This window comes from Pantherophis guttatus, chromosome 3, assembly GCF_059756535.1.
Source record: "Pantherophis guttatus breed Tessera chromosome 3, ASM5975653v1, whole genome shotgun sequence".
Lineage (NCBI taxonomy): Eukaryota > Metazoa > Chordata > Lepidosauria > Squamata > Colubridae > Pantherophis > Pantherophis guttatus.
The window spans coordinates 202,076,462-202,148,550 of record NC_142065.1 but is presented as its reverse complement, the minus strand read 5'-3'; positions in this window follow the sequence as shown (position 1 = coordinate 202,148,550).

Below are 72,089 nucleotides of genomic sequence, written 5' to 3'. Positions count from 1 at the left end.
GGGTCATTAGATGAATATCAAGGAAGAGATCACTTCTAATGCCAGCAGAAAAGTACAGTAGTAATAATTAGCTAACTGCTGGCAAGAGACAGAAAACCTTTCAGAACATACAAGATAGAGTTGTAAGGCTGGAAGGGACCACAGAGGTCTTCTAGTCCAACCATCTGCTCAAGCAGGAGACCTTATACCAGGTGTCAGCAACCTGTTGCTCTGGAGCCACATGCGGCTCTTTGGGCCCTCTGCTGTGGCTCCGTGTCATGTGATCCCACCACTGGCTGGCCCCACCCCTCACAGTCCCCTCCCAGTCACTCTTCACCTGGCCTGAGAAGGTAAGGGCAATGTCAGGGGATGGAGAAGTGCCAGGGCAGAGACAGAGAGAAACAGAGAGAGGGGGAGAGAGAGAGAGAGACAGAGAGAGATACAGAGAGAGAAGGAGGGAGGGAGAGATGCAGTGGTGGGATTCAGCCAGTTCTCACCACTTCAGGAGAAGCAGTTGTTAACTTTCTGAGCAGTTTGGCAAACTGGTTATTGGAAAAAATAATTAGGGCAGAGAACCAGTTGTTAAATTATTTGAATCCCACCACTGGAGAGATATCAAAAGGGTTTTCTGGTTCCCGGTGTTTTTTAACAACCAGTTCTCTTCCCTAATGACCGGCTGGGTAGGCGTGGCTGGGGTGTGTGTATCATGTGACTGGTGGAAGTGACTGATGTCGAGTTGGCCACACCCACCCAGGTTTTGTGGCTCCCGGTGTTTTCTTTTCTGTGGGAAATGGGTCCAAATGGCTCTTTGAGTGTTTAAGGTTGCAGACCCCTGCCTTATACCATCCCAGTCAAATCGTTACCTAGTCTATTTTTTGAAACCTTCAGTGATGGAGCAACCACAACTCTGGGAGGAAAGCTATTTCATTATGGTGAATCTGTTACCTAGTTGGATAATAAAACATCTGCAAGAAAACAACCAAGCTCAGAGAGCACCCTGGACTCTACTAAGAGCCTTGGTAGTACAGTGGTCTAAGGCACCCTGTTATTAAGCTGGTTATTAAGACCAGCTGCCTGCAATTACTGCAGGTTCGAATCTCGCCAAGGCTCAAGGTTGACTCAGCCTTCCATCCTTTCTAAGGTAGGTAAATTGAGGACCCAGTTGTGGGGGCAATAAGCTGACTTTGTATAAATATACAAAAGGATGAAGGCTATTGCTGAGCACATTGTAAGCCACCCTGAGTCTCCGGAGAAGGGCGGCATATAAATCAAATTAAAAAAAAAAAAAAACCCAGGTTAAGAAATATAATTGCAGGCACCTGTGGCAATTGGGGTGGCAAATGATGTCATGTATATCCTGGTATCAATATGCATAGGGTACAAATAATTTACTGAATTTGCATCATTTGCACAATGACATCGTGGCACCTGTGACAAGTCATTGTGGCATCTTCCAAAGAGCTACAGTTTACATAGCATGCTGTGCAGGGGAGAAATCCAGCAGGTTCTGACCAGTTCTGGAAAACCGGTAGCAAAAATTTTGACCAGTTCGGAGAACCGGCAGCGAAAATTTTGAGTAGTTTGGAGAACTGGCAAATACCACCTCTGGCTGGCCGCAGAGTAGGGTGGGAATGGGGATTTTGCAGTATCCTTCCCCTGGAATGGGGTGGGAATGGAAATTTTGCAGTATCCTTCCCCTGCCATGCCCACCAAGCCACACCACCAAGCCACACCACGCCCACCAAGACACGCCCACAGAACTAGTAGTAAAAAAAATTGGATTTCACCACTGATGCTGTGTCTTCAAAATACACCTTATTATGGCTTGGAACAATGACTGGATTGCCACAATATTTTGAACCATAAACCCAGCCAAATGTACTTTAATTTCATCTAAAGAATAGGTGTCCAACCTTGGCAATTTTAAGACTTGTGGATTTCAACTCCCAGAATTCCCCCACCAGTGTAGCCGTCTTGGGGGTTCTGTGAGTTAATTAAAAGTCCCCACATTAAGTTGCTAAGGTTGGACATCCCTGCTCTAGAGTGATGTTCAAGCCTAACTGGAGTTATTCATAAGACAATACCTGTGAGGGGGGAAAAATCCTCTTTATCAGAGATGATATTCAACTGGTTCGTACCGGTTCGCCCGAACTGGTAGCAGAAATTGCGGGTGGGCCTGTCCACCCACCCCGACTCTATGCCATCCTATTTAGTCACAGTTTTGAGGCCAGGCGCATGCGCAGAAGGTGCTCGTGCATGTGAGCAAAGCACATGCACGGAAGACTGGGCGCATGTGTGGACGAATGCACACTCACATTTGCGAACCGGTAGGGAAAGTAAGTGAATACCACCCATGCTCATCTCTCATTCATGACATTCTGAAGGTCACAAAGCAGAAGTGGGTTTCCGCAGGTTCTGACCAGTTCTGGAAAACCGGTAGCGGAAATTTTGAGTAGTTCGGAGAACCGGTAGTAAAAATTCTGACTGGCCCCGCCTCCATCTATTCCCTGCCTCCCGAGTCCCAGCTGATCGGGAGGAAATGGGGATTTTGCAGTATCCTTCCCCTGGATTGGGGTGGGAATGGAGATTTTACAGTATCCTTTCCCTGCCACGCCCACCAAGCCATACCACACCCACAAAGCCACATCCACAGAACTGGTAGTAAAAATTTTTGAAACCCACCACTGTCACAAAGAGACTTCTCACAGCAATCAAACAAATCCAATGTTCCTGGTCCCTGATCTTAAGTTTCAACAGTCATAGGAACAAATGTAGAATTATAATTTTCACTGTTATTCTCTGAAGAGAAACTACACTTATTACACATTTGTAATGCCACTTGTACTTATCCAACACATCATCTAGTTCAGGAGTCCTCAAACTTTTTAAACAGGGGGCCGATTCACAGTCCCTCAGACTGTTGGGGGGGCCGTACTGGCTGGGAGGGTGTGGCTAGGTACCCCTCAGCTGGCCTTCCAGCTGGCTCGCTGGAAGATAAGGCCCCTGGCAAGGGGCGGAGCTTAATCACACCACTCCGCGGGCTGGATACTTTGCATAGGCGGGCCATATCTGGCCCGCAGGCCGTAGTTTGAGGATGCCTGATCTAGTTGATCAGAATAGGTAGGCGTTCCAGGAAAACTGAGGAGAGATGTTCGTGGTACATAAGGATCTCATTCTATGTAACGGTTTCAAAGGAAAACATTCCCAGAGTTGATATGGATTCTCTGATCAAATGTCTGGAAGAGTTAGAGGTAAAAGGAAACCAGGCCATCAAAGGAAAACTGTGGCTGGACACCATCAAAACGGAGACCACTCACAGCATAGAACAATTCCAAGAAGTTGTGCAAGATCAGAAGCTTTGGCCCATAGAATTGCCAAGAGTTGGATATGACTGAATGGACAACATCATATCACATCATCTTGATTAATTCACCAGAGCTTGGTCAATTCCTATCTTAGCAAGTCTTGCAAGTGCTTTTTCATCTAATGCCATTCCCCTGGAAATTATCTGCAGTTCAAGGAACCATGTTTTGTTACATCCTCTTCCCAGATTTCATTCTGGCAATCCTTCACACATAGCATAAACTGAATCCCTTCTGATCAAACCTTTCTTCCTTTGTGGCCTGCTTTGAGTAGGCCTCCTACCCTCCATCTTTCATACAATCCATCACTTTGTAGCACGAAGCTCCACATTAGCATTCGACGATGCCGCTCTATAATGATTGGCATCAATACTAATGACAATGTACTGGCATTAGCATTTTGATCCATGGTTCATTAATTACTGCAGTTATACATGGCTAACATATTGTAACAAGCCCATATGGTAACATCTTTTGCTGTTGATGCTCTCGGGGGAGACAAGAAACAAAGAGGTGCTATGCATCAGGGCGCATTGCAAACAGCCTCCCCAGAAAATCATTGTGTGTTTTCTTTTCTTTTCTTTTCTTTTCTTTTTTCCCCTGTGTTTCACCCACACTTCTTGTCATCCCTTCTGGGTAGATCCAAATCTACCCAGAAGGGGTATAAAAGCAAATATCACTTTTATGATAAATATATAGTAATAGGATCTTGAATGCCCTTCCTATCCTTATCTTCCCAGGAAGTAGAGAAAGTCTTGTTTGAGACATTTTATCAGATTACATTCCTACCCCAGACTCAGGCCTCTTTTATCTGACTGTTAATTACTTGGTAGTGACTCTTCTCCTGTCCCTCAAGGCCATTCCCTCTACCCTTCACATCTGCTCATACGGTTCTTCCAGTGGTGGGATTCAAATAATTTAGCAACCGGTTTTCTGCCCTAATGACCAGCTGGATGGGCGTGGCCATGGTGGGCATGGCCAGAGGGTGTGACAGGCATCACTCAGCCTCCTGCACCCCCTCCCCGGGAGAAAAAAATGGGCTGCAGAGGGATGTGCTGTCCCCCAGCATCTCGTTTTGGGCCTAGTAGGCCTCCCTGCAGCCTCCTGGGAACGAAAACAGGCTGCAGGGAGGCTGTGCCGCACCCCCCCCCCCCCGTGCACCGTTTTGAGCCTAGGAGGCCTCCCTGCAGCCTCCTGGGAGCAAAAATGGGGCACATAGGGACTCCTAGAAGGGGCAGGGTGGGGAGGGGTGGGGCCAACCAGCAATTTAACTACCAGTTTGCCCAAACAAGCCCAAACCGGCTGAATCCCACCACTGGGTTCTTCTGACCTTTGTCTATCACTGGAAGAACAGATTTCTGCTGGCTGTTCCCACAAAATCCAAGGAGACCAAAAAGAGGTTCTTCAAAGACCCCAGGCTGACATTGTCCCAGGCATTGTTCTGCCCCAGCTACGGACCCCAAAGAATGCAGCACACACAAAGTCCGTTCAAACCTTAGTTTACTAAATAAACCAGTTTTTTACAACAATGTCTGTTAATTGAGTCCTTCGGGAGTAGGGCGGTATATAAATCCAAAATAAACTAATTAACAGCATTAACAGCCACCAAGAATTCAAAGAATAATACTGAAAGCATACTGTGGTTGGCAGAATGCCCAGAAGCAATTTGCAGGAAGCTGATAAGATAAGCAAGACAAGACAGGAAGGTATGTGAACGGAATTGTTCCCTGCAAATTGCTTCAGTCGGCGTTCCTCCTTAAATAGGCTAAAGGAGTGGCCAATTAGCCTCAAGCCTTACTCTCGAGGAGACCTCCTCCTGAGGAGCCACTCCTGCCTTTTGGCAGCTCTGCGCGCCTGTGCATCGAGAAGAGGCTCCTCCTCTTCATCTTCTTCACTTCAGCTTCTTCACTTCAGCTTCTGGAGGTTCTGAAGGCCCTGGCTGAATCCCCTCCCCTGGCACCACATCTTCTCCAGCCTCCTCATGGTCTGACTCAAGTGACAGCTGACCAAGCTGCTGGCGCAGCACCACACCAGCCTCCTCACTGTCTGAATCAGCTACTAGCTGCACAGGCTGCTGACGGGCCACAACAGGCATTCAGCAGAACAGTTTTGCTGTCCAATGGACATTGCTGTGCTCAAAAGGGACAATAATGCTTCTTAGGGGTTCTTAGTGTTATCCGAGCTTGGTTGTTTTCTTGCAGATGTTTTATTACCCAGACTATGTAACATCATCAGTGCTAGTAGGGAATAGGGTTGTTCTCTACTCCCTACTAGCACTGATGATGTTTTTTGGGAATAATATAAAATTGAACTGAGGGAAACATCTTTCTTCAATCATGTTTTTAGTAAGACTGTGTATACTACATTACTAGCCTTAGCTGTACCTGTGCCAGACTGTATTAGCTGTACCAATTCCCTACCCAAAATAAAGACATCACAGATCAGTTTTAACCCATATTGGTTGTTTTGTTACAACAGAGTACCAGGCTTGGAAGGGACCTTGGAGTTCTTCTAGTCCAACCCTTTGCTCAGGAAGGAAACCCTATACCATTTTAGACAAATGGTTGTCCAATCTCTTCTTAAAAACTTGCAATATTGGAGGATCCACAACTTCTGGCAGTAAGTCGTTCCACTGATTAATGGTTCTAACTGCCATGAAATTTCTCCTTAGTTCTAGGTTGGTTCTCTCCTTAATTAAGTTCCATCCATTGCTTCTTGTCTTGTCTTCTGGTGCTTTGGAGAATAGGTTGACCCTCTATTTTTTGTGGCAATCCCTTATTTATTTATTTATTATCAAATTTCTATACCACCCTACTCCCAGAGGACTCAGGGCGGTGAACAGCCAAGATAAAATACAGATAATACAAACATTAAAATTCCATTAAAATTATTAAATATTTTGGCCGAAAACACCCAATTTGTAAAACAGATTAAACGATTGAAAAATTTAAAAGGGAGAGTTAGGCCAGGCCAGCCTGCAGAAATAAAAATGTTTTGAGAGCACGACGAAACGTGCGCAGATCTGGGATCCTCCGTATCTCCAGGGGGAGCTCGTTCCAGATGGTAGGTGCCCCCACAGAAAAGGCTCTCCCCCTGGAGGCTGCCAGTTGACACTGTTTGGCCGACGGCACCCTGAGAAGCCCCTCTCTATGGGACCGTACTGGCCAGTGGGAGGCTATTGGTAGCAGAAGGCGGTCTCGTAAATACCCCGGTCTGATGCCATGGAGCACTCTAAAGGTGGTAACCAAAACCTTGAAGCGCACCTGGAAGACCACCGGGAGCCAGTGCAGCTCGCGCAGGAGCGGGGGTCACATGGGAGCGCCACGCCGCTCCCATAACCACCCGCGCGGCCGCATTCTGGACCAGCTGGAGCCTCCGGGTGCTCCTCAAGGGGAGCCCCATGTAGAGAGCATTGCAGTAGTCCAGGCGGGAAGTAATGAGAGCATGAGTGACTGTATTTAATGAGTCCCGATCCAGAAAGGGACGCAACTGGGGTCCCTTGTACTGGTGTTGGCAACCTGTGGCTCTGGAGCTGCATGAGGCTCTTTGGGCCCTCTGCTGCTGCTCCCTGTCACCCTGTCACAGCAGAGGGATGAAAGAACCATCATCCTGTTGCTTTGGAGAACAGGTCGACTCCCCCCTCTTCTTTACGACCACTCCACTTCATGTGTTAAGAGCAAACAAACCAAGAGCAAGCAAAACTCAATTTAACCCCAAGCATGGCCACACTATTCCACGCAAGTGAGGATCATTACTCCAGGGAATGACCTGTCAGCTGATATCTTGTTTTCAGCATCCCATCAGTTAAGAGGTCTGTGTGGCACAATGACACACAGAGAGGAGATTCTTAATAGGCAATGAGTGAAATGGTGTCTGCACGTGTTGAAAGCAGGGAGGGCTCACAATTGTAGCTTCCGTGGCAGGGGTGTGTGTGAAGGGTCAAAATTGGCAAGATGGTGGACAGAGCATTGCTCTGTCTCCTTTGATCATGCAGGTGAAGACGCAGCCACATACTCAAGTGCAGGGCTTGCCTTGTGATCAGTGGTGGGTTTCAAAATGTTTTACTACCCGTTCTGTGGGTGTGGCTTGGTGGGCAGGGCAAGGGAAGGATACTGTAAAATCTCCATTCTCTCCCAATCAGCTGGGACTCGGGAGGCAGAGAATCGATGGGGGCGGGGCCAGTCAGAATTTTTACTACCGGTTCTCCGAACTACTCAAAATTTCCGCTACCGGTTCTCCAGAACTGGTCAGAATCTGCTGAAACCCACCTCTGTGGTTGTGATGCTTGTGATATTGTGGCTGCCTTCTTGCTAACTTTTAGCCACCCCACCCCTTTTTACAAAGATAGAGCAAAATGGAGAAGCATAAGAAAAGGGTTAAATTTTGCTTCCTTTTCTTTCTTTTTTTCTTGTTCCATGCTGTCAATTTCTTTGGCTTATTATTCCTTTATTTTCCCCCCTTCCCTGTGCTCTGCATAATGTTGTTTATCCCAAAAGAGACTAGCGGTGTGTGTGTGTATGTATTCTTGCATCTTCCTTCCAAATAAAGATTCAAGATAATACACTTTGCAATAACAATGTTTTATAATATATTGGGGGTGGGGGACACTTAAAGATGCTATCCTTCTTTTGAAGATGATCCAGACATAGCGCTCCTCCCAGATTCTTTGCTCTGCCAACTCTTTCCCGTAGACTTGCGAGTGCGTGTGTGTGTGAGAGAGAGAGAGAGAGCAAGAGAGCAAGAGAGCGAGAGTTATGACAAAAATACACCGACAACAATTACTATACACATTCAGGCAAATTGTTCAGTGACCTAAAGTGACTGAAGTGATTATTAAGAGGACATCAGATGACCGACTTGGATTAGCTCCCAGGTAAATACTGTGTTCACGTATCAGGTAGATCTCAGTTTGCCTAACCAGAATTTGCTGAAGAAACCTCAGCTAGCTGGGTTCAGTATGCCAGTGTGCTAAGCCACGCCCCATAATGTACTCATCACAATGGCTGCTTCACACTGAATAAAAGAGTCGGAAGAGACCTTGGAGGTCTTCTAGTTCAACCCCCTCCTCAAACAGGAAATTCTATATCATTTCAGACAAATGGTTGTCCAATCTCTTCTTAAAAACCTCCATTGTTGGGGCTCCCATAATTTCTGGAGGCAACTCGTTCCACTGATTAATTAGACTAACTGTCAGGAAATTTCTCCTTAATTCTAGGTTGGTTCTCTCATTGGTTGATTTCCATCCATTACTTCTTGTCCTGCCTTCAGGTGTTTGGGATAATAGGTTGACCCCCTCTTCTTCGTGGAAGTCCATGAGATATTGGAACACTGCTATCATGTCACCGTTAGTCCTTCTTTTCATTAAAGCAGACATACCCAGTTCCTGCAACTGTTCTTTATACGTTTTAGTCTCCAGTACCCTAATCATCTTTGTTGCTCTTCTGTGTACACTTTCTAGAGTCTCAACATCTTTTTTTATATTGTGGTAATCAGAACTGGATGCAATATTCCAAATGTGGTCTTACTAAGGCATTATAAAGTGATATCAAACTCAAATGAATTGCATTATAACCCAAACTGTTGCGAGTTGACCTTTGGTGACCACTGTTTGCAAAGTCCCAAGATGTCCCTAGCAGAGGCATGGTAGAGGCTGTCAAAATCTCAAAATAAGGACCACAACTGAACAATTGAAGCCCTACCTTTCTTTCACAGATATCAACCAACCAATTTAACTACCAACTGCCGTGATGGAGAAGACCATTTCTAAGACTCCAATGCAGAAAAAAACCTGTTGGGATAAAACCAGACAGTCTGGTCTAATTGACATTTTTCAAATTCTTTCCAGCATCATGTTTTTTCTTTTCTTTTAATTAATAAAGCTCTTCGTAACCAAGATTCAGGATCCAATTGTCTGCGTCTCCAAGTCGAAATCTTAACTGGTCCAGGTCTTAAATGGCAGGCAAGCTGCAGCCTTAAGCGAGTTCATCCGCTGAAGACAGTAATTACCCATTTTCTGTCTAAATGAGATTGGGCGGCAACCACTGATCCCAGCTGAAATATCTGGAAAGAGTTTGCAGTAACCCATAGCAACTGTGGCAGCATGTGGCAAATATATCTCAAGAATGCGTTCCAAGGCACTTTTTACACCCTGTTCTGGTGTGTCACTAGCAAAATATAACCCTAGCGGTTGAGCAATGACAGTGGTGGACAACAGTGCGTTGACAAGCATGTGATGGCATTTCATGTTGCCAGCTGACGTTCGGTGCCTGCCAGTCGCTCACTGATTGATCTTAAAACCTGAGTTGGCATACTTAACACGATAGCAAATTCAACCTGGATGGAAATCAGCAACTACAAGTACTGACTGGTGGGAAACCTAGTGATTCACCTGTTCAAATATGCAAGGATGGTTAGCGAGGAATTGTGTCTGAAGGTGGGGAAGGTTTAGATTTATTAAGAGTTCAGCTGGAAATCCTTCCACCCAATCCAGAAGGATTTCATTCTTTATACAATTCTGCATGATTCACTGTCAACTTTAGAAAAGACAGTTCTTGGCCCAACAAAGAATTGGTGCCTGAGATAGGCATAGAAAATAAAGTAAAAGAATAGGATTATCTGGCATTTTTGGTATACAGGTAGACTTCGATTTAAGACCACAATTGACTTCAAAATTGTTTTTGCTAAGCAAAAACAGTTGTTAAGTGAGTTTGGCTCCATTTTATGAGCTTTCTTGCCACAGTTGATCAGTGAATCACTGCAGTTGTTTAGTTAGTAACAACTTTGAAAAGTGAACTTGGCTACCCATTGACTTTGCTTGTCAGAGGTTGTGAGATGAATCCGGAACACTGCATCCGTTATAAATATGAGTCAGTTGAACCAAGTGTCCAAATTTGGAAAGCACTCATAAGTCATTTCTTTCGGTGGTGTTGTAATTATGAGTGGTCACTAAACGAATGGCTGTAAGTCGAGGACTACCTGTATTTTAAAATATCACGGAGTAAGGAAGATTTGGCTAAGGGGCAGAAATGCATTATTGGAAAAACAGGCGGTGGCTCTTTCCAAATGTCATTGTCTTCAAACAAAATGCTGCTGTCTTGTCTCACAACAGTAGCAATATAATTAACTCAAGTCCCAGAGGTGTTTTTTCAGGAGGCAACTGGACTTTTTTTTTTCTTTTGAAGACGTTTCGCTTCTCATCCAAGAAGCTTCTTCAGCTCTGACAGGATAGTGCCAGAGCTGAAGAAGCTTCTTGGATGAGAAGCGAAACGTCTTTAAAAGAAAACAAACAAACATGAAAGTCCAGTTGCCTCCTGAAAAAGCACCTTTGGGACAACCATGACCTGGATGACTGAGAATCTCTACAGACAATTAACTCAAGTGTGTTTGAAAAACTTGGTATGGACCAGATTTGCTTCTGTTTTGGTTACTTTCAAGAAAACTGATTGCTTTTATCATTGGTGGAGGGGGATATTTGAAACCAAACCAACATCGTATTTGTATCAAAAATTAAAGGAGGTTTCCAGAGTTGATATTATTGACATTTACAATTCATGGATTGAAAAAATCTGAAACATCCATGATCATAAAAATGTTGAAACTGTTCTAATGGATTTAAGACAGAAGTGAAATCCAACAGGTTCTGACAGGTTCTGGAGAACCAATAGCGGAAATTTTGAGTAGTTTGGAGAACCGGCAAATACCACCTCTGGCTGGCCCCAGGAGTGGAGAGGGAATGGAGATTTTGCAGTATCCTTCCCCTGGAGTGGGGTGGGAATGGAGATTTTGCAGTATCCTTCCCCTGGAGTGGGGAGGGAATGGAGATTTTGAAGTATCCTTCCCCTGGAGTGGGATGGGAATGGAGATTTTTGCAGTATCCTTCCCCTGGATTGGGGAGGGAATGGAGATTTTGCAATATCCTTCCCCCAGGAGTGGGGAGGGAATGGGGATTTTGCAGTATTTTTCCCCTGGAGTGGGATGGGAGTGGAGTTTTTGCAGTATCCTTCCCCTGCCACACCCACCAAGCCACACCACTCCCACCCAAGCCACGCCCACAGAACCGGTAGTAAAAAAATTTGGATTTCACCACTGATTTAAGATTAAAGTTAATCTAAAATATTTTAAGTCTTATGGACATCCAATCTGGGTCAGTCACTGGGACCAGAGGTTTTGTTTTCTGAGTTTTCAGACTCCTGCTGGAGTCCATTGTCAGGTAATTTCTCTCTAGCAGAGTGTGTGCTTTGGTCTATTCTGTGGATGGTATTTATATGGTGCCTATTGTGTGTGGCTTTTTAGATGTTGATTGCAATGGTCAGTTGCTACCGGTTCACCCCGGATCGGGCGAATCGGTAGCGGCGGTGGCAGGAGGCTCCGCCCACCTGCCCGGATGCTTCTGCCCATGCGCAGAAGTGTCGCAAGTGCGCACGAGCAAACCGGTAGCAAACTAAATTGAAACCCACTACTGGTTGATTGGGGTGTTGATGGTGGGTTATTAAGTTGGTTGTTGTTTCCTTGTGCTGTCAAGCCCTCACTTCCTAAATACTTGATAAGCTGGGGGTAAATCAGCATTCCTGTTGACTGTCAAGGGGCACATTTCCCAGGCTTCAGTCATTTCCCTGGCTGTTTTTGTGCCTGCTCATCCAACAATCTTAGTAGTTGCAAAATTGAATGTATGTCCTTGTTTATTGCAATGTGAGGCTATATCTCACGGAATGCATTTGAAAGGATGGACATCAAATTTTCTTTGCCGCCTTCAAAAGAATATTAGAGGTCATTGATTCACAGGATTTGGTTTTGTGAATCATGGAAATCAGCTTGGAATTTTATTTTAATCTGCATAAGTAGATTTATGAGCAAATCTTTTTAGTGTTATAGATATTAATGTTATGTTAAATCACGTCCCTAAATTTTGGAATCTGACTATTCTTGAAGAATTATGATTATACCAGTCCTGGGATATAACTAAGAGAATTATTTTGAGAAACTGGGAAAGTACTATTATTCTTCGTATTAAGGCTTGGATTTAAGAAATGTGTAATTTATGTGTTTTGAAAAGGCATTTTTATCTACTTATAAAAAAAAATTGATGCAATATGTTTCCCTTTGGCACAGATTTCCTGACATTTTCTTACAATAGAACATTATAATTTATTCTTTTTAATTAAGGGTTAGAAGCTTTTAAATATTGTTTAAAATTTGATGGACATAAGATATATATAGATAGCCTGTAATCTGTTTTTGTCATTTCTTTCCCTACTTTTGCATGTGTGTGTGTGTGTGTATGTGTGTGTGTGGATGTTCCTTTTGCTTTTGTTTTTCCACTGTATTTTTATTGGCCTTTTTGATAACATTTGCTAGAATAAAATAAGTCATGAATGGATGGATAGCTCCCAGGCTATGCAAACTAGAAGCATTCTTTTAGATGTAGATTCTCCTTCTTAAATTGCATGGTCACCATTTGGCACATGGCCAATTTCTAGGGAGCCTTATGAAATCTTACCCATGGGAGCAGTTTCCTTTGAAGGGAGATCACCGCTATTGTGGCTTTACAAGAAATTACACACCACTTCCCCAGTTTTCTGAATGAATGTTGTTCCTTCTTTAAAAAAGGAACACTTAACTCTTTCACCTCTTCTGACTCACTGTTTCCTAAAGAAAACCAACCCTGACTGATCTCTGGAAGGACAGAGACTGACGCTGAAGCTCAAATACTTTGACCACCAAACGAGAAAAAAAGGAAAAGACTCCGAGTCTGAGAAAGATTGAAAGCAAAAGAAGAGGACAGCAGTGGATGAGATCAGGGGTGAAATCCAGCAGGTTCTGATAGGTTCTGGAGAACCGGTAGTGGAAATTTTGAGTAGTTCGGAGAACCGGCAAATACCACCTCTGGCTGGCCCCAGAGTGGGGTGGGAATGGAGATTTTGCAATATCTTTCCCCCAGGAGTGGGGAGGAAATGGGGATTTTGCAGTATCCTTCCCCTGCCACGCCCACCAAGTCACACCACACCCACCAAGCTACGCCCACAGAACCGGTAGTAAAAAAAAAATAGATTTCACCACTGGATGAGATGGTTAGATTATGTCATCAACACAATGAGCATGAGTTTGGGCAAATTCTGGGAGACAGCGGACGACAGAGGGGGGCTGGCATGCTATGGTCCATGGGGTCGGAAAGAGTCGGAGATAACCTAGCGACTGAGCAATGACGACTCATTGTTGTTACAATTGCAAAAGAGGCACCAGTTTGCAGGGGACCAACAGGATAAGCGATGCCTCCTGAGGTGCCAATGCTACCTGGCTGCTTGCTGTCTAAGGTAAGTCAAACTAACTCAGGCACCCTTCTATTGCATTGGAACTACTATTCCATAATCCCTCATCAGAAAGCTGAGCTAGATCACATGAGATGAAGATTATATCTCTTGTACTTGTTCAGTCACTAACAGATGTGGTATTCCGCTGGTTCAGACTGGTTCAGGCGAACCGGTAACTCCAACGATCACTTGGCCCCACCCACCCATCTCCGCTCTCTCCTGTCCTTTGTTTCCTGCTTTGTAGCTCATCTCAATCATGTGGCACAGCTGATTCCCTCCCCTCACTGTTTTATTTACCATTGCTGAATCGGAAGGTAAGCAGCTGAGCTTCTAAACGCTCCATTTCCAGTGCTGTGCGCCTTAGGCATAGCGCTAGTGTGTGTGGTTACTGAACCAGTTGTTAAACCAACAGCATACTACTAATGGTCACTAGCTCATGTCTGACTCTTTGTGACCCCATGGATCATAGCATGCCAGGCCACCACTGTCTCTTGGAGTTTTCCCAAGTTCATGTTCATTGCATTGATGACACTATCTAACCATCTCCTCCTCTGCAGTCCCTTTCTTCTTTTGCCTTCAATAATAATAATAATAATAATATCTCTAAGATGTTCAGTAATAATAATATCTCTAAGATGTCTATATCTCAGTAAAATAGTGATGTTCTTGAATTCCTTCTTTGGTGGAATAAGTGAATTGCTTAATATGCAAATTGCCATTATTAGATAACAAAGAAAGGCTTACAAGAATTAGTCGAGTGGTTTAAGATTTCATCATTCCCAGAGCAATTCCTCAGGTCACCATCTTTTTTTAGATGGTGTATATTTTTAGACTGAGTGTTCCTGGCATGAATCCAAGCTGCAAAGCCCTACATATGATTAAAGAAGGTGAAACAGCTGCCCTAGGTAAGGAATAAGACAAGAGACGTCAGTAGGACGTCCTTCCCTTTGGGTCTCCTAAGTTCATCTGTTCTTCTTGGAAATTGTGGAAAATGTTGTCCTGTTACCAGTGTTTCACCAAATCTAGCCGCCAGTGGATGGAATGAGATGGAAGAGCATCGTGCCTTTTGTGATCTATGTCTTTAAGCAACCCTGGATCCAGTATTTACACATCATGTTCTACAGGGGCCTGACTTGGAAGCTACAGAGAGGATTAAGTAGTTACAGATCCTTCTGATTTTATCCTTGGGTCATTTTTATACTGCATTTTTTGCCAGTTGAGTAATAAAGAGCTATTCAAGGTGCTAGGTGTCAACAGGACCCAGGCTTATCCAGAACTACTACTTCTCATTGATAAATATCTGTCATGAATGAAGGCAAATATATGTGTCCTAATGTTTTAAGATCCAATCTGGGTCAGTCAGAGGGACCAGATGTTTAGTCTTCTGAGCTTTGGGATTCGTGCTGGAGCCCATCTTCAGGGAACTTCTCCTTACCAGAAAGTGTGAATGTCTATCCTGTGAGATCCACTTGGGTCCCTCAATCCAAAAGAATTTTGTCATCAAGAACCACAAAGATGATGATCCTTTCCTGTTGCCGCCATCTTTCTTCGCACAAGAGATGTTCCTAAAAGTAGCCTGGCACCAACCTTGTAGGAGTTTAGGAAAGTCATCAAGGCTTGGATACTGCCTGAGGTTTAGGGAAAGTGGCATGATTGAAATTCCCTGCAAGGAGGCTACATTACTGTTGTACTGTAGTCCCTTAGCAACTATTCAAATTTAAGGTGGCCCCACCCCCACCCCAAAAGGTACTTATGACCTGATTCCAAAGTTCTGACACCCTGTGGTGCAGAGGTCGTATTCAGCAGGTTCTGACCAGTTCTGGAGAACCGGTAGTGGAAATTTTGAGTACTTGAGAGAACTGGTAAATACCACCTCTGACTGGCCTCGTCCCCATCTATTTTCTGCCTCCTGAGTCCCAGTTGATTGGGAGGAAATGGGGATTTTGCAGTATCCTTCTCCTAGAGTGGGATGGGAATGGAGATTTTACAGTATTCTTCCCCTGCCATGCCCACCAAGCCACATCCACCAAGTCATGCCCACAGAACCGGTAGTAAAAATTATTTGAATCCCACCAGTGTTGTGGTGACATGACTGCATTTTGGGCAACTAGCCAATGATCACCTGACCACGATTTACAACATTTTGGAGAGAAACCAGAATTGATTTTTTTCGGGGGGAAAACCACCATGGGTTTGCTTAACAACCTTGGATTCCCTTAACAGTCATGGTGATTTGCTTAATGGCTGCTGCAAAAAAGTTAAAATCAGGTCAAAATGTGGATGACCTGCTTTATGACCATCATGGCTTATGACCATAATGGGCAGTTGAGGATGTTGTAATGCAATGGTTTTTTTTGGTTTGCTGTTTCTTGGTGCAGTATAATCCGAGGCAATATTTTTATGTTTGCCGTATTTAATATTTTTTTTTGTAGTAAACCAGATATGTAAACTGGCAACAGCTGATGTAGCAGATAAGCAGCTACATATATAAATTTATATATCAGTTCACTGAGTATTAAACTTCTATAAAAAAAAAAGGAGACCTCTGAAGTTGATGTCTTTTGTACAGGGTTTGCTGAATTGAAGCATTGAGCTAAAGTACAGAAAGTTTATTTATATTTCCTCTTTCCTCTTTCTGAGAATGTGACTTCCTTGTATGCTACAATCTTTTCTTCCCTATTTGATTCAATCAACAAAAGGTTGGATAATAAAATTAAGTACAGTGGTCCCTTCAACCCACTTCAGACCTTAAACATCACTTTTGTTTCTCTTTCTCTCCCTAGGGCATTTTTGGTTTTTAGAAAGATTACAGATTTTGTTTTTTAAAAAATTTCCAGTCTATTGATACTTCTTTCTTTGATGCATATTTTGCTTTTTCTGCAAGACCTCAAGATGGTAAATCTTGTACTTCCTCCTCCTCCTTTCACCCACAATTGCATCCTTTTGAAATCAGTTAGTTTGAGAACATCAGCGTAACTCTTAGTGATTCCATCATGAATGGAGACAGTTGGCAAAAACGGTTTAGTTGTATCAGCTTCAGTTGGAGCACACACATGATAAGAAAGAGCATCAGAAGTTTCCATTCATCAAGTCTGAGCATTGCTGTCAATATAGATAAAAGTAAGGTTTTACACCTAGGCAAGAAAAACCAACTATAGGCTAGGTGAAACTAGGCTTAATACCAGTAACTGTGAGGGGGAACTTAGAGTCATACTGGACAATCACTTAAATATGAACCAACACTGTGTGGCAGCAGCCAAAAAAGCCAATGCAGTCCTAGGCTGCATTAATTGAGGGATGAATCAAGATCATGTGAGGTTCTAGTACCGCTTTACAAACCCTTAGTAAACTGGTATTTCATATTTGGAATACTGCATCCAATTCTGGTCACCATAATATAAAAAAGATGTTGAGACTCTAGGAAGAGTGCAGAGAAGAGCAACGAGAATGATTATTGGGCTGGAGGCTAAAACATATAACAAATGGTTGCAGGAATTGGGTATGTCTAGTCTAATGAAGAGAAGGACTTGGGGAGACATGATAACAGTGTTCCAATAACTAAGGGTCTCCTACAAAGATGAGGTGGTCAAACTATTTTCCAAAGCACGAAAAGGCAAGGCAAGAAATAATAGAGGGAAACTAACTAAGGAGAGAAGTAACCTGGAATTAAGGAGAAATTTACTAATGGTAAGAACAATCAACCATTGGAAGAGCTTACCTTCAGAAGTTGTGGGTGCTCCATCACTGGAGGCTTTCAAAAAGAGACTGGACAACCATTTATCTGAAATGGTATAGAGTCTCTTGCTTGAGATGGGGGTTGGACTAGAAGATCTCCAAGTTCCCTTCCAACTCTATTATTCTATATTTTATGCTCTATGTTCTATGTTCCAAAACACTGTTTACACAAAAGCATCTACCCACCATGATCTATGTCTATTCTACTCCCACTCTGCCCTGTCAAATTTGTCACATTCACAACAACTCTTTAAAGCAGACTAGGCTGAAGGTGGCTGAGACCGTTCTGGAAGAACCATATATTTCATCTTGGAAGGATCTGGATTTGCATCTAATGATGGATTCACACAAGGTTTTTCTTTTTTTCAGCATATCTAGAAGCACCAATAAATCTACAATCATTCAGGTGACTGCATTTTGGAAGATACGTGAATGCAAGCAAGTACATTCTCATACTTGAGAATTTAACTCTTTAAGCAACATACCCTAATTAGCAATAGCAATAGCACTTAGACTTATATACCGCTTCATAGTGCTTTTACAGCCCTCTCTAAGCAGTTTACAGAGTCAGCATCTTGCCCCCAACAATCTGGGTCCTCATTTTACCCACCTCGGAAGGAGGGAAGGCTGAGTCAACCTTGAGTCGGTGAGATTTGAACTGCCGAACTGCAGCTGGCAGTCAGCTGAAGTAGCCTGCAGTACTGCACTCTAACAACTGTGCCACCTCGGCTCTTATTGATCTTATTGCATACTTCTCCAGATGTACTTTTTATTTGCCTAATGTACAATTTGCAAATGAAGGCAGGACACGAAGCAATGGATGGAAAGTAATTTATTTATTTTATTTATTTATTTATTGTCATATTTATATGCCGCCCTTCTCCCGAGGGACTCGGGGCGGTTCACAGAATAAAACAACCCAACAATAAATAAAGTTAAAATGTTAAAATCTGATTTAAAAACCCCAATCCCCGAAATTAAAATGCACGGCAGATCAGGGAATTTGCTGAAAGAGCCATGTCTTTAGGTCGGCGCGGAAGGTGCGGAGGTCGGGGGCCGTCCGGAGCCCAGTGGATAAACCATTCCAAAGGGTCGGTGCGACCACAGAGAACACCCTCATCCTGGGGGCCGCCAGCCGACACTGTCTGGCCGATGGGACTCGGAGGAGGGCAGTCCTATGTGAGCGCACTGGGTGGTGGGAGGCCGGTAGGAGGTAGTCCTGCAAGTATCAAGGAGCGACCAGGGGACACATGATAGCAGTGTTCCAATATTTGAGGGGCCGCCACAGAGAGGAGGGGGTCAAGCTGTTCTCCAAAGCACCTGGAGGCCAGACAAAGAATAATGGATGGAAACTGACCAAGGAGAGATTCAACCTAGAAATGAGGAGGAACTTTCTGACAGTGAGAACAATCAATCAATGGAACAGAAGTTGCCTTCGGACATTGTGAGAGCTTCATCGCTTGAGACTTTCAAGAAAAGATTGGACTGCCATTTGTCCAATCTGGAAATGGTATAGGGCCGTGATGGCGAACCTATGGCACGCGTGCCACAGGTGGCACGTGGAGCCATATTGGTGGGCACACGAGCGTTGCCCTAGCTCAGCTCCAGCACTCATGTGTGTGCTGGCCAGCTGATTTTTGGCCCTTCTGGACCCAACGGAAGTCAGCAAATGGGCTGTTTCCGGCCTCTGGAGGGCCTCCGGGGAGGTGGGGAAGGCTGTTTTTGCCCTCCCCAGGCTCCTACAAAGCCTCTGGAGCCGGGGGAGGGCAAAAAACAGACCTACCAGGCCCACCAGGCCATCACATACCAAAAGCAGGGGGAGCATGGGGGGGTCGCGCACACATGCATGCGGGGGGCAGGGTGCATAGAATTATGGGTGTGAGCACGCACGTGCGCGACCACCCCGCACTCCTTCAGCTTTTGGCACACGATGGCAAAAAGATTAGCCATCACTGGTATAGGGTCTCCTGCTTGACGGGGGGGGGGGGGTTGGACTAGATGACCTATAAGGTCCCTCACAACTCTGTTAATCTGTAAAGAGAACCAATCTAGAACTAAGCAGAAATTTTCTGAGAGTTAGAAAAATTAACCATTGGAATGACTTGCCTCCAGAAATTGTGACTGTTCCAGTAGTGGAGGTTTTTAAGAAGAGATTGGACCACCATTTGTCTGAAATGGTATAGGGTGTCCTGGTTGAAGACCTCCGACGGCCCTTCCAACTCTGTCATTCTGTTATTCTGTTATTCTCTTAAATGCATTTTTAAACATTACATTCATGAACATGTCCATTTTGTAGACTTTTCTTTGATAGAGCCCCCTTTCCCCCCCCCAAATGATTGGCAAGTTGCATTGTGAAATTCAGAGAGCGGCGACTTTCGTATGATAAGTTATTTGTTCGAGTGTTGGTTTGAAAATGCAAAATTAGGTACATCAGTATTCAAATGCAGATGAAAATGAATTTTTCCCTTATCACCACTTCCCATTTCATATGTTTAGGCAGTAGAAGGATGGAGGTTCCTCTTGTGTCATTGAAATTTGTATCTTTTCAACCAGCTGTTGGTTTCATCCCTCATTATAGACAATTGCATAATGAAATCTCAGTTTTTACTTCTTTTTTTCTCTCTCTCTCTCTCTCTCTCAAGAACAAAGTGATCAGCACTTATCAGCGTGTGATGAGGACAAAAGCACAGTAGAACTGGGTGGAATTCTCGCTTTTAGCAATTTTTTCCTCTTTCCCCCCCCCACCCCCACAACCATTCTGAATTTTAGCCACATCTGATTTCTCTAAGTATCCATGCTTGGAGACTTTGTACTGAGTGAGAATTACAACACAGGAAAAGGAACCTTGAGATATGGATGTAAAAGGGTCTGCAAGACTTAGAGACAGCCAAATCAGCTGTTTTGCACACTAGAACAGTACAAAAGTGCAAGAGGGAAGGAGCTAGACTCAGCATTATGAGGCAAGAAGTTTCTTCCTCTTCTGGGGTCATTATGGATCAAACCAGGACCAAAGCCCAATGACTGAACATGAGAACAAAAAGTCATGGGAACTGACTTGCTGGAAAGAGTTATGGAACCCTCTAGAGGAGGGGTCCAGTTGGCAACTTTAAGACTTGTGAACTTCAACTCCCAGAATTCCTCAGCCAGCCATGCTGGCAGGGGAATTCTGGGAGTTGAAGTCCACAAGTCTTAAAGTTGCCAACTGGAACCCTCCTCTAGAACGATGTTTCCCAACCTTGACAACTTTAAGAGCTGTGGACCTTCAACTCTCAGAATTCCCCAGCCAGTCCACATCAGGGATGAAATGTTCCCGGATCGGACCGGACCACCCGATCTGGTAGCAATTTTTCCCTGTGGTTCGGCAATCCGGTAGCGATTGCCGCCTGAGTGTCATTACTTCCTGGTTTTGCGCTTCCTGGTTTGGAAGCGCAAGCTGCGTGTGCACTTCCGAACCGGTAAGGAAGGTAAGTAGATTTCACCCCTGATCCACATATCTTAAAGTTGCCAAAGTTAAGCAAGTTAGTTGGGCATTCTGGGAGTTGAAGTCCACAACATCTTAAAGTTGCCAAATTTGGAGACCCACTGCTCTAGTCTGACATCCTCTTTCTAAATAGCAATAGCACTTAGATTTATATACCACTTTACAGTGCTTTACCGCACTCTCTAAGCGGTTTACAGAATCAGCGTTTTGCCCCCAATAATCTGGGTTCTCATTTTACCGACCTCGGAAGGATGGAAGGCTGAGTGAACCTTGAGCCAGTGAGAATTGAGCTGCCGACCTGCAGTCTACTGGCAGTCAGCAGAAGTAGCCTGCAGTACTGAATTCTAACCACTGCACTACTACGACTCATAAACGTAGCTATCCTGGATTCTCTAGCCTAGATATTCTCCTCCAACATTCGCTCTTTGCGTTGAACTACAGTTTCCATATTTCCTGGGGAAAAAATGACTGTGTGGGCTGGGAATTACTGGAATGGACACATACAGCAGGCTTGGAAAGTATCTGGTTGGATAAGTTAGCTTTAGAAACTGACTTATCAGGGCCTGGTGGCTCAGCAGACTGATAGCATTGTGATTAACACCAGCTGCCTGCAATTACTGTAAGTTCGAATCTCACCAGGCTCAAGGTTGATTCAGCCTTCCATTCTTTCTAAGGTAGGTAAATTGAGGACTCAGTTTGTGGGGGCAATAAGCTGACTTTGTATAAATACACAGAAGTATGAAGGCTATTGCTTAACGCATTGTAAGCTGCCCTGAGTCTCTGGAGAAGGGCGGCATATAAATCAAATTAAAAAAAAAAAAAGAAACCCACAAAAGGGCATGTAATGAACTGCTTAAAAACAAGAACTGGGTCAGGAGTTGATTTTGATTGTCAGATGTCAGCTGGGAAGCTCACAAATGATGATCATGTGGCTCCAGGATGCTGTCATTATCATAAATAAATGTCAGTTGCTAAGTCCCCAAATTTTTATCATGTGACTATGAGGAATGCCGAGATATTTATAAGCACGATGACCGGTTTATATGTCGCTTGTTTTCAGGGCTGTTCTTCCTTTGAACGATTGCGAAATGAACGGTTCTGAGTCAAGAACTACCTATAGTGGAATTCCAGTCTGCAATGATTTGTTTAATGTTTACAACGCTTTGTAAATCCTCCTTGTTTTGCACACAGGTGCAAAAAGTCCAGAATATGGACTTTTAGAGCCTGGATAGTTCACAGACAGAGCACTGTAATTTAACACCAGCTGTCTGCAATTAAAGTAAGATCGAATCTCGCCAGGCTCAAGGTTGACTCAGCCTTCCATCCTTTCTAAGGTAGGTAAATTGAGGACCCAGTTTGTGGGGGCAATAAGCTGACTTTGTATAAAATATACAAAAGTATGAAGGCTATTGCTTAACACACTGTAAGCCACCCCGAGTCTCCGGAGAAGGGCGGCATATAAATCAAATTAAAAAAAATAAATAAATCAACTCCGGAGAATGGGACAATCTAGTATTTTTCTTCTTCTCTCTGCCTTCTGTGCTGTAAATGGTCTTGGAGAATGCCTGCACAGTGACTCCAATCCAAGGGAGCCGTGGCTAAGCTCCTCTGAATTGGAGCCAGGAGTTTTGAGTCTTATTCGCCAACTGACTTCCTGTTGGCATATCTTGCATGCTTGCGGGTTATTTACATTTCACAGAACAGATCTGTCACATAAAAGGAAAGCAAACACAGAGAAAGGGTTTTTTCTTTTCTTTTCTTTTTTCTTTTATGTTTTTGTTTTTTAGAGGAAGTCAGAAACGGTCTCATAATCAACCAGCTCCACGGTCTCAGATCAAGCCAGTTCTCACCGATTGTCCCTGTGTAAGACTAGAATTGCAGTTATATGTGTTTGTGCATATGTGAAAAGGGGGCTAGTTCCAGGGGTGGGCTTCAAAAATTTTAGCAGGGGGTTCTCTGCCCGGTTATTGGATGGGCGTGGCCATGATGGGTGTGACCTAGTCTGCCTCCTGCACCATGGTGGGGGGGGGCGGGGCATTTTTGCCCTCCCCGGGCTCCGGAGGCTTTCTTCGAGCCTTCAGGAGGGTGAAAACGGCTTCACCGGGCTCCAGAGGCCCTCTGGAGGCTGGAAATGGGCCCATTTCTGGCCTTCCTGAACTTCTGGTAGGCCCATTTTTCACTGTCCCTGAGCCTCTGTGCGCACCCTGAATTTACCGTCATCCAAAACGGGCCACGTGGGGACTCCTGGGAGGAGTGGGGCAAGGTGAGCAGGGTCAACCAGGAGTGGGATTTAGGGGTTCTCTGAATTGCACAGAAACCTAGCTAGAGGTTTTCCCGAACCCCTGCGAACCCCCAGCAGCCCATCCCTGGCTAGTTCGTCCCCCTTACCTCTTTCTTCTGGATGAGTTTCAGTAACAACCCATCTGATCGATTCCAAAGGTAACTGGAATCAAATACAAATGCTGTCAGCACCGCTACACCATGGATTGGGTGGGAAGGGGAAACCGGAGAGGAACAATAGAAATTAAGCGGTGAGGATTTCCCTCTTGTTTGGAAGGCTGAAAAAATATTGAGCAGATAAAGCAGGCTGGAGAAAAGGATTCCAAATGGCACCATAGATTAAATGAAGTTGTAAATATATTTATTTTGGAGAATGTTTATATTCTTTACATCGGTTCTCTTCCCCTCAGCTTTATTTTAGAAAAAGACAGTTTTTCCTTATCATTAAGATTCAAAGCCTGGGTGTCCTCTGGAATCCAATTAAGAACTGCTGCTATTCACGGAAACAAAGCAGCAGAGAGTGAGATCTGACCCAACTGCAGATGAGTGAGACATGGAATGATTGTAAGTGGCCAACCACTCTTTATTCCCTGCTACCTGGGAATTTCAAGAATTAAACTTTACCCCAGAGAGGACTAGATTGGAGAAGGCTGAGCTAATGTTATTACCCTCCATCTTAATTCTTGGAAATAGGCAGGTCTTTTGTGGTCAAACCAACCAATAATGCTGCTAACCAAAAAGGCAGGGATGAAATCCAGCAGGTTCTGATAGGTTCTGGAGAACCGGTAGTGGAAATTTTGAGTAGTTTGGAGAACTGGCAAATACCACCTCTGGCTGGCCCCAGAGTGGGGTGGGAATGGAGATTTTGCAATATCCTTCCCCCAGGAGTGGGGTGGGAATGGAGATTTTGCAGTATCCTTCCCCTGCCATGCCCACCAAGCCATGCCCATCAAGCCACACCACACTCACCAAGCCACGCCCACAGAACCGGTAGTAAAAAAATTTGGATTTCACCACTGCAAAAAGGGTATTTTTTAGCCACCTTGGAAGGATGGAAGGCAATTGCTATTACTAAATGACAAATATATATAATATATATATATATATATATATATATATATATATATATATATATATATATATATATATATATATATATATATATATATATACACACATATATATGTATGTATGTATCTTTTTTCCTTTTTCGTAGGCTTTTATGTGCATATTCTTTCTAGCCAGGTTTTACCTACGTAAATATATATGATAGAAAACATATGTCTGCTAAGATTTCCATGTCTGTTTTAAGTGCCTCAAGGTTTTGCTCCAGGCTAGATATGCTTATTGAATTGGAGACATTGTTTTGCCTTCTTCTCATGTATTGTTTTGATGTGCTCAGAGACGATCTGGTGGCGCAGTGGTTACAATGCTGTATTGCAGGCAAACACTGCCCACTGTCAGCGGTTCGATCCTGACCGGCTCAAGATTGACTGATTCTTCCATCCTTCTGAGGTTGGTAAAATGAGGACCCAGATTGTTGGGGGGCAATAGGCTGACTCCGTAAACCACTAAGAGAGGGCTGTAAAACTATGAAGTGATATATAAGTCTAAGTGCTATTGCTATTCTCTTACCTCTGCGATCTCTTAGGCCACCCAGAAAAACCCTTTCATTTTCATATTGTACAAGTTAAAAGTCCTGGCTGCAAACTAACTTGTCAGAGACTTTTGTGGTGGCAGAGTACCTATTGGCCTTGCTTGAGATCTGTGTGATCTCGTCCAGCAGTTGCTCAAACTTCTAGAAAGCTTCTCTATTTTTCCCCGAAGTGATTTCACTTCCTTTGCAAACAGGAAAGTAGTAGAAGAAGATAATCTTTTGATGCTATTCGCTATGCATGGTTGAACTGAGAGAAGGAAAGCTGTGAAGCAGCTGGAGAAGGGTTGGGGTGTTGGTGGGGGAAATTGGCTATGTTCCATCAATGTCACTATGTTATGTAAATCTGCTTTTCTAAGGTTGGGGTGGTAGAGTATGATTGATCAAGGAAAAAATGTGCACAAATACCTTTGATGCTAATGATGCCACCTAAGTCCCATTTTCACCCACTGTAGATATAATGAGTCATTATTAACCATTCTTTTAAATCATTTTCTCAGGAAAGATTTCAATGCACTGAATCATTTCGTGGGGATTCATACAATTCTTTTTACTAATCTCCTTCCCCTGCCTCCAGGAGCTTTGGACTACAACTCCCATCTTCCTAAATTAGAGGTAAGGGAGGTTGAGAATGACAATTGAATATCTCCTGGTTGGAGATCGGAGAAAAGACTCTTTATTGGTGACTGCCTAATTTCAGTTTGATATCCACATATTGGAGACCTGGAGATCATCACACTGTTCAGATAATGGTTTGGGGGTTCAATCCAACCTGGAAAAACATGTAAGCAAATCCCCCCCCCTTTTTTTAGTATCCATTTTTGCAGTCCAGTTGTCTGCAACAAGGAAGCTTGGAATATTTATTTATTTATTTATTTTATTCAATTTGTATACCACCCTTCTCCTAGTGGACTCAGGGCAGTGCACAGCCAGAACTAAAACACATGCCAATCAAAATTTAAAATTATTAAAAGAATTACAAAACTGGCCCAATTTAAAACAATTCGAATTAAAACCCAATGACAATTTAAAAGCTAAAAAAAAAAAGGGGGGGGGGTGTTTCATGCCAGCCCTGCTTGATGGAAAAGAAAAGTTTTCAGGGCACGGTGAAAGACCCGGAGATCCGATATCCTTCCTATCTCCGGGGGCAAATCGTTCTAAAGGGCAGGAGCTGCCACAGAGAAGGCCCTCCCCCTGGGGGTCGCCAGCCTACACTGTTTGGCTGACGGCACCCTGAGGAGTCCCTCTCTGTGGGAGCGTACTGGTCGGTGGGAGGGTATCGGTGGCAGAAGGCAGTCCTGCAAATACCCAGGTCCTATGCCATGGAGCGCTTTAAAGGTGGTAACCAACACCTTGAAGCGCACCCGGAAGACCACTGGGAGCCAATGCAGCTCACGCAGGAGAGGTGTCACATGGGAGCGCCCCATCACTCCCATAATCCCCTGCGCGGCCGCATTCTGCACCAGTTGGAACCTCCGGGTGCTCCTCAAGGGGAGCCCCATGTAGAGACCATTGCAGTAGTCCAGGCGGGAAATGACGAGTGCCTGAGTGACTGGTGTATCTAAAACATACACCATATCAAGTCCCAACACAGATAGGAATAATGCTTGAAAGTATGGAAGAAAACCGTATTTATGTAAGTTAACAGAATAACCGACTTAGAAGGGACCAGTGGTGGGTTTCAAAATTTTTTACTACCAGTTCTGTGGGCATGGCTTGGTGGGCGTGGCTTGGTGGGCGTGGCAGGGAAAGAATACTGTAAAATCTCCATTCCCTCCCCAATCCAGGGGAAGGATACTGCAAAATCCCCATTTTCTCTCACTCAGCTGGGACTTGGGAGGCAGAGAATAGATGGGGGTGGGGCCAGTCAGAATTTTTACTACCGGTTCTCCGAACTACTCAAAATTTCCGCTATCGCTTCGCCAGAACTGGTCAGAACCTGCTGAAACCCACCTCTGGAAGGGACCTTGGGGGTCTTCTAATGTAACCTCCTACTCAAGACAGGAGGCTTTATAAAATCCTGCACAAATGATTGTCCAATTTCTTCTTCAAAACTTCCAGTGTTGGAGCACCCACAGCTTCTGGAGGCAAGTCGTTCTCCTGATTAATTGTTCTAATGGTCAGGGAAATTCTCCTTAGTTCTAGGTTGCTTCTCTCCTTGATTAATTTCCATCCATTGCTTCTTGTCTTGCCTTCAAGTGCTTTGGAGAATAGGTTGAAACCCCTCCCCCCTCTTTTTTGTAGCAGCTCCTCAAATATTGGAATACTGCTATTATGTCTCCCTGGTCCTTCTCTTCACTAGACTAGCCATGCCCAGTTCCTGCAACCGTTTTAGCCTCCAGTCCCCTAATCATCTTTTATTTTTTGAAAAAGTTTTTTATTTTATACACAAATAAACATTTAATACATCAGTCATCCCTTCTGTGTGATATCTCAGCGTTTTCTTTGTGACTTCATCTTTGTTGTTGTTTCTTCTGTCTTCATTTTCATTTCCCCAAATCATCCTTGTTGCTCTTCTCTGTACTCTTTCTAGAGTCTCAACATCTTTTTTATAACTTGGCAACCAAAACTGGATGTCATATTCCAAGTGTGGTCTCCCAACTGAGAGTGAAAAGCTTTGGGTGTGAATTATAGTGTACATGTGCGTATGTGTGAGTGTCTGTGAATGTATGTATGTTTTTGTGTAGCAGCTTAATGGTATAGAAAACTTCATACTAGCTCATTATGAATTCACCTAAAGTTTAGTCTACAAATCAGGGAAAGGGATTTGTTTAGTTGCATTACCTTCTTTTTTGAAGCAGAGAACATGAAAGAGATATGCTATGTCAAAAAATGTTTTATCAGACCATCTAGAAGGAAGGCACAACAGTTTATTTTAGTTTATTTTATTTTATATCAAATTTATATACCGCCCTTCTCCCTGAGGACTCAGGGCGGTGTACAGCCAAAGTAAAAACATAAACTACAAACATTAAACTACAATTAAAAAGATATATATATATATTTGGCCCCATAATTAAAAGCAATGACAAAACAATTAAAAACATTTAAAAGTGTTAAGCCAGCCCGGCTTGCTGAAAAAAGAAAGTTTTAAGGGCATGGCGGAAGGCACTGAGGTCTTGGATTCTCCTTATCTCTGGGGGCAGCTGGTTCCAGGGGGTAGGTGCCCCCACAGAGAAGGCCCTCCCCCTGGGGGTCACCAGCCTACATTGTTTGGCTGATGGCACCCCAAGGAGGCCCTCTCTGTGGGAGCGCACAGGTCGATGGGAGGCCATCGGTAGCAGCAGGCGGTCTCGAAGATATCTAGGTCCTATGCCATGGAGCGCTTTAAAGGTGATAACCAACACCTTGAAGCGCACCCGGAAGACCACCGGGAGCCAGTGCAGCTCACGCAGGAGTTATTCCTTATTCACACAAATATATGTTTAGGATTGCAGCCTGAGCGAGCAGGCCATCACAAAAGTAGGAGTAATAGGAATCAAACTGAAATCCTATTGATTTCAGAGTTATGCTTAAGTTTCTCACTGAAGACCTATGACCTTAAATCAGGGGTGAAATGCTCCTGGTTCGAACCGGATTGCCCAATCCGGTAGCGATGGCGACGGGTGGTTCGGAGAACCGGTAGCAAAAATCCCTGCCCCTCCCCCATGCCCAGCTGAGCCACGCGATCATCAGAGGCTTTTTTTTAACTTTTAAAAGCATTTTTTCTTCGGCCGAAAAAATACTTTTAAAAGTAAAAAAAAAAAGCCTCTGATGATCGTGCGGTTCAGCTGGGATCCTCAGAGCCTTTTAAAACAACCTTTTAAAAAATGCTTTTAAAATGCTTTGACGATCCCAGCTGAGTTGCCTGATCATCATTTTTTCCTTTTAAAAGCAAAAAAGAAAAGCTTTTAAAAGGAAACAAAAGCCTCTGACGATCAGGCAACTCAGCTGGGATCGTCAGAGCCTTTTAAAAGCATTTTTTTTTTACAACCTCTTCGGTTGTAAAAAATGCTTTCAAAAGTTATATATATATATATAAAAGTTGGCTACGCCCACCCAGTCACATTACCCCCCCCCCCAAGCTATGCCCACAAAACCAGTAGTAACAAATTTTACATTTCACCACTGCCTTAAATACACTCAGCAATGCTGTATTGGTGTCCACTGCTTTTTGTAATCATGTACAGGTATTCCTTGATTTATGACTACAATTTTGCTTTTATGTAGGGTGGCATTAGAGGTGGTAAGAATAAGACTCTTCTGTCAAACAAAACATGAAGTGGCCAGCACAGAACTTAAAACATCTGTTACTAAGCGAGAGTTATTCAGTTAGTTTTGCCCTGTTTTATGACCTTCCTTGCCACTGTTGATAAATGAATCGGTGCGATGGTTAAGTTAATGATACAGCTGTAAAATGAATCTGACTTTCCCATTGGCTTAGCTTGTCAGAGGGATGTAAAAGGCAATCACATGACCCCAGGACACTGCAACTATCATAATTACAGACTGGTTGCCAAGGATGTGAATTTTGATCCTGTGACCATGGGATGCGTCCATGGACGTATGTGTGAAAAAACGGTTGTAAGTCCCTTTTTTCAGTGCCGTAGGTCACTTGAATGAATGGCCGTAAGTCGAGGACTACCTGTACTGACCCATATCTAGCTTGCAATATTTTCCTTATAAGGTAAAGGTAAAGGTTCCCCTCGTTCCCGACTCTAGGGGGCAGTGCTCATCTCCACTTCAAAGCCGAAGAGCCAGCGCTGTCCGAAGACGTCTCCGTGGTCATGTGGCCAGCATGACTAAATGCCAAAGGCGCATGGAACGCTGTTCCCTTCCCATCAAAGGTGGTCCCTATTTTTCTACTTGCAGTTTTTACATGCTTTCGAACTGCTAGGTTGGCAGAACCTGGGACAGGTAATGGGAGCTCACCCCATTACGCGGCACTAGGGATTCGAACAGCTGAATTGCCGATCTTTCAATCGACAAGCTCAGTGTCTTATCCTCTGAGCCACTGCATCTGATTTTCCTTATAAATAAAAGCAATTAAAACCAGTATTTCTGAGCAAAGTTTATGGACAGCATTGAAACTTCTAAAAATAACGTACACAATAGAGCTGAGAGTAACTGTGGGGTAATGAGATACTCTACCTTCCCTCTGTAAATGTTGGGTCCCTAGCAAACGTCCCTAGAGAATTTTAGAAAACCTAAGGGCACAATTAAGCGGAAATGATGCTGACTAAGAATCTTTGAAGTGGATCAAAACCGTGCAGAAGGTCATATGATTTTATATTCTCCCCCCCTCCCAATCAAGTATCGATGGTGAAATGTCCAAATGTTTTGCAAAATAACAGCTAAAATAGGGGCATTCCACTTCTTTACCCCATTTCTTGCTTATAAAGGGAGCGAAGGAGCATTGGAGGGGAGATTTTTTTTAAAAAAAAGACAAGAAGGCGAGGGTACAAAATTTACCATTTTTGTACAGAAACTGTATAAGAAGAGTTAAGCAAAAGCAGAGGACAGTGAAAGAATCAGAATCAGAATCGAGCTGGAAGGGGTCTGAGACAGTGGTGGGTTTTAAAAAAATTTACTACCAGTTCTGTGGGTGTGGCTTGGTGGGCGTGGCTTGGTGGGCGAGTCAGGGGAAGGATACTGTAAAATCTCCATTCCCACTCCACTCTGGGGAAGGATACTGCAAAATTTCCTCCCAATCAGCTGGGACTCGGGAGGCAGAGAATAGATGGGGACGGGGGGGCCAGTCAGAATTTTTACTACCGGTTCGCTGAACTACTCAAAATTTCCGCTACCGGTTCTCCAGAACTGGTCAGAACCTGCTGAAACCCACCTCTGGTCTGGGAGCTCAAGCCGGAGACCCTGTACCAGTATTCCCCAACGTTTCTGGCTTTGTAGACCAGCAGAAGGGGAAAGAGGATGGTTCTTAGTGAACAGTGGGCGGGCGAGCGTATGCATGCAGCTCCATTTGCAAAAGCACCGGGCACGCGCACTCGCTACTCATGCAAATGAAACCATGTGTGTGCTTGATTGCCGCTTGTGAAGCCCAGTTCTGAATTGTCCATGGCCTGAGGTTGTAAACCCTTGCCGTATACCAGGGGTGTCAAACTAGATTTCTTCAAAGGCCGAATCAGCATTGTAATTCTCCACGGGCTGGCAGAGGGGATGGGGAGGTGGGGGGGAGATGGGACAGCTGGCCTCCTGCAGCACTTTGCCGGCCAAAATGTTTTCAGCCTCCATGGCCTCCTGTGGAACTCTGCCAGCTGAAAACAGGCCCCGCGGAGGCCCCATGGGGCCTCTGTGTGACTTGTTTTTGACTGGCAGGGTGATGCTGGAGGCTGGGGAGGCCAAAAACGGGCTGTGCAGGAACCTCTCAGGGCCTCCGCGGGGCCGTTTTTGGCTGGCAGGGTGCTGCTGGAGGCTGGGGAGACCAAAAATGGGCTGCGCAGGAGCCTCGCGGGGCCTTCGTGGGGCCCGTTTTTGGCTGGCAGAGTGCTGCTGGAGGCTGGGGAGGCCGAAAACAGGCTGCACAGCAGCCTCACGGGGCCTCCATGTGGCCCATTTTTGGCTCATGCTGGAGGCGGGGGAGGCCAAAAACAGGCTGCGCAGGAGCCTCGTGGGGCCTCCGTATGGCCCATTTTTGGCTGGCAGAGTGCTGCTGGAGGCCAGGAAGGCCAAAAATTCCCCCCCCAGCTCATTTTGGCTAGCAGAAGCACTGCGGGCCGATCCTTTGATATTTCCAGGTCGGCCCCACATCCCAGATTTTATTACCCTGTGGGCCGGATCTGGCCCACAAATCTTGAGTTTGACACCCCTGCCCTATATCATTTCATTTTTATTTTTTTTTAAATTTAATTTTATTTCATTTCATTTTTTCATAGTGAAAAAAGAATGGGTGCTTCTTCTTCATTTGTGTATGACTTAGGACTTCCCTATCATGTTTAACTGGTTTGCATTTTCTAGGACCCCAAAATACATTGCATGAATACAGAAGTAGGTGAGGTTCATGCAACCCACGAAGCCAACTCAAGGATTTATGAAGTTTAATAATAACTTTGCATGCTGTGTGAATCCAACCATTCTAGCTGAGTCCCGCGTGCAGCCATCGGTTTTACTGGGACTCAGTACCATTTACTGGGACTCAGTACCAACGTACCATTAATCTTATCTGCATCCTGCCTATTAGGCTTGGTGTTCATGCTATTTGAGCCTGAGGGAGTCCAAATGGGCTTAAAGGTAAAGGTAAAAGTTCCCCTTGGACATATGCGCTAGTCGTTCCCGACACTAGGGGGTGGTGCTCATCTCCGTTTCAAAGCTGAAGAGCCAGCGCTGTCCGAAGACGTCTCCGTGGTCATGTGGCCGGCATGACTCAATGCCAAAGGTGCACGGAACGCTGTTACCTTCCCACCAAAAGTGGTCCCTATTTTTCTACTTGCATTTTTTATGTGCTTTCGAACTGCTAGGTTGGCAGAAGCTGGGATAAGTAACGGGAGCTCACCCCGTTACGCGGCACTAGGGATTCGAACCGCTGAACTGCCGACCTTTCAATCAACAAGCTCAGCGTCTTAGCCACCGTGTCCCTCTTAAATGGGCTTAACTTTGGCTAAATGTTAGTTATCTGATAAAGACAGCATAAAAATGAGGGGTCCTTGATGCTTTCTGAGCTTGGTTGCTTTTTTGCAGTCCTTTCATTACCCAAACTAGGTAACACTATCAGTGCTAGTAGGAAGTGGGGTAATGAAAGGTCTGCCAGAAAACAGAAAGCACCGGGCCATTTCAACCCTGAGCTATAAATATCTATAAAATCAAGATCACATGAAGTGTTAGTACTGCTTTGGTAAGATCACATCTGGAATATTGCACTCATCCAGTTTTGGTCGCCATGATAGAGAAAAGATGTTGAGACATCTGGAAAGATTGCAGAGAAGAGCAGCAAAGATAAGAGGACTGGAGGCAAAAACACATGAAGAACGGTTATAGGAATGGGGTATGCCTAGTCTAATGAAAAGAAGGATCGGGGATGATCTGAAAGTATTGTGAGGGGCTGCCCCAAAGAAGGAGTCAACCTGTTCTCCAAAGCACCTGAGGGCAAGACAAAGAGTTATGGATAGAAACTTATCAAGGAGAGATCCAGTCTAGAAATGAGAAAATTCCTGACAGTTAGAACAGGGGTCAGCAACCCGCAGCTCTGGAGCCACATGTGGCTCTTTCATCCCTCTGCTGAGGCTCTCTGTTGCTGGTTGGCTCCACAATTGGTAGGGCTTTCGGTTAGGACAGGTAGAGGAAAAAGGACGCCACACTAGGAGGAGACTCTATGATGGGGGAACCGGACTTCTGGTCCGCAGAGGAAAAAGGACACTGCACTAGGAGGAGACTATGATAGAGGAACCAGACTTCCGGTCAGCTCCAAAATTGAATGAGGGCTTCCGGTTAGGACCTTTGTGGCTTTTTGAGTGTTTAAGGTTGTCGACTCCTGAGTTAGAACAATCAACTAGTGGAACAGCTTGCCTTCAGAAGTTGTGGGTGCTCCAACACTGGAGGTTAAGAAGAGATTGGACAACAATTTGTTAGGAATGATATTGGGTTGGACTAGAAGATCTCCAAGTTCCCTTCCAACTCTGTTATTCTGTTAAATATTCTCCACTATAGTTACAGCATAACAATTCCCCTGCTAGCTTCACGCAACATGGATCTAAGCTGGAAACAAAGGTCCAGTCATATGGTTCAATGCAGCAGTTTTATTCAGGCAACATTTTCAACGGCAAACTTGCAAACCCAGTTTTAGCCTAATCAACTGAACCCAGCTGTAAAAATCCCCTCAATTTTTCTCACCCTTAAAAGACGAAAAATAGGTGCAAGGTCATCGGTAGTGGAGCAAGGCTTGAAACAGGGAAGTCACCGGTGACTTCCAAAAAGTGTGCTTTGACTAAAAAGAAGAAAAGAAAAGCGGAAAGAAGACTTCAACGTAATAATCTTCAAAGCATAATTTCCTAATGGCCAGGTTGAAGTTTCCCCGAATATTCTAATAATAACCCAGGTAGTTCAGTCTGTCAATGAAAATAGTATGATGCTATTAAACAAGGGGGAAAAAAATCAGCTAATCGGACCAAGAAGCAAACAAGGGGTTTTGAAAAACGAAAGTGTGGGTGAAGCAGATTGAAAGAATCTTTAAAAAAAAAATAATAATAGAGTTGCTTTTCAACGGAAAGACTTTGAACTCTTTTTTTCCTGTGTTGTGTGACTCTTCTAAGCTTTGTACTTTCAGACCACAGAAATATGCCCACACATTCAATGTTTCCTGCCATTAGGTTTGAAACCTATCGCTGTCTTTTACCTTGCTGGGCTGGGGATTTTGAAAGCAGGGTAGGACGATTCTCCATCGACATTTGGGGTGGCTGGGAATGCCCCCTGTGACAAATTAGGAAAGTGTTTCTCTCTTCATGTGATGAATTAGGAAGGTATCTCTTGTCATCTCCAATAGGCCAGTTTAACCTGGAATTTTGTTGGCTAAGCCAGCATCTGTTCTGAAGTTTTTCAGAAATATTCCTCTACTCTAAAAGAGGCTCCTGTGATTTTATATATTACTAGCTGATAACCCGGCATTGCCTGGGTATTTATTTATCCCAATCCTGCCTTTGAGGTGATTATCTGCATTAGCAGGCACCTCCCCTGACAACTTGCCCTCGTTGCTTGAAGCTGAGGGCCTAGAGTGCTTGTTTTTTGTCTTTTTAACAAATCAATCCCTCTTACCAGAGGGAGCCCTTTGTGGAGTACTGTGAAGCTGTTACCATGTCAACTCAACTGTGCTGTACAGTAGAAGCCATTTTAAGGCACAACAGGCTGTATCTTAACAGAACTTGAATCCTAAATGCACACTATCAGTGTCAAAAGTACTGTGATTTGACACTATAGATATAATTCATTCCTTTTCAGAGACCCAGGCATTCCAGAGTTATGCTGGAAAACACACACACACACACACACACACACACACACACACACTGAGGGGTGTTAGGGGTGTCTTACCCCCACAGTATTTTTTTCTAGAGAGTAAGTCATATGTGTACCAAGTTTGGTTGAAATTGCTCGAAGCATTCTAGAATTATGCTGGAACATACACACACACACACACACACACACACACACACACACACACACAGTCATTTAGATAGATAGATAGATAGATAGATAGATAGATAGATAGATAGATAGATAGATAGATAGATAGATATTCTCAGTGTGCCTGAGAGTTTTTCTTGGTGGTGTTCAGAGCTTTACCATGAAAGAGGTATTGATCTTCTCTCTTATTCTTCTTTCCATTTGAAACCTACCTGGCTGCTCATGCTTCTAATACAGTGGTAAGAACTTTGGCTAGTAGGCACAAAAGAAGGACAATAGGTAGCCTCCATGAACCCTCCAAAATTCATCATGATTGATATCAATAGAAGCGAATATTTTAGCTCATTGTTGAACTTTGGGGTCCTTGGTGATCTCTTGGTTGTTTTCTTGCAGGCAATTCATCACCCAACGAGGTAACACCATCAGTGTTAAGCATGGTGGTATGTTAAGGTAGCTAACCTTACCTAGTTGAGTAATGAAACTTCTGCAAGAAAACAGCCAAGCTCAGAGGCAACTAAGGACCTCACAACGATTGGTATCAGAGGATGTTAGAAGAGACAGTCCAATGACATTGAGAGAACTGGGGTGTGCCCTCTCCTCTGGTTTAAGTTGGGGCTGAAGGATCTCAGTTTTCCTCAGGTTTGATATGCGATCTTTTAAGAGAGAGAGAGAGAGAGGGAGGGAGAGAGGGAGGGAGGGAGGGAGGGAGGGAGGGAGCGAGAGATCCTATTTTCCTACGCTCATCAGAAAGCTTAAGTCTAATGTAAAGAAGCTGGAAAATATTCTGCCCCTAAACCTATGATGATATTCTAACAAAAGCTCTTCAAACTGCCTTTATGAAGTGGTTGGAACCAAAATAGTTGCACCGTGATGTTTCTGGTATTATTTTAAACTTTGCTCTGTGACTGAAATTTCCTGTAGAGGTTAGGGTTATTTAACTTCTCAAGCCATTTCCTCTTAACCTGAATTAGCATTTAAACATTTAGAAGTATTTTCTTCTCATTCAATTAGTCTTTCAAAGTATAATTTCCCAGATGACGTTAAGAGAAAATAATCAATTTTATACCTGGAAGCATTATATTTTCCGGCTATCAATGGCCCATGAAATGGACCAATTTCCCAATTTAGGATTTTGATAAAAAATGTTTCCCCTCCCCCCCAAAAATTAAAACCATGTTATTTTTAAAATTTTGGCCAATATTGATTTCATTTCAGCTCTAAGAGAAATCTAGATGAGAGAAAGAAAGAGAGATCCATATGTGAGTTATTTACTATGAAATTTATATAGCTGCTCTGACACTTTGGAAATGACAGTAAAATGTCTTTATTACTAAAAGTTGTGAATTTTTTATGAATTTTATATTAATGTTTACTTTCATTTTCACTCTGAGTTGTTTGCTGATCACTGGCTGTAGCAAGTAACAGATTACACATTAATGATGTACCGTAATTAAAACTCCTTGCTTCTCGGGATCAATGGTTGACTCTAGAGAATACCAATCTGTATACCTCAACATAACTTCAGTACATGGTTTAAGTACTCCGCACCATTGTACAGGTCAAAAATATAGTAAATCCTCAATTTTAAAGACCTTAATTCCATGGTCTAAATTGGACTTCACTGCAAACAAATCCCCTTATTCGGCAACTCTATTCAGACCATATTCATAATTTTAAGAATAAAATATATATTTGACCTACCAATGAAGGACAACATTTGTAGCTTAGGGTTACATCATCAGATATAGTAAGGAGTGGGGTTTGCTCTCAATTTATATTCTAGTGCTTGCCCTGTAAGTATTGGGGTGGGTAGAGGTTAAAACTTAGAGATTCTTTGGTTGGGCTGTTTAATGTTGGCTTGTTTGGGAGTTACTTGATTAGGGCATTGCTTACTTGATTGTTGGTCTGATCGTAATCTTGGACTTAATCTATGCTCACCTGGGTTCTGATCAGGGGTGAAATCCAGCAGGTTCTGACAGGTTCTGGAGAACTGGTAGTGGAAATTTTTGAGCAGTTCGGAGAACCAGCAAATACCACCTCTGGCTGGTCCCAGAGTGGGGTGGGAATGGAGATTCTGCAATATCCTTCCCCCAGGAGTGGGGAGGGAATGGGGATTTTGCACTATCCTTCCTCTGGAATGGGGTGGGAACGGAGATTTTGCAATATCCTTCCCCTGCCACACCCACGAAGCCATGCCCATGAAGCCAGACCATGCCCACCAAGCCACGTACCACAGAACCGGTAGTAAAAAAAATTGGATTTCACCACTGGTTCTGATGGCTGGTGGGGAGGTGTTTTGGTCTTTTGGTTCCCTTTTTGGCTTGTTGATTGTCTCTTTTGCATAATATGTAGATATTTGGAGAACAAGAGTTGCTGCCATTTTACCCAGAAAGTGCCTAGTACCTTATGAGCTCATATACTAACAGAACCCTGATGATGAAAGTTCATTGTATCGATGAACCCCTTCCTGGCGAACAATGAGAGCTAGTCACGTTGTAGAAATTGTGTACTGTGTTGTCCATCTTGCCAGTGCATTCTATAAATAACAACCTTGCTCCTCCAGATGTTCTTTTGTCTCCAACACTTTTTCTTAAAGGACCTGCTGTGCAAGAACTTTTTTTGATCGGGGTTAAACATGTTTCTCATGCCACACAGTTGATTAAGAAAGGACAGTTTCACCCAGAAGTATAGGGCTATTTTGATTTTAAAGCTCCCCTGCCAGCTGTTCATCCAACACCCTCATCCCATTACTGATTCAGTTAAACCTGGTTTGTCAATAGGGCATGACTGACCCTTGAATTGGATACTTTCAGGGGTGGGTTCTAAATTTTTTTACTACCGGTTCTGTGGGCGTGGCTTATTTTGTGGGTGTGGCTTTTTTTTTTTTAATTTGATTTATATGCCGCCCTTCTCCGGAGACTCAGGGCGGCTTACAGTGCGTTGCGTGGCTTGGAGGTCATGTGACTAGGTGGGCGTGGCTAGCTGGTCAGAGTCATTTCTGGAAGGTCCTTGCACTTACGACCCAACTCATTTGTTCGCTTTTAACACTGATCAGCTGTAGGACGGCCCTTTGAAGCCCTGCGGCAAGAGTTTAAACAGTTTTTTTCCCTCTAGTCATCAGCTGGGACTCAGGAGGCAGCAATAGATTGGGGGTGGGACCAAATAAAAGGTAAGAATAACATGGGTGGGGGGGTGGGGGGTGGGAGGGCGGGGGGAGAGAACCGGTTCGGTGATGTCATATCGTCACTGCCATTGGCTCGGCCGAACCGGACCAAACCAGGAGGAACCCACCACTGGATACTTTATATGGCCAGGTATGATTATACAGGAGTTTGTCTCTGGTGCAGAAGCTCTCAATGTATGTGCGAAGCAACAGAATAATGATAATCATCATCGTTATCATGCCAATAAGAGGGAGAAGTAAGAAAGGTAATAAGTAGAATAAATAATAATAACACTACACCTATATTACAAAGAAGAGGGAATCAAGCTATTCTCCAGAGCACCTAAGGGCAAGACAAAGAGTAAGGGATAGAAACTTATCAAGGAGAGATCGAATCTCGAAAAAGGAGAAAATTCCTGACAGAACAATTAACTAATGCAGGGGTCAGCAACCTTAAACACTCAAAGAGCCACAAAGGTCCTAACCAGAAGCCCCTTGTTGTGGCTCCCTTACTTGAGCCTGTGTCATTGGCAGGAGAGGATTCCAAGAGTGAAGGAGAGGAGTTGGCAAGGCCTCTCTCTCCAGGACCCTCCTCTCTGGCAATGCCTTCGGTGTCTGCCGAACGGCAAGTGATAGGACCAGGGCCAAGCACGTCCATGCAGCCACAGGTGGACAGTGATGAGGGTAATGAGTCTTGGCTGGATCCCCGGCAGCATCGCAGAGATAAGCGCGCGCAACAGAAGAAAAGGCGTGCCAGAGATTAGGCTGAGTCACTGGACCACACACCACAGGGTATGAAAGGGGGTGAGGTGGCCATTCAGACTCTGTGATGGACAAAACTAACTACTATCGAGTCACATTGCATCTTTGGAAACAACATTATCGGCCTTGGATTTATTTTACGAAACGGACAATTCTTGACTGTGTGTATTTTGTTTATTGAGTAAAAGTTCTTGGCAAGCAGCTACTGGGGTGCTGCCAAGCATCTTATCGGAAGAATTGGTTGTCTGCCAGTTTATTTAACCCCTGGCTGTCTGTTTGTGTGAGTGTGTGAGACGGGGACAGAACACCCCTGTTCAATTCTGAAGTCCGATTCCCTCACCATAGAGTCTCCTCCTAGTGCAGCATCCTTTTTCCTCTACCAACCAGAAGTCTGGTTCCCCCACCACAGATTCTCCTCCTCACACGGCATCCTTTTTCCTCTACCTGTCCTAACTGAAAGCCCTATCAATTGTGGAGCTGACCAGCAACAGGAAACCACAGCAGAGGGATGAAAGAGCCACATGCGGCTCCAGAGCCACGGGTTGCTGACCCCTGAACCAGTGGAATGACTTGCCTTCAGAAGTTGTGGGTGCTCCAACACTGGAGGTTAAGAATAGGTTGGACAACATTTTTTTTCAGGAATGATATAGGGTCTCCTGCTTGATCAGGGGTTTGGACTAGAAGATCTCCAAGGTCCCTTCCAACTCTGTTATTCTGTTAAATATTCTCCTCTATTGGTAGAGCATAACAATTCCTGTGCTAATTTCATACAACATGGGTCTAAGCTGGAAACTAAACTTTACAAAATAGAATTGCTGTGTTCACACAGCGTACACAAGAAGTGATGGGTGGAAGCTCATCACAGGGAAATCCACTACACCTATACTACATTGGTAAATATACATAGACATTAGACAGTACTGTGAGAATTAGGTGGTTAACAAAGTGATGGCCCTAAGCAAAAAAAACCTATCCCTATGGTCTAGTTGTTTTGGTTTCCCCAGGTTTGATCTAGTGACCTCCCTCATATTTCTTGAAGGATCCTGAATAGGTTGAGACAGGGGTGGGCTTCAAAAATTTTAGCAAGGGGTTCTCTGCCCGGTTGCTGGGTGGGTGTAGCCATGGTGGGCATGGCCTAGTCAGCCTCCTGTACCATGGCAGGGGGCAGGGTGTTTTTGCCCTCCCTGGGTTCCGGAGGCTTTCCTCAAGCCTCCGGGAGGGTGAAAACAGCCTCCCCAGGCTCTGGAGGCCCTCTGAAGGCCAGAAATGGGCCTGTTTCCCGCCTTCCCATATTTCCAGTAGGCCTGTTTTTCACCCTCCCTGAGCCTCCGCGAGCGCCCTGCACTATCTGCATCCAAAATGGGCTGCGTGGAGACTCCTGGGAGGGGAGAGGCGGGGTAGGCGGGGCCATCCAGGAGTGGGATTTGGGGGTTCTCTGAACTGCACAGAAAGTTAGCTAGAAGTTCTCCCGAACCTCCAGCAGTGAACCCCTGGGTTGAGAGTTGGAGGGCCTAAATGTAAAACCAGTATGCTCAAGTGGGGCTCTTAGGAGATAACAACATGCAATGTGAATGTGGAGAGGCACAGAGCCCAGCCCATCTGCTGGTATGTTGGCTGCTACCAGAAACATGTACCGATAACGACTTATTTTTGGCCAAAGACAAAGCCAAGAAGGTGGCTTCAGTCTGATAGTTTAAAATTTGATCTAGACATGGAAGAAGTCTAGTTGTTTTGACATGCAATGCTCTGTAGCACCCTTCCAAGGGGAGGAGTTGAAATAGTTTATGTCCAGGATGTGAGGGGTCTAATACCGTGTTTTCCCCAAAATAAGACCGGGTCTTATATTAATTTTTGTTCCAAAAGACACATTAGGGATTATTTTCTGGTTAGGTCTTATTTTGGGGGGGGGAAATACGGCACTAAATGCATCCAGCTGGCTGACAATCTTAACTGGGGCTTATTTTGGGGGTAGGGCTTATATTACGAGCATCCTGAAAAAAACATGCTAGGACTTATTTTCCGGTTGGGTCTTATTTTCGGGAAAACAGGGTAGATATTTGTTCAGCCCTCCCCTCCTTCTGACCCATGCAATATACAGATCTTCTATGGAAGGCGGGCCGGTTGCAATTGTTCTTTCTGCAGTCTTAACAATTCACGTAACAATTCACAATCGCAACATCTTGCCGCTTTTGCTCCCAGCCTCTTCTTTCTTATATAATGCACACACCTCAAATATTTCTGGGCAGACTCGCAAAGGATATAAGCAAGGGCATAAAATAGAAAGCACAAAAGCCAGCAGCCCCCTCAAAAATCATCATAAACAAACCCACGGAAAACCACCATATCCTTCCTTTTGCCATCCTCAGCTCAACAAAACAAAAACAAAACCCGTGTAAATGCCAGGAAAAGGAGCTTAACATTCCACTGGGATCTTTTAAAACTTGGGCAATACATGCCGGGTAGGGCTGAAAGCCAAGTTATAATTATCTGTTTGTCGAGCGAGCGTTCTTATGAGAAACGCAGTTCAGCACTCTGTGGCTTGTATGAAAGGAGAATAGCTGCTCTAGAACTCAGTTCAGAGCAATGGTTTTTTTTTTAAAAAAAAATGTTCACCTATTATATTAGGAGAGGAACTGGGTGAAGTATTTCTCCAAATGCCTCAGAGGAAAGTTCCCCAACTATTCACAAAGAGCGAAATTCCCCTTGACAATAGCATGGCTGTTAAAAAAATTCCCTAGAGAAATATATATATCTCCCCCACTTCTCCCTCCCTCCCTCCCTCCCTCCCCTCTCCCCACTCTCTCTCGCTCTCTCTCTCCCAGGAGGAATTCCATCTTGCGGTCTTCTTTTGGGGATTAATGGAAACATGTGTAGGAAGTTAGCACCCACCCCACTCCTAGAAGAATGAAATATTTTAGGAAATATTAAAAAGGCAGACTATTGTGTTTCCCTGGATGAGAAAAGGAGAAAGATGTTTTTAAAGACAAAGCAGCTTCCTGCTGCTCCCTGCCCCCACCCCCCACCCCGCTTCAGCTCCAGGGTGATGGGATTAAGGCATGGCCCCCAGGACATGATAGGATTAACCCTCTTGCCGTCTCACCACATGGCACCTGGGAAGATTACATCACCCAGTAAGGCTCAACCAAGCCTGGGACTCAGGGCAGCCTACAGAGTTGACCTGCATGGCTCCATGGAGAGTCTGACAACCAATCAGAATACAAGCTCAGATTCAAAACCCAACAGAGGGTATAAAACTCAGGCACTCTCAGCATCTCTGCCCTTTTTTTCTTCACCCAACATCTTCAAGACATGTGATCCTGTCCACCATTAAAAACCATATTTCCAAGCAGCCACCATATTTCCAGTGCCTTTCTCCCCACTTGGAACTGAACCCAGAAGGGCATTTCTTCCAACATATGGAAAGTCTAAAGATTGGAGAACTTTTGTAGGAGAAGAACAGCATTTAAGAACTCTTTCATTTAATTGAAAACCAACTTTTCTATGTATTTAAAATCTAGAAGTATCCTTCAACTTACAACCATTCAATTCAGTGATCATTCAAAGTTACCACAGCACTGAAAAAAGTGCTTCCACACTTATGACCATTGCAGCAGCCCTGTGATCATGTGATCCAAATTTAAATGCTTAGTAACTGACACATATTTATGACCGTTGCAATGTCCCAGGGTCATGTGATCCCCATTTGCAACCTTCTGACGAGCAAGGTCAATGGAGAAGCCAGATTCATTAAATAACTGTGTTCCTAACTTAGTAACTGCAGTCGTTCACTGTGGTAAGAAAGATCATATAACGGGGAAAGACTCACTTAACAAATGTCTCGCTTAGCAACAGAGAGAGACATTTTGGCTCAATTGTGGTTGTAAGTTGAGGACTACCTGTGTTGAACCAGATATCAGGGTTCCAAGTAATAGATCCATTGCAAGCAAAAATTCAGAGGCAGGTAGATTCCGCAAAGAATAGCTTTATTGGAAATCTCATATTGGCACATATCTTGTGAAAACCGACTCTGAAGTCTCCCATGGTTTTCACCTAATTAAAAGTGAAAGTTTCCCCCCCCCATCCCAAACAATCAGTCACATGGCCCAATCAAGGCAGCATCCACTGGTCTGGTGAAATCACTCCTCCTTCCTCTGGCCAGGTGTGAGAACATCCTTGTTCCCAAGAGAAAGTATTTTGTTTTGACTACGCAACCCTAGCTATCTCTAATCCCCCCTCCCTATCCCTCAGCTCCAGTGTGGCAGCACTGAAGCTCCAAGATGGCTTCGTCCAGGGTCAGCTTCAGGGTTGACACCAGATTCTTGTATATAAAAAGGTAAAGATTCCCCTGGCACATATGTGCTAGTCGTTACCAACTCTAGAGGGCGGTGCTCATCGCCGTTTCAAAGCCGAAGAGCCAGCGCTGTCCGAAGACATCTCCATGGTCATGTAGCCACCATGAAATGCCAAAGGCACACAGAACGCTGTTACCTTCCCACCAAAGGTGGTCCCTATTTTTCTACTTGCATTTTTCACGTGCTTTCGAACTGCTAGGTTGGCAGAAGCTGGGACAAGTAATGGGAGCTCACCCCGTTATGCAGCACTAGGGATTCGAACCGCTGAACTGCCAACCTTTCGTTCGACAAGCTCAGCATCTTAGCCACTGAGCCACCACGTCCCTTGTATATAGGTAGTGATAATAAAATTCAGAGCAGTGCTCTGAACTCACTCTGTTCCTGAGTTATTTGGGAAGAAGATTGTACCACAAAACAAGGGACATTCACTCATACCTTTGGGCCATCTCATACGCGCAAGAATCTTCTTCAAGATGTCTTTGAGAATTGGTAAGGAAAAGAAACAAAAGAATTCTCCACGGGACTCCATCAGGGGATCTTCTGCATCACCAGAACCTGGAGAGACCTTGTTGCAGAGGTGATATTCAGCAGGTTCTGACCAGTTCTGGAGAACCAGTAGCAGAAATTTTGAGTAGTTTGGAGAACTGGCAAACACCACCTCTGCCTGGCCCTGCCCCCATCTATTCTCTGCCTCCTGAGTCCCAGCTGATCGGGAGAAAATGGGGATTTTGCAGTAACCTTCCCCTGGAGTAGGGTGGGAATGGAGATTTTACAGTATCCTTCCCTTCGCCATGCCCACCAAACCACGCTCACCAAGCCATGCCCACAGAACCGGTAGTGAACATTTTTTAACTCCACCACTGCTTGTTGGTATTTTTCCTCCTTGGGGAATTCAATCAACCCAACCCCGATCTGTGTCTTACCACTTCGGAGACCGTGTTACTAGAAGCCCGTGTTGTTGACAACAATACCTGATATTCCCGAGCATTTCATCTCTAATTGGAGTGAGCGCCTTTGAGGATTGCTGCTAAAAAATTCAGAGGAAACGGTCCCAGCAAAATTTCACTTTGCATTTGCATAACAATGCTGATGGCAGCCCGGAGGCTGTAATTTTTAGTTTCAAAAAAAGCCTCTTCTTTCCCATGTTCCTCCCTCCTTCCCTTGAGTGGAAAAACATTTTCCCTCTTTGTGGCTCTGACATTCCTGTCAAATGATTAAAGCTGCTTGCTGGCTGAATAATAAGCCTGAGCAGTCATTAAAAATCGATGGATTTGCTCATTTGCCTGCTGGAATTAAACGGGAGGGATGCAGATGAGGATCTTAATGTTTGAGTCGGAAGGGTGATAATATTTCTTTATTGCAGACATTCGCAGGGGAGAAAAGGAGACAGAATGGGAGGCCGGAAAAAAGGATAAGATTATTTGTCAATATTGAAAAGGACCATTGGATTATAGAGTGATTTTATTCAATCCACTTATATTATTTTAGCTTGTATTATTCAGTAAAAGCTCTGCTTACCTTACCTTGTAGCTGCACACTAGATTTACCAGTGTAATTAACAACTCTAAAAATGATTAAAAAAAAAAAAGATGTAATTCTCTTGGCCAAAAGAAAGTAGTGGTAGATAAGAAGAACCATAATACAGTTAGTCCTTGATTTACGACCACAATTGAGCCCAACATTTGACAAAGATGTTGAGACTCTAGAAAGAATGGAGAGAAGAGCAATAAAGATGATTAGAGGACTGGAGGCTAAAACATATGAAGAACGATTGCAGGAACTGGGTATGTCTAGTTCAGGGATCTGCAACTTTAAACACTCAAAGAGCCATTTGGACCTGTTTCCCACAGAAGAGAAAACATCGGGAGCCACAAAACCTTGGTGGGCGTGGCCAGCCCAACCTCACTCACTTCCACCAGTCACATGACCCCCCTAGCCATGCCTAGCCAGACAGTCATTAGGGCAGAGATCCAGTTGTTAAAATACACTGGACACCATAAAACCCTTTTGACATATCTCTCTCCCTCCCTCCCTCCCTCCCCCCTCTCTCTGTATCTCTCTGTCTCTGCTCTGGCCGCTTCTCCATCTCCCGCCGTCACCCTTACCTTGTCAGGCCAGGCGAGGAGTGAGTGGTGGTGGGGGGGAAGGATGAGAGGTGGGCCCAGCCAGTGGTGGGATCACCTGACATGGAGCCACAGCAGAGGGCCCAAAGAGCCGCATGCAGCTCTGGAGCCACAGGTTGCTGACACCCAGTCTATTTTAATGAAAAGAAGGACTAGGGGAGATATGATAGCAGTGTTCCCATATCTCAGGGGCTGCCATAAAGAGGGAATCAAGCTATTCTCCAAAGCACCTGAGGGTAGGACAGGAAGCAATGGGTGGAAACTAATCAAGGAGAGAAGCAACTTAGAACTAAGGAGAAATTTCCTGACAGAGCAATTAATCAGTGGAACAACTTGCCTCCAGAAGTTGTGAATTGCTCCAATTGGAAGTTTTTAAGAAGATGTTGGATAACCATTTGTCTGAAGTGGTGTAGGGTTTCCTGCCTAAGCAGGGGATTGGACTAGAAGACATCCAAGGTTCCCTCTAACTCTGTTCTATATTCCGTATTTCTTTTGCTAAGTGAGACAGTTGTTAAGTGCATTTTGTCCAATTGTACAACCTTTCTGGCTACAATAGTTAAGTTAGTAATATGGTTGTTAGTGAATCTGGCTTCCCCATTGACTTTGCTTGTCAGAAGGTCACAAAAAATGATCACATGACCCTGGGACACTGCAACCATCCTAAATATGAGTCAGTTGCCAAGCATCCAAATTTTGATCAGGTGATCATGAGGATGCGGCAATGATTGTAAGTGTGAAAAACGGTCTTAAGTCACTTTTTTTCAGTGCTGTTGTAACTTCAAATGGACACTAAGTGAACTGTTGTAAGTCAAGGACTACCTTTACTAAATTATGTGTAGGAGGTGACCAGGTTGAGCCAGAGGGAGAGGTCAAAGGTCAAAAATGTGTCATAAGTCACGAGTCCCTGCACACCCACAAAAGAGCTAGGTCTGGTCTACTTTGACTGCCTCTCTTATCTCCCGCTCATTTCCTTTGACTGTTAGTTGGCCAGATTCTTGTAGAGAGTTTTAGCTTGCAATAAATCTTTATGCTCATTTGAACTGCCTGAATCTCCTGATTTCCTCCGGCACTTGACATCACGAGAAGCAATGTTTCAAATTTCCAGGTTCTCATGAAGTTGCCTTGATTATTTTGAGCTAATCCAGTCTAGCCTACTTGATAAGGTTGCTTTTAAAATAAAAGCAAAAATCTCTCCCTCCCTCCCTCCCTCCCTCCCTCCCTCTCTCTCTCTCTCTCTGTGTCTGTGTGTCTGTGAGTTCTATCTGTGGTTCCCAACAGATTCTCATGCCAGTGAACGATACAGAGAATTCTTGAAGAACACGCTGATATTTAAAAACAAAGAACTTAGTACAAGAGTTTTTACATTTCTGCAGATTTCCAATCAGAAATACAGATAACTTCTTTTAGGTAGAAGAGCCTATGGCATGTAAATCAGAGCCCAATTAGTTTGTAAAGCACCTCATATTATATCTTATATCAGATTTCGGTTAGGACTGAATGCCTACAATCGTTGACGTGATTTTAGGAGATTAAACGATTGGGTGCCGAAAGACTCCGTATAAACCATCTTGAAGCTGGTGACTAAAAATGCATCAAAGACCTTGTTGCCCTCAGTGATCTACGCATCGTCAAATTAGATTCTGATTTATTGCCCAATGACCTGCTTGCTGATAGCTTAAATTCTGCTCACATGCTATCTTTTGACAAGCGTGGCTAATTTGTCTTTGTTGGTTCTAGCCTGAAATGGAGCAAGGCCCAGCTTTGTGCTCTACAAGCCATACTTGATTAGATTAGATTAACAGAGTTGGAAGGGATCTTGAAGGTCATCTAGTCCAACCCCCCGTCCCCCCAAGCAGGAGACTCTTCACCATTTCTGACAAATAGCAGTCCAATTTCTTCCTGAAAGCCTCCAGTGATGAAGCTCCCACAATTTCCAAAGGCAACTTCTGTTCCATTGATTGATTGTTCTCACTAGCAGAAAATTTCTCCTTATTTCTAGGTTGAATCTTTCCTTGATCAGCTTCCATCCATTATTCCTTGTCTGGCCTTTGGGTGCCTTGGAAAACAGCTTGACCCCCTCCTCTCTGTGGCAGCCCCTCAAATATTGGAACACTGCTATACAGTAGTGGCCAAAATTGTGGAAAGCTTTTGGGAAAAGTGTATTTTTGAGGTTTGATGGCTAATAACACCACTTTTTGGGGGGCGTTTCAAGATAATCCTATTCCACTGCTGGAATGGCCTGGGAATAGCCCAGACCTTAACTCAATTGAAAATCTATGGAGCCGACTAAGGAAACTTGTTAGTCAGAAGCGACCCAGCAATAAACCCCAGTTAATAGAAGCCATCATTTAATCTTAGTTTCACTTTATAACAGCTGCAGAACTAAAAGGCTTGGTTCACTCCATGGGAAGATATTGTAAGGATGTAATTCATGCTAAAGGTTACCCAACGAAGTATTAACTGACATGGTGATCATTCTTGTATATCTCGTTTATTCTATGGTGATAATTTTTGTACATCTCATTTTTTCTACGTATTTAACTTTTCGTCTTTATACTGTAACAGCAATTCTAACAGCAAATCCTCCATAAAAGCTATTGCATTACATTCCTGATTAAATTATCTTTCCATTGATATATAATTTTATGGTACTACTCCAAAAAAAAAAAAAAAAAAAAAAGTGGTGTTATTAGCTAGTTTTAGAAAATACACTTTTCCCAAAAGGTTTCCACAATTTTGGCCACTACTGTAGGTGGGAAGCCGGAATGTATTTTATATTCTGTTCTTGAGCAAGTAAACTTATTTCTCTATCCGAGCCTAGGGTGCCTCTCACCTGGTCCATTGCAAGAGTATTATCTTTTTTTTTTTTTTTTTTTTAAATATGATTAACAGAGACACCTACTGGCTAAGGGCCCCATTAAATTAATTAAGAGGCTGAATCACAATACTGATGCTTTTATTTATTTAATTTATGAAACGATTCCCAAAGGAATTTCTTTAAGCAGTGCCTGTATGACATTGTAAAATCCCAGGAAAATAAATTCCTGGAGAAAAATGGATGAAACAATACAAATGTGACACCAGAAAGGCCAACAATGACAACATGTGAGAGATTGAGTGAATGCAGGTAATCCTCCGCTTATAACCACAACGAAGCCCACAATTTCTATTGCTAAGTGAGTTTAGCCCCAGGTTGCGACCTTGTTTGCCAGCGTCGTTAAGTGAGTTGTTAAGTTAGAGACACGGTTGCGAAGTGAATCTGGCTTCTCCGTTGACTTTGCTTGTCAGAAGATCCCAAAAGGGGATCACATGACCTTGGGACATGTGATAAATTTCATAAATAGGACTCAATTGCCAAGCGGTCAAATCAGTGGTGGGTTCCTCCCAATTCGGCCCGGTTCTCCCGAGCCAGTAGCGGTGACGATAGGATGTCACCAAACCGGTTCTGTCCCCCCGCCCCCGCGCCCCCCCACCCCCACCCCCACGTTATTCTTACCTTTTATTTGGCCCCACCCCCAATCTATTGCTGCCTCCTGAGTCCCAGCTGATGGCTAGAGGGGAAAAAAACTGTTTAAACTCTTGCCGCGGGGCTTCAAAGGGCCACCTTACAGCTGATCAGTGTTAAAAGAAAACAAATGAGTAAACCAGTGCCTGCAAAAATACATGAGTAGATCAGTGGCTGCAAAAATAAATGCGTAGACCAGTGCCTGCAAAAATACATGAGTAGATCAGTGCCTGCAAAAATAAATGGGTAGATCGGTACAGCTCTGCAAGCAGTTAAAAGCCTGGTAGACCAGTACCTCTGCTAAATCCTAAAGAATTGTCACATGACCATCAAACCATGCCCACAAAATAAGCCACGCCCACAGAACCGGTAGTAAAAAAATTTAGAACCCACTCCTGCATCAAATGTTGATCATGTAACCGTAGGGATGCTGCAATGGTCATACCTCTGAAAAACGGTTATACGTCACTTTTTTCAGTGCTGTCGTAACTTTGAACCGCCACTCAACGAACAGTTGTAAATTGAGGACTACCTGTAGATCAGAAATAGGGAGAAAAGTTGATTTTTCAATTAAATAAAAGAGTTCATAAACGCTAAGGATGCCTTCCCAGGATCATCAGACTAGTGAGATTATCTTCTCATATTTCGCCCTTTGTTCTTGAAATGTCTCAACTCCATTCATCCATGACTTTCTCAACATTCCCCCCTCTCTAAATTCATGCCTTCTTCCTTCGCATATTTGTTTTGTGATGCAGTCCTTATTCATTCTTTCTTCTATGACCAAAAAAAACCTTAGTCGCTCCCTTTTATGTCCCGTCCACATTCATGCTTGATTCTCTCTCTCTTCTTGTTTTACTACAACTGCCTTTTAAATATCTCATTTGCATAAAGTTTAACTGATTTGTATACTTCCGGCCTGTCCAAGTCTCATTTTCATACAACAAGGGACACGGAACATTATTTTATATAAGGACATCCCCCCCTCCTTTTTTTTTTGACTAATCTTTTATTCCTTACCATAGAGCTCATGTTACAAAATCCACTTTTTACCAGCATTTGCATCTCAGTTCATTTTCTCTTTCTTTAATAAACATTAGATAACTTGCAACCTGTTGGGCCATGGTGTCAGAATTCTTCCTTACTTAAACAGAGACATTGAATAACAAAGGTGCTTTTTTCAAGAGGCACTTTCTTGTTTTTCTTTGAAGACGTTTCGCTTCTCATCCAAGAAGCTTCTTCAGCTCACACATAATCAAACCAACTCTGTAGGAGCAATCAGCAACACTTCCTATCTCCTGGCTGCATTGGTGACATCAGGGAAGTCATGGTTTCCATGCTTTAAACAGGTTTGTTCCACAATGGGAAACTTAAGTCCAAATGGGACGACTGCCCTATGAGTTGGAAGGTTCCACTCTATGTGGAAAAATTATGCATGTGCATGAAATGTCCATGCTGTAGAAGGTTGCATTACAAGCATGGAAATTGTCTCATCACCGAAGCCGCCAACACAACTAGGAAATATTGCTGAATTTTGGACATGTGCACATCTTCCTTTGAACTCCAGAGAATAAGGAAGTGCGGAATCGAGAAATAGAAAGATAAAGCATGTCATGTTGAAATTGCAGGACAATTCTTGACCAATCTTGACCAATCCTTCTTCAGCCCCACGTCATGCCTTTTTCATTTTGAGTGTTTTGCATCCCATACCTTCATTAACTGGTTTTCAAGAGGGCTAGCGGACTAATAGGAAAAGATTCTATAATAAAGCTAAAAAACCCCATTCAATTGCAATAACAATAGCAATAGCACTTAAGACTTATCATAGTGCTTTACCGTACTCTCTGAGCAGTTTACAATGCCAGCCTATTGCCCCCAACAATCTGGATCCTTATATTACCGACCTCGGAAGGATGGAAGGCTGAGTCAATCTCGATCCGGTCAGGATCAAATTCCTGACAGCAGGCAGAGTAGGCCTGCTATATTGCATTCTCTCCACTTGTGCCACCACCATGGCTCTAATTGCCTTTCGTTTCATACATTCACTTTTGGATGTTCTTTTGTACAATCATTTTGGGGAGGTGCCTGATGACAGCAGGGGTGGGCTTCAAAAATTTTAGCAAGGGGTTCTCTGTCTGGTTGCTGGGTTGGCGTAGCCATGGTGGGCGTGGCCTAGTCGGCCTCCTGCACCGTGGCGGGGGAGGGATGGGACTTTTTGCCCTCCCCAGGCTCCTGAGATTTTCCTCAAGCCTCTGGGAGGGTGAAAACGGTCTCCTTAAGCTCTGGAGGCCCTCTGGAGGCTGGAAATGGGCCCGTTTCCGGCCTTCCTGAACTTCCAGTAGGTAGGCCCATTTTTCGCCCTCCCCGAGCCTCCGTGTGTGCCCGGCACTTACCTGCATCCAAAACAGGCTGCAGTGGGATTTGGGCGTTGTCCAAACTGCACAGAATCTTAGCTAGAGGTTCTCCCGAACCCCTACGAACTCCCAGCAGCCCACCCCTGGATGACAGGACTCATACTTTTCCAATTGATATCCCTTCACCCAGTTCATTTCCTTGCATCCTTGTTTACTGACTTTATACATTTATATACTGCTTTCCATTTAAAACAAAATATTGATCTATTGCTTGTTCCAGTATCCTTGGATGGAGAATGCTGGAGGTGGAGGCCTTTTTGGTTCTTTGGTGACTATTCTGTGGCTTCTTTTTGCATGATGATGCATCAGCTGTTATTTAAGCCATGAATAGGATTCAAAAGAGAAGTTCAAGCAAAGGTCCTGCCCTTCCACATTGTACCATTCCTAGCAACAGGCGCCTGAAAACAGGATGTGTATCCCACATGCAGGCCCTCCTATTGAACAAAGGAGATTTCCCATAGAGGAAAACAGTTTTCCCTGAAGCCATAAGCCAACTGATTCTTACTCTGCCCAATGGCATTTCCTCCAACCTTGGCAAGACCTATTGGTTATTATACTTTGGCTCTGGAGGAATCCTGAGTTGCTAGCAAATCCAGATATAAATAAAACTGTTAGTCCAACAGGCTAGTTTATAGGATGGGGGTCAGAGCTGGGTCATGGCCAACGGTCTGGATCAAGTCAGTTGGAACCTGGCAATCAAGACCAAAGACCATATGATGGCACAGCTCATGAACAGGACTTGTCCAGAGGTGCTATTCATCAGGTTCTGACAAGTTCTGGAGAACCGGTAGCGGAAATTTTGACTAGTTCAGAGAACCGGCAAACACCACCTCTGGCTGGCCCCAGAGTGGGGTGGGTGTTGTGTTCGGCGGCACCCAGCAACAGGGGACGCCACCCGGGATTGGTCAAGAGGCATGGCCTTAAAAGGCGGGATTATCCGCGTCTCCGGATTGGTAGCTCTCTGACAGCGGGGGTATATAAAAGCTGTCAGTGTTTCCTCAGGTTGTCCCTTGTTCGTAGTTGCTATGTCTACTCCGATGTTAAATAAAGAGTTCTGTTGAGACACAAAACCTCGCCTAATTCATGCCTGCGCTAAGAATTTAATAGTGGGAATGGAGATTTTGCAATATCCTTCCCTCAGGAGTGGGGTGGGAATGGAGATTTTGCAATATCCTTCCCCTGGAGTGGGGTGGGAATGGAGATTTTGCAGTATCCTTCCCCTGCCACACCCCACCAAGCAACGCCCACAGAACGGATAATAAAAAAAATATGAATTCCACCACTGGACTTGCCAGAATAAGAGAAATACAGAGGAATTAGGAAACCATAGAAAGAAAAGGCAGAAAAGGAAGTTTTTAAGAAGAGATTGGCAAAACCACTTGTCTGAACAAGTTGGACAAGAAGCAATGGATGGAAGCTGATCAAGGGGAGAACCAGCCAAGAACTGGGGAGAAATTTCCTGACAGTGAGAACAATTAATCTGTAGAAGGGATTGTCTGAACAAGTTGTGAGCGCTCCAACACCGGAGTTTTTAAAGAAGAGATTGGACAACCATTTATCTGAAATGGTTTAGTCTAGGGGGCCGGACTAAAAGACCTCCAAGGTCCCTTCCAACCAGTGATGAAATCCAATTTTTTTTACTACCGGTTCTGTGGGCGTGGCTTGGTGGCATGGCAGGGGAAGGATACTGCAAAATCCTCATTCCCTCCCCACTCCTGGGGGAAGGATATTGCAAAATCTCCATTCCCACCCCACTCTGGGGCCAGCCAGAGGTGATATTTGCCGGTTCTCTGAACTGCTCAAAATTTCCGCTACCGGTTCTCCAGAACCTGTCAGAACCTGTTGGATTTCACCCCTGCTTCCAACTCTTTTATTCTGTTCGTTTGTTTCTTCTTCTTCTATTATTTTGAAATGCTATATAGCAGTGATGGCTAACCTTTTTGCCATCGCGTGCCAAAAATGGGGGGACCACAGGGGGGGGTGTCATGCACGTGCGTGCCCACACCCATAATTCTATCCGTCCCACAAAATGGAGGGAGTAGGAGGGGTCGTGCATGTGAATGCTCACACCCATAATTCTATACGCACACACACACCCCGTACCCCCCCGCTTTTGGCACTCGATGGCACAGTGGGCCTGGTAGGCCTGTTTTTTTGCCCTCCCCAGGCTCCAGAGACTTTCTAGGAGTCTGGGGAGGGTGAAAACAACCTTCCCAACCCCCCACCCCCCAGAGGCCCTCCGGAGGTCGGAAATGGCCCGTTTGCCAACTTCCGGTGGGCCCAGAAGGCCTGAAAATCAGATGGCTAGTGCACGCATGCGTGCCAGAGCTGAGCTCGCGTGCCCACCGATATGGCTCTGCATGCCACCTGTGGCATGCGTGCCATAGGTTCATCATCATAGCTATATAGGGTCTCCTGTTTGAGCAGAGGGTTCAACTATGAGACTTCCAAGGTCCCTTCCAACGCTCTTAATCTGTTAAAGGACCATCCAGAGCTCAGAAGAAGAGCCAGCAATATCAAGCACCCTAAAATTCAAGTAACCCTTCTTGCTTAAGCAAAATTTCACTGAGGTAAGGAGGCCCCTTATCCTTCCCTTTTAGTCAAGGTCACTCTGGGTGAAATTAATCCAGAAGTTTCAATGGTTCTAAACAGACCATAAACAGAAATAATTCATTCCTTTATGAATTATTTTTCTGGAAGAAACATATGGGTCAAACTTTCTCAGAAAAAAAAGAAAGAAAGCTCTTGCAAATGTTCATTTTTGGTATCCCTTTAATATCAGTGATATATATATATTCTAAGAAAGATGACTCATTTCCTTTCCAAGTTTCATCTTCCCCATACCCAACTCATGGCAACACCACTTCTGAATCGTTCGTTAATATGAAAATGTAGTTGCAGCCAATGAGGGTTTTGGAATAACCATCCCACTGGGTCTCATCCAGAGTTTCTAGACCCGACTTTTCCCATTATTGATCAATAAAGGCCTTTGGACATCTTCTCTGTGTGTGGATATGTAGGCAAGAGCCTTGGTGGCGCAGCAGACTAAAGCGCTGTTAAGTAACACCAGCTGCCTGCAATTACTACAAGTTCAAATCTCACCAGGCTCAAGGTTGACTCAGCCTTCCATCCTTCCGAGGTAGGTAAAATGAAGACCCGGTTTGTGGGGGCAATAAGCTGACTTTGTATAAAAATAAAACACCGCTTGGGGGCGGCGGCGAAAGCCCTACTAAGCAGGTATATACAAAAGTATGAAGGCTATTGCTTAACGCATTGTAAGCTGCCCTGAGTCTCTGGAAAAGGGCGGCATATAAATCGAACCAATAAATAAATAAATAAATAAATAAATAAATAAATAAATAAATAAATAAATAAACAAACAAACAAACAAACAAACAAACAAACAAACAAACTTTACTTCGCATAAAACCTGCATTGTTTTTTTTTTCCATGTATTTTATGAACAGACCTTACTGGGGAACGAGTTAGTTTAGTTTAGTCTATTGTCATTGCACCTCGTACAATAAAATTAAATGCCATCTTCAGTGTGCATTATACATAAAAAATAAAACAAAAGCCACCTTCTATACAATTGAATTAAAAAAAACCCTGATATTGCATTAATATTGCACTATACAGTAGAATTCAATATAGTTACTGCTCTGGGATAGAAACTGTTTTTCAGCCTATTTGTCCTTGTTTTTATTATCCTGTACCGTCTGCCAGATGGTAATAGTTCAAAAAAAAAAAAAGGGTACCCAGGATGAGATGGATTTTTAAGAATGGTTTGAACTTTCTTAAGGCAACAAGAGCTATAAAGCTCTTCCAAGGAGGGGAGAGGGCAACCATTAATCCTCTGGGCAATGATGGGACACAGCATAAGTATGAACCAGTTGCCAAGTATCTCAATTTTGATCACATGACCATAGGGATGCTACAAAGGTCGCAAGTGTGAAAAATGGTCATCAGTCACTTTTTTCAGGGCCGTTGTAAATTTGAACAGTCACTAAATGGAGGAGTACCTGTACCACCCCCTATTGGATAAATCCAGCACAATGCCAACTCTCTATTGAAGCCAATCCTTCAACCTTGGGATTCACTGGCTGAGTTCCAACAGTTTCCAAATACCATGTTTTGCCACAGCTTTATCAGTAGCTACATTCTCAGTTCAATTTTCAGGTGCAAGAAACCAGGAAGAGGAGTAGAGTTCAAAGCATTGAAATTATATTTTATGCTGCCTATACACAAGAATCTGATCTACCAATGGTCAAGTCAAATAAGTGCTAGATTAGGGTCAATGGAATTCAGGGCGGGCTGGATGTAATGGGCATATAATGACTCAAAACTGGGAATGTTATGATTCCAAACTAATGATGCATTTGACCCCACCCTCTGCTCCTGGTTATTTCCTACAACAATAATACCAGGATAGTTATTAAACCAAATGGCATTTCAATATAGCAAATAGTGTTGTGACCCAGGCCCAAGTAGTTAGTATTAAACGCAAACAGTTCGAAAACAAACAGACTTTATTAGAACAGCTGAGAATTAACTCATTCTCAGCGTAGTCCAAACTAAATTAAAACAAATTCTTCAAAACACCATTCCACAGTTTATCACCAACCTTGATATAATTAGGCAAACTGCCAAAGGCTTTTCTTGGCAAAAGTTCAGAAGCAGAAGACGCCGACAAGTGAAACAAGAAGCAAATTCTCTCAATGTTGTTTTCCGGCAAAGAGCCCAAGAGCCGTTGCTGGTCTTTTAAGCCTTATGGGAGGGGCCAATCATCTCTTGGCCTTACTCCCGAGTCGTCCTCTCTGCTTTAGCTGCTCCTGCCTTCTGGCAGCTCTTCTCATACGTGCACTAGGAACAGGCTCCTCCTGTTCCTCTGCCTCTCTACTGTCAGCCTCTGGAGGCTCCGAAGTCCGCACATCACTCCCTGATGGCCCTGGCCTCATCTCTGCCTCCGACGGAGAGCCCTCATCCAGGCCTTCCCCAGCCTCCAGGACTGCCCCATGTTCTTCCTCAGCCTCATCGCTGTCCGACTCCGCTGTCAGCTCCGCAGGCTGCTGGCAGACCACAACAGATAGAGGGAGCCCTGAACTAACTTGCAACCTACCTAAAACTAAGATTGTACAACTGAAATTTAGTAGCAAAATGGATAAATTTGTTGGCATGGTTTTGAGCATGAAAAAAGCCAAAATAAAAGTAGAAAGAGGTTGAACATCTTTAACCTTCTTTGCATTTCAGACAGCATTGGAATGGAGTCTGAACTGCTGTCTGGTCCAACAGATAAAGATTAATCTACACTACATTATACTTACTACTTTATATTACATTATACTGTAGGAACGTCTGCCTTCATTTCAGCACACTGTGTGCATATTCTGTATTGCCTAAACCGGCAATTAACAACTTAAATTGGCCAGACGCAACTAAGGATATGTAGCTGAATATTAATTCTGCTTGGAGGTAGTAGAGTATGCAATTCTCAAGAAAATCCACTTTGCGGTTGGGGTAAGAAACTTGAGGCGACAGAACAGGAATATGATCGAGGAAGTCTGATAGATTTTTCTCACACAATCACAAATGACTGAATTATTTGCGAGTACCTTTCATATAGATATAGATGATACAAATAAAGATATAAATATGGATTATATAAATACAGATATACATTTAGATGATAATAAATAAGGATACAGATATAATAGGTAAAAATATATACTCACACACACATATGTATACAATACACAAACACACACACACACACACACACACACAGAGAGAGAGAGAGAGAGAGAGAGAGAGAGAGAGAGAGAGAGAGAGAGAGATACACAAACACACTATGTAGTTTAAATTAAAAATAATTAATCCAAAATTCCGTGCAATGGCTTATGCCTCTTGCTGCTGGCTACCACACTTTTACATCACAAGAAGCATGCTAGAAGCTACAAAGGTTCATGCCATATTCATATTCATATTCATACACATATACATACACATACCAGGGGTGGGTTCTAAAATTTTTTACTACTGGTTCTGTGGGCATGGCTTATTTTGTGGGTGTGGCTTGTGGGGGGGTAATGTAACTGGGTAGGCGTGGCCAACTTTTTTTTTTTTTTACTTTTAAAAGCATTTTTTCTACAACCTTAAGAGGTTGAAGAAAAAAAATGCTTTTAGAAGCCTCTGATGATCAGGCAAGTCAGCTGGGATCACCAGAGGCTTTTAAAGGCATTTTTTTCCTACAACCTCTTCAGCTGAAGAGGTTGCAGAAAAAATGCTTTTAAAAGCCTCTGAGATCCCAGCTGAGCTGCGCGATCATCAGAGGCTTTCTTTATAACTTTTAAAAGCATTTTTTTCAGCCGAAGAGGTTGTAGAAAAAATGCTTTTAAAAGTAAAAAAAAAAGCCTCTGATGAGGTGGGCGGGGTAAGCAAGTGGCGACCGGGCTGGGGACCGGTTCAGGAGCATGGCCAGCCAATGTTATTACCGGTTCTCTGAACTACTAAAATTTTTTACTACCAGCTCTTGCAAACCGGTGCGAACCAGAGCATCCCACCACTGACACATACACATACACATACACATACACATACACATACACATACACATACACATACACATACACATACACATACACATACACATACACATACACACTGTGTATGTGTCAGGGTTCCAAGTAATACACCCAATAGTTTAATGAAAAGAAGGACTTGGGGTGACATGATGGCAGTGTTCCAATATCTCAGAGGCTGCCCCAAAGAAGAGGGAGTCAAACTGTTCTCCAAAGCACCTGAGAGTAAGACAAGAAGCAATGGGTGAAAACTAATCAAGGAGAGAAGCAACTTAGAACTAAGGAGAAATTTCCTGACAGTTAGAACAATTAATCAGTGGAACAACTTGCCTCCAGAAGTTGTGGATGCTCCAACACTGGAAGTTTTTAAAAAGAGATTCGATAACCATTTGTCTGAAGTGGTGTAGGGTTTCCTGCCTAAGCAGGGGGTTGGTTCTATTCTATTCTATTCTATTCTATTCTATTCTATTCTATTCTATTCTATTCTATTCTATTCTATAGAATGGATCCCGCTCGATAAAAAGCATCCATGAAAAAGACCAAAAACAAGATGGATTGATGACATCAGCAAGTATTGCAGGCCCAATTAGCAAAAGAAAGCTCTGGATCATTTTGGTTGGGAAGATGCAGAAGATGTCTTCATCCTGCAGTGGATAGACAATGGCTAAAATGATGATACATATACATATATACCAGAGGTGGGTTTCAGCAAGTTCTGACCAGTTCTGGAGAACCGGTAGCGGAAATTTTGAGTAGTTCGGAGAACCGGTAGTAAAAATTCTGACTGGCCCCACCCCCATCTATTCTCTGCCTCCCAAGTCCCAGCTGATTGGGAGGAAATGGAGATTTTACAGTATCCTTCCCCTACACCCACCAAGCCACGCCCACCAAGCCATGCCACGCCCACCAAACCACACCCACAGAACCGGTGGTAAAAATTTTTGAAACCCACCACTGATATATACCTATATCTATACCAGTGGTGAAATCTAAAATTTGTTACTATCGGTTCTGTGGGTATGGCTTGGTGGGGGGGTGTGTGTGTGTGTGTAATGTGACCGGGTGGGCGTGGCCAATTTTTTTTTTAACTTTTAAAACCATTTTTTTCTACAACCTCTTCAAAAATGTTTTCAAAAGGCTCTGACAATCTCAGCTGAGTTGCCTGATTGGCGGAGGCTTTTTACAAAACTCAGCTGGGATCGTCAGAGGCATTTAAACGAAAAAAACCCTTTTTTTCTTTTAAAAGCCTTTGACGATCCCAGCTGAGCTGCACGATCATCAGAGGCACTTTTTTTTTTACTTTTAAAAGCATTTTTTTGGCCAAAGAGGTTGTAGAAAAAATGCTTTTAAAAGTAAAAAAAAAGCCTCTGATGATTGTGCGGCTCAGCTGGGTATGGGGGTGGGCAGGGATTTTTGCTACCGGTTCTCCGAACCATCCCCCTCCATCGCTACCGGATCGGGCGATCCGGTCTGAACCGGGAGCATTTCACCCCTGATCTATACTTACACTTATATCCATACCTATACATTATCACATGCATATACATATACATATGCATCATATACATCAGTGGTCCCCAACCCCCGGTCCGCGGACCGGTGCCGGGCCGTGGAGTACCTGGCACCGGGCCACGCAGCGGCCGGGGGACAGGAACGCTGCAGCGCAAAGGCTCCTGGGCCGTGCGCAATGGGCCTGCGCAAAGGCTCCTGGGCCGTGCGCAATGGGCCTGCGCAAAGGCTCCTGGGCCGTGCGCAATGGGCCTGCGCAAAGGCTCCTGGGCCGTGGCTCCACCCCTGCGCGCGCTCAGCGGGCCGCGGCGATAAAAAGGTTGGGGACCACTGATATACATCATATACAAATACATATACAACTTGGAAAAATGTTGGTGTATTCAAACTTGGAAATCTCACTTCCCATGTTCCACTTTCTACAATATATGTTTGTCTGAGAGGTTCTACGTGCTGGCTGCCAATCTAGGCAGCAGTTACTGGTCAAGTTTCATAGGTATCAACACAAGGTCAAGGAGCAAAAAGCAGGAAACAGAAGGCAGGTTTCCCAAAGGGGAAGGCAAATCCTCTGCTAAGATGACCCCAGTGAAGCCTGGAGGTGAGGGAGGGAGGGAGGGAGGGGAGACAAGAAAGGCAGCATAACAACAATAACAAGAAAGACATGCACAGGAGGATCAGAGCTTATAGTGCAATGAGGCCACACTGCTTTCATCACTTTGACCAAAGCAACAAAATTATGTGAAGTCCTCTCTTTGAAAGCTGCCCAGTCCAAATCCACTTTAAAGCTACTGAAACATAGGTAGATCATTTCCTAGAGAACAAAGAAATGGGAAGTTAAGTAGGAATTAGAAATACTCAGAAGGTAATGCTGAGATTATTTCTTCTCCTTCTTCTTCTTCTTCTTCTTCTTCTTCTTCTTCTTCTTCTTCTTCTTCTTCTTCTTCTTCTTCTTCTTCTTCTTCTTCTTCTTCTTCTTCTTCTTCTTCTTCTTCTTCTTCTTCTTCTAATTCTAATTCTAATTCTAATTCTAATTCTAATTCTAATTCTAATTCTAATTCTAATTCTAATTCTAATTCTTCTAATTCTCCTCCTCCTCTTCTCCTTCTCCTTCTCCTCCTCCTCCTTCTTTTTCCTCCTCCTCCTCTTCCTCTTCTTCTTCTTCTTCTTCTTCTTCTTCTTCTTCTTCTTCTTCTTCTTCTTCTTCTTCTTCTTCTTCTTCTTCTTCTTCTTCTTCTTCTTCTTCTAATTCTCCTTGTCCTCTCCTCCTCCTCCTCCTCCTCCTCCTCCTCCTCCTTCTTTTTCCTCCTCTTCCTCTTCCTCTTCCTCTTCTTCTTCTTCTTCTTCTTCTTCTTCTTCTTCTTCTTCTAATTCTTCTTCTTCTAATTCTTCTAATTCTTCTAATTCTCCTCCTCCTCTTCTCCTCCTCCTCCTCCTCCTTCTTTTTCCTCCTCCTCCTCCTCTTCTTCTTCTTCTTCTTCTTCTTCTTCTTCTTCTTCTTCTTCTTCTTCTTCTTCTTCTTATTCTTATTCTTATTCTTATTCTTATTCTTATTCTTATTCTTATTCTTATTCTTCTAATTCTTCTAATTCTTCTAATTCTTCTTCTAATTCTTCTAATTCTCCTCCTCCTCTTCTCCTTCTCCTTCCCCTTCCCCTCCTCCTCCTCCTCCTCCTCTGATATGACTACATCATCAATGTGACAGACTCCTGATCTGGTTGGGCCCATTTTCCTTCTGTTCCATGGGATATCCAGTTGGCACCCGCTATCATTAAGTTATTTGAGAATGCAGGTCACAGTCCAATGCAAAACAATTACAAATGTTTAATACAGGGTAATCCATCCAATGTCATCAAACACTACAGCTGTGCACATACTTTAACAGAGATTGATCATGTTTTTTTGGAGAAGATGAATGCGTTGGCAGAAAGATGAAGCACTAACTGTTGGTGTTTCCGAAATAAACAATATATTACAATCAAGCCAAGCTTCAGGGGCAGAGGGCTTGCAAAGGATTGCTTGCAGGGAAGTTATTATGCAGACATGTCTGAATCTGTTTCCTTAATGGTCACCTTCTTGTCTTGATGGAAAAACTCTCCCTCCCCTACATCAGAGAAAATCTTTTCAATGGGAAAGGAGGTTGCTGGTTGAAACTAACTGAGTTTAAGCCTTAAATAATAAAGAGCCATGGGATTTTGCGCAGGAGCGAATTGTGTGACTGCAAAGCTTGCGTGAAGATAAACCCCTTATCTCAATGGACAGGCTTCTGATCTTTTGGCTGGTTAAAATTCAGCTGTTTTGGAGGAAGGAAGGAAGGAAGGAAGGAAGGAAGGAAGGAAGGAAGGAAGGAAGGAAGGAAGGAAGGAGGGAGGGAGGGAGGAAGGAAGAAAGAAAGAAAGAAAGAGAGGAAGGAAGGAAGGAAAGAAGAAAGGAAGGAGGGTGGGAGGGAGGGAGGGAGGAAGGAAGGAAGGAAGAAAGATTAAGGAAGGAAGGAAGGAGGGAGGGAGGGAGGGAGGGAGGAAGGAAGGAAGGAAGGAAGGAAGGAAGGAAGGAAGGGAAAGGAAGGAAGGTGGGAAGGAGGGAGGGAGGGAGGGAGGAAGGAAGGAAGAAGGAAAGAAAAAGAAAGAAAGAGAGGAAGGAAGGAAGGCAGGAAGGCAGGAATGAGGGTGGGAGGGAGGAAGGAAGGAAGAAAGAAAGAAAGAGAGGAAGGAAGGAAGGACAGAAGGAAGGAGGGAGGGTAAGAGGGAGGGAGGAAGGAAAGAAGAAAGAAAGAAAGAGAAAGGAAGGAAGAAAGAAAGAAAGAAAGAAAGAAAGAAAGAAAGAAAGAAAGAAAGAAAGAAAGAAACTTACACCAGTTCATTTAGTAATGGAAAAAAGTAACGTAGGACCATTTTTCACACTTACAACCATTGCAGCATCCACGTGGTCACATGATCAAACTTCAGATGCTTAGCAACCGACTCACATTTACGATAGTTGCAAGTGTCCAGGGGTCGTGCGATTCCCTTTTGCGACCTTCTGACAAAAGAAGCCAATGGGGAAGCCAAATTCATTTAACAACCGGGTTTACTAACTTATCCGCTGCAGTGATTCCCTTAACAAACGTGGCAAGAAAAGTGGTAACGTGGGACAAAATTCACTGAACAAACATTTCGCTTAGTAACAAAAATCACGGTCGTAAGTCGAAGACTACCTGTATTAACCAAGGAATCTTAAACTGCAGTAGATCCTGATATGGACCTGAGATTCATCAAGATTCATGACTGCAGTTCATGAACCCTTTGCAGGAATCCGAGCTGATTTATGGGCGCTTGAGAAACCAGATGAGTCTCGGTTCTTTGGAATTCAGGTGCCCGAAAGTGATGCCAGAAAACGCCTGGAACATGTTATCTCCCTACTGAAGCATCTTCCTGAAAATAACCCCCACGCAGTGGTGTCTTTTATCCTACAGTCATCAGACATCACATTGTGCTGAAAATCCTCCTCCAATTTCCTAAAAGCCTTTCCTCCCGGCAGTAGTGGCCAAAATTGTGGAAAAGTGTATTTTTGAGGTTTGATGGCTAATAACACAACTTTTTTTTTTTTTGAGTTTCAAGAGAATCCTATTCCACAGCTGGAATGGCCTGGGAATAGCCCAGACCTTAACCCAGGGGTGAAATGCTCCCGGTTCGGACCGGATCGCCTGATCCGGTAGAAATGGCAGCAGGTGGTTCGGAGAACCGGTAGCAAAAATCCCTGCCCCCTCCCCCACCATGCCCAGCTGAGCCGCACGATCATCAGAGGCTTTTTTTTTTTTGTTACTTTTAAAAGCATTTTTTCTACAACCTCTTCCGACGAAAAAATGCTTTTAAAAGTTAAAAAAAAAAAAAAGCCTCTGATGATCGTGCGGCTCAGCTGGGATCGTCAGAGGCTTTTCAAAGAATTTTCTTCTGCAACCTCTTGGCTGAAGAGGTGGTAAAAAAATGCTTTGAAAAGTCTCTGACGATCCCAGCTGAGTTACCTGATGGCAGAGAGGTATTTTTTAAAAAGTCTCTCTGATGATCCCAGCTGAGTTGCCTGATTGGCAGAGGCTTTTCAAAGCATTAGAAAAAATGCTTTTAAAAGTTAAAAAAAAAAAAGCCTCTGATGATGGCGCGGCTCAGCTGGGATCGTCAGAGGCTTTTCAAAGAATTTTCTTCTGCAACCTCTTGGCTGAAGAGGTGGTAAAAAAATGCTTTGAAAAGTCTCTGACGATCCCAGCTGAGTTACCTGATGGCAGAGAGGTATTTTTTAAAAAGTCTCTCTGATGATCCCAGCTGAGTTGCCTGATTGGCAGAGGCTTTTCAAAGCATTAGAAAAAATGCTTTGAAAAGTAAAAAAAAAAAAAAAAGGTTGGCCACGCCCACCCAGTCACATTACCCCCCACCCACCAAGCCACGCCCACAGTAATAGTAGTAGTAATAAATTTTACATTTCACCCCTGCCTTAACCCAATTGAAAATCTATGGAGCTGACTAAAGAAACTTGCTAGTCAGAAGCGACCCAATTTTAGCAACCGGTTCTCTGCCCGGTTGCTGGGTGGCCGTGGCCGTGGTGGGCGTGGCCTCCTGCATCACAGTGGGGCGATTTCATCCTCCCAAAGTTCCAGAGGCTTTCCTTGAGCCTCCAGGAGGGCGAAAATGGTCTCCCCTGGGCTCCAGAGGCCCTCCGGAGGCCGGAAATGGGTCCGTTTCCGGACTTCTGGAACTTCCGGCAGACCTGTTTTTTGCCCTCCCAGAGCCTCCGCGCGGGCACTGAACTTACCTGGTATCCAAAATGGGCCACATGGAGACTCCTGAGAGGGGCGGGATGGGCGGGGCCAGCCAGTTCTTGCAACTACCGGTTTGGCGAACCAGATGTAAAATTAGCATCTGGTTCTCCTGAACTGGTCTGAACCAGCTGAATCCCACTGCTGGTTATGGCAAGTTATCCTAATCCGGCCTCCAAGAGCAGTCATACTGCATTGACTGATAACCAATCTCAGATTTGACGTTTGCTTCAAGTTCACCAGTAGTCCATAAAATGCACAGACCTATTTTTGTATCTGCCACATGACTTACTGAAGAAGATGAAAGAAAACATACATTGCGAAGAGAGGATAAATTTACCAACCGTTTGACGAGGGGGGAAAAGGATGGCTAATCTTTACGCCAGATGTTTAATGACCCAGTGACAGATGTCTTTTTATTTGTTCCACCATGCCCTTGAACTGTTAAGGAAAGGGCAGATTACTCATGAAGGATTTCCTAGAGGAGTATCTTTGCACTCCTCTTGCTGGGTCTCCGGGGAAGCCAGTAATCTCCCCACTTCCTACAGGATTTTTTTTTCAAAAAAAGGATGACACTTTTTATATTGTCATTTGCCACCACCCACTGTGAGGATTAAGTGTTTTGAAATACAAAGGCATGTACTCGTTAATGGGGAAAAGAGCTCAGAAACGTGAGAAAATGTGTCTGTGACTAAATGCAAGTGGCTAGATAGATTTGCCTATATGTTTATATAGAATACAATAGAATAGATTTTTTAATTGGCCAAGTTTGATTGGACACACAAGGAATTTGTCTTGGTGCATATGCTCTCAGTGTACAGAAAAGAAAAGATACGTTCATCAAGAATCATAAGGTACAACACTTAATGAGAGTCATAGGATACAAATAAGCAATCAGGAAACAATATCAATATAAATCGTAAGGATACAAGTAACAAAATTACAGTCATACAGTCATAAGTGGAAGGAGATGGGTGGTGGGAACGATGAGAAGATTAATAGTAATGCAGCCTTAGTGAATAGTTTGACAGTTTGAGGGAATTATTTGTTTAGCAGAGTGATGGCGTTCGGGAAAAAACTGTCCTTGTGTCTAGTTGTTCTGGTGTGCAGTGCTCTATAGTGTCGTTTTGAGGGTAGGAGTTGAAACACTTTATGTCCAGGATGCGAAGGGACTGTAAATATTTTCACAGCCCTCTTTTTGACTCATGCAGTATACAGGTCCTCAATGGAAGGCAGGTTGGTAGCAATTGTTTTTTCTACAGTTCTAATTATCCTCTGAAGTTGTGTCTGTCTTGTTGGGTTGCAGAGCCAAACCAGACAGTTATAGAAGTGCAGATGACAGATTCAATAATTCCTCTGTAGAACTGGATCAGCAGCTCCTTGGGCAGTTTGAGCTTTCTGAGTTGGCACAGAAAGAACATTCTTTGTTGTGCTTTTTTGATGACATTTTTGATGTTTATAGTAGATGTAGTAGTAGATGTGACTACAGAATGAAAGATGCTTTGGAATTTCTTTGTAGCAGAATAACAGAGTTGGAAAGGATAATTCAGATCTTCTTGTTCAACCCCCTGCTCAAGTAGGAAACCCTTTACCATTTTAGACAAATGTTATATAATCTCTTCTTAAAAACCTTCAGTGATGACGCACCCACAACTTCTGGAGGCAAGTTGTTCCACTGATTAATTGTTCTAACTAACAGGAAATTTCTCCTTAGTTCTAGGTTGCTTCTCTCCTTGATTCACTTCCATCCATTGCTTCTTCTCCTGCCTTCAGGTGCTTTGGAGAATAGCTTGACTCCCTCTTTTCTTTGTGGCAGCTCCTAACACTGCCATCATGTCACCCCTAGTCCTTCTTTTCATTAAACTAGACATGCCCAAATCCAGCAACTGTTCTTTAGATGTTTCAGCCTCCAGTCCACTAATCATAATTGTTGTTATATCTTCTAGCACTAACATTTATGCAATGGAACTCTGAGACTACTACACCTCAAATGTGCTCCTGAAATCTTATGCTTTATAGTAGCTGTGGTGGTGCAGTGGTTAAAGTGAAGTATTGCAGGCAAACTCTGCCCACCATCTGGAGTTCAATCCTGACAGGTCTCAAGGTTGACTCAGCCTTCCATTCTTCCGAGGTGGGTAAAATGAGGACCCAGATTGTTGGTTGCAATATACTGATATTGTAAACTGCTCAGAGAGGACTGTAAAGCACTATGGAGTGGTATAGATGTCTAGTGCTACCCTGTTTTCCCAAAATAAGACATCCCCTGAAAATAAGCCCAATCGGGCTTTTGAGTGCATGCATTAAAATAAACCGCCCCCTGAAAATAAGCCCTCCTCAAAAATATTTAAACACATGTGCAGCTGGTCCCTGCCATTTCCTCTGGTTTCTTCCACGTGCCCCAAAATAATAAGACCTCCCTGAAAATAAGGCCAAGCGCTTATTTCGGGGTTCAGAAAAATATAAGACAGGGTCTTATTTTCGGGAAAACATGCTATTGCTATTGGCTAATCCCTTTCCTAGTTCTTGATTCTGAAGAGCAGATAGCTACTGTAGATCCCTCAAGATAGCATCCAGTCAATGAAAATACCTTGGGTACTGTTTACTCCAGATTACCTTCCCAAACCATAAACAATAGAAAGCTTAGAACAAGGTCAATAGCAATAGCACTTAGACTTATAAACCACTTCACAGTGCTTTTACAGCCCTCTCTAAGCAGTTTACAGAGTCAGCCTATGGCCCCCAACAATCTGGGTCCTCATTTTACTGATCTCGGAAGGATGGAAGGCTGAGTCAACCTTGAGCCTGGGGAGATTCGATCTGCCAAACTGCTGGCAGCTGGTGATCAGCAGAAGTAGCCTGCAGTACTGCACTCTAATCGCTGCGCCACTGCGACTTATCAAAGCCATGCAATGATTTTAAGAATGGAGGTGCTTGGCACTGCTACTCTAACACAAAGCCTAGATTCAGAGGACAAACATTTGGTGGGGATCAATCATTTCTTTCACAAAATGTTTAACATCAGCATCTTCGAGGCATTTGTATTGTCAATAGACAGAGTTATTCTTTCATATATTTTTTTTGAGTGACGGACCTCATAAATCTACAGCAGGGGGTGACACCTCACTTATCTTGACTGATCTAAGGAAACTAAGCAGAATCAGGCCTGATTTGCAGTGAGGTATTAGATTACCCAGATATGCCAGGGAAAAACATCCTGGAATAAGTTATAACAGTTGCCTACAACTGTCTATATTGCTGTCACCGCACATCTCGGTGAAGGGGTTGATGAGTAAGCAGAGGTTGCCGATGGCTGCAGATCAGTGGTGGGTTGCTACTGGTTCCCCCCAGATCAGGTGAACCAGTAGCTGTTGTGACCTAGGCTCAATTAGGCATTGCCAGACACAATTAGTCTAACAAACCTATTTTATTATAACAGCTGTGAATTACTTCATTCCCAGCTTAGTCCAAATTAATTCCAAAACAAGTCCTTCAGAAAAAGTCCTTCGGGCTTATCACAAACCTTTATGTTCTTTGACAGCTTGCCAAAGGCCTTTCTTGGCAAAGCCCCATGAAGTTCAGAAACAAGAGACGCCGACTGGAAAACAGATTTAGCAACGTTGCCTTCTTACAAAGAGCCCAAGAGCCTTTGCTGCTTTTTTAAGCCTTATGGGAGGGGCCAATCATCTCCCGGCTTTACTCCCGAGTTGTTCTTTTTGCTTTACCTGCTCTTGCCTTCTGGCAGCTCTGCGCATGCATGCACTAGGAACAGGCTCCTCCTGTTCCTCTGCCTCTCTGCTGTCCGACTCTGGAGGCTCTGGAGTCTGTGCATCACTCCCAGATGGCCCTAGCCCCACAACTGCCTCTGATGCAGAGCCCTCGTCCGGGCCTTCCCCAGACTCCAGGACTGGCCCCCCAGCTTCCTCACTGTCTGACTCCACTGCTAGCTCCGTGGGCTGCTGGTGGACCACAACAGTAGTGGCGGCAGCAGGAGGCTCTGCCCATCCACCTGGACATCTCTGCGCATGCGCAAAAGCATCGCACGTGGGCATTAGCATGTGCGCGTCCACAAGTGAACTGGTAGGAACAGGATTTGAATCTCACTACTGCTGCAGATGGGCTGACATGCACACCTTCCAAATCCTATCTGTGCATTGTGCAGAAGTCTGTGTTGTGCGTGCTGATTGATGGATCTCACTTCCTGTTCTGTGGTTTGCTGTTTGAGTGTCCCTCAAGCCAGAATGTTACCATCTTCAGAAATATAAGGAAGGAAGGAAGGAAAGAAGGAAGGTGTCAGCGTTCCAGAAAACCCCAACTCCGAGTAAAGACGCGGAAGCAAGCATTTTCCAAAGTTCTCTTTACTAAAATAGGTAAACTGGCACATTTGGGAAAAACCGAATCTGAAAGGTCTGGGTTCTCCCTCAGTAAATCAAAACCCCCAAAACTATCCCCTCACTCCTCAGTCGATCACATGCTCCAATCAACATCCGTCCCATCTCGATTCAGCACTCCGACCACTCCTTCTCCAGATGCCGGATTGCCCTGACCTTGACCGACAGGAAGAATGCTATTATGTCTACAGACAACCCCTCTACTGAATCCCCCCTCCTATTTTCCCACACATGAGAAGATGGCAGCATGGAAGCTTCCAGCTTAATATGGCTTCCAACCAGTGGTGGGATTCAGCCAGTTCGTACCACTTCGGGAGAACCGGTTGTTAACTTTCTGAGGAGTTTGGCAAACTGGTTGTTGGAAGAAATCATTAGGACAGAGAAATTACTTGAATCCCACCACTGCTTCCAACACTGACAGAAGGAAGGAAGGAAGGAAGGAAGGAAGGAAGGAAGGAAGGAAGGAAGGAAGGAAGGAAGGAAGGAAGGAAGGAAGGAAGATAGGAAGGAAGGAAGGAAGGAGGGAGGGAGGGAGGGAGGGAGGCAGGGAGGGAGAAAGAGAAATTTAAAGCATTATCTTACAACCTTGTTTATTTCCATTTCATTTTTTCATTTTTTTCATTTTATTAAATTTGTATACCGCCCTACTCCCGAAGGACTCAGGGCGGTGAACAGGCACGAAATAAAACACATAAATACAAAAGTTAAGACATGATTAAAACCCAATTAAATAATTTTTGCCTGAGACAATTTAAAACCCCCAATAATTTAAAACGAATTAAAATTTGAGTTTAAAAATTTAGAAGAAGGGGAAAAAATTAGGCCAGGCCGGCCTGCTGGAATAGGAGTGTCTGTTTATCTTAGAATATTAAATATTTTATCTTTTATCCCTTTATCTAACAACTAACTCTATATCCTACAACCTTAACTATTATCTTAAAGGAGATGATGCAAGATTTGTACTTTCAGACCTGCAAGATTCAAGTCAGTCTTCCCAGGTAGACCCAGGAAATACAACCAGATGAACCAAAATGAGTCCAGTCGCCATGACGTAACTTCCAGACAATTCTATCTGGATGATTGAGAATCTTCATCATCACAACCAGATGAAGTGATTCTACTTTACCGTAAGACTACAATAACAGAATCTGGTAAGTCTAAAAGTATAAATCTCCTGCCATCTCTTTTTGGAACTAGAACTCGCAGCCTAGGCAATTCAACTTCCTATAATTTAATTTCAAATTCCGTTTCCTACAATTGAAATATGAGAAGCTAGGGAAATTGCAGGTTCCTGGAGACAGGAAATTACAAGACAAGAAATAAAACCAACTTTTAGCCAGTTTGTAATTAGGATAACATATAATTATCTTTATTCTTGGTGGGGAGGAGAATCACCAAAAATGTTCTTTGATTTTGGAGAGGGAGGGGGAATAAAGCAACTTATTTTCAGCCAATTTGAAGGGAATTGATTATTTCCGAGCACTGAACGCTGGTACTGTTCTATCAGAGATATGATAGTTACCGCTAGGAGTTCTGCTACTATGTTTTCCTATCACACATCTCACTATTGTTTTCTTAATGGTAGGTTCCATAACATTCCTGGAGTGGATTTTCAATGCATCTCCCGTCATTTCTAGGAGATTTGTAAAAATTTAACTTCCTGGGGAAGCTGAGCCCCTTGCTGGTTCTTGTACATGACATTGAATATATCCTGAGTTTGGCCAGAGATCTCACAGAAGTATTGCTTCTTTCCTTCACATCTCCAGGACTAGACAAGATTTCCAGACTCTCTATGATGTCATCTCTTATTGAAGATGTTCCAACTGGTTCAAAAGTCAGCAGAGCAGTAGAGTATTTGGAGTATTTGCAGGCAACTGGAGACTTAAACACTCTTGATTTCTGCATCTGCTTGGCTGGGACATTCGAAGCAGATGTGTCTTCTCTGATTTACTATGCAGTGTGCATCTAAAGGCTAAGAACATTCCTAAGAACTATGGTTTTTGGCCTGGGATGTGCAGCTCTGTTTCTCCATTAGATTTTATTGTTTGCCTTATTTAGAAGAGGTGGAATTTGGAGCTGATCACTCATGACGGATAGTGGAGAGATAAAAGGAAGAGAAATAAATAGAGAAGACCTTGCAAACAAGTCTGTAATTAACTATAGTCGGGGATTTTCGTATTTGATTTGCATAACGTTTTAATTGCTTTGGAGAGAACATGGCTGGGTCAATCTGAATCAGGGTGGGGGGTGGGGGGGTCATATACCGTATTTTTCTGAGTATAAGATAGAGCCTTGATAGTACAGTGGTCTAAGCACCCTGTTATTAACACAGCTGCCTGCAATTTACTGCTGGTTCGAATCTCTCCAAGGCTCAAGGTTGACTCAGCCTTCCATCCTTTCTAAGGTAGGTGAAATGAGGACCCAGTTTGTGGGGGCAATAAGCTGACTTTGTATAAATATACAAAAGAATGAAGGCTATTGCTTAACGCATTGTAAGCCGCCCTGAGTCTCTGGAGAAGGGCGGCATATAAATCAAATAATAAAAAATAAAAAAATAAGATGCACCGGACTATAAGATGCACCTACTTTTTTTGGTGAGGAAAAGAAGAAACAGAAATCTGCCTCTGCCTCCCAGCAATTTTGCCTCCTTGCAGCAAACAGTAAACAGCCTGCTTTACTTTCATTTTCGTTTTCAGCATAGCTTGATTAGCACAAGGAGAAAAAAAAATCTGCTCCAGCAATTTACCTCCGTGCAGCAAGCAGCAGAGCTCTGAGCAAAACAGCTGAGAGCAAAACAGCTGAGAGTCAGGAGGCCGATCCAATCAACTTGTGCTAATTAGGCTGTGCTGAAGCTGAAAGGAGCTGTTTCTTCTTGCTGTTTGCTGCAAGGAGGTAAATTGCTGGGAGGCAAAGGCCAAAGGGTGGGTGGGGCTACATTCGGTGTATAAGATGCACCCAAATTTTCACCCACTTTTAGGAGGGGGGAAAAGGTGCGTCTTAAACTCCGAAAAATACGGTAAGCTTTGCAAAATTACAGCTGCACTTAAAATGTTTTCTTCCTGCTTTCTAAAGCACGGTTGCCTTGTACAAATGAGCCCTAAATGTCTTGAAACTTGATCTTGAGAATGATGTCTGTGGATGCCTCGGTGGAGATGAGCACAGATTTGCTCTTTGTCGAGGAGCAGCATCCATTCGTGTTCATTTTAACCTTTCACCTCTGGGAGACCTCAATGCAACTCCCAGTTCAATCATGAACTTAATTAGTACCATCTGCTCCCTCTGACCTAATCAAGATCTCCATGTGTGAGAGCAACCTAGACACAAATCCTAAAAGCAGAGTTATCCAGAGATTCCTGAGGTTTGGCCAAACAACAGGACAAAAGCGCAGATGATATTGCAGGGCGAATTCCGTAGATCTGTGCAACATTGCATGAAAAGGGTTTGCGATATCACAATGCCGAGTTTCCTCAGTTGCTTGCCCCTTGCTTCTACTTGCCCTTACGTAGGAAGGGTACGGGAGCCTCTCTTTACTGGGGCATGAACATTCATTGATTCAGAAGCAAAGGTTTTCAATAAATCCCCAAAGTCACGTGTGCAGAACATGATT